The 60,948-nt window shown below is 39.5% G+C and overlaps 2 protein-coding genes and 1 non-coding gene across 9 annotated transcripts in view; 1 reads left to right on the top strand and 2 right to left on the bottom strand.

Moving 5' to 3' along the window:
- The first annotated feature begins 2,086 nt into the window (after positions 1 to 2,086).
- LOC122876327 (centrosomal protein of 120 kDa) lies at positions 2,087 to 36,814 on the top strand. Of its 3 annotated transcripts, XM_044196541.1 has the most exons (21): positions 2,089 to 2,345; positions 3,549 to 3,705; positions 6,231 to 6,345; positions 6,516 to 6,660; positions 9,145 to 9,293; positions 11,669 to 11,866; positions 11,953 to 12,177; positions 12,909 to 13,143; positions 13,253 to 13,442; positions 13,892 to 14,041; positions 15,101 to 15,283; positions 15,364 to 15,460; positions 16,028 to 16,213; positions 17,836 to 17,925; positions 18,093 to 18,185; positions 19,486 to 19,647; positions 19,756 to 19,878; positions 20,708 to 20,806; positions 33,076 to 33,221; positions 33,930 to 34,181; positions 36,673 to 36,814. In XM_044196541.1, exons 1-20 carry the CDS (start codon positions 2,294 to 2,296, stop codon positions 34,144 to 34,146), a joined length of 3,012 nt encoding a protein of 1,003 aa, XP_044052476.1. In that variant the 5' UTR covers positions 2,089 to 2,293; the 3' UTR covers positions 34,147 to 34,181; positions 36,673 to 36,814. The 3 variants fall into 3 exon arrangements, with proteins under 3 accessions (XP_044052477.1, XP_044052476.1, XP_044052475.1); XM_044196540.1 differs by having other exon boundaries at positions 33,930 to 36,814; XM_044196542.1 differs by lacking the exons at positions 33,076 to 33,221; positions 33,930 to 34,181; positions 36,673 to 36,814 and adding an exon at positions 30,006 to 33,052 and having other exon boundaries at positions 2,087 to 2,345.
- trnas-cga lies at positions 3,328 to 3,409 on the bottom strand. Its single transcript has one exon. It is a non-coding gene; the product is annotated as a tRNA-Ser (tRNA).
- Positions 36,815 to 48,659: 11,845 nt separating the features above from the next.
- Positions 48,660 to 60,948, bottom strand: part of prdm6 (PR domain containing 6) — a 110,781-nt gene continuing 98,492 nt past the window's right edge. For 2 of the 5 annotated variants that reach the window (XM_044197586.1, XM_044197584.1), the window contains exons 8-9: positions 59,928 to 60,104; positions 48,660 to 51,906 (exon numbers count right to left, since the gene is read on the bottom strand). In XM_044197586.1, coding sequence (XP_044053521.1) covers positions 51,789 to 51,906; positions 59,928 to 60,104 — 295 coding nt within the window. In that variant the 3' untranslated portion in view covers positions 48,660 to 51,788. Of the gene's footprint in view, positions 53,609 to 59,917; positions 60,105 to 60,948 lie in introns of all 5 variants that reach the window. The other 3 variants (XM_044197587.1, XM_044197588.1, XM_044197589.1) reach the window with 3 other exon arrangements.

The following is a 60,948-nucleotide window of genomic DNA, read 5'->3' as shown; positions in this document are numbered from 1 at the left end:
TTGATTGGTCAATAAAACATCAGACAACAATGTAAAATACCCATCACAAATTTCTCTGTGCCCAAGGTGACGTCATCAAATGTATTGTTTTGTCCAAACAATAAAAAACAGTCAAAAACCCCAAAGATATTCGGTTTAAAGTAACGTCAACACAAGGAAAAGCAGCAAATTTGCTTCTGCTAGCCACAACGAATCAGATAAAATAGCTAATCTGAACAACATCACAGTTGTTAGCTGATCAGATACTGTAGTTAGCTAGCTAGTTAGCTAGCTGATATTGTATGCACAACTCAATCCAATATGGCCGCCAGAAGGTCAACTTCAACAATAATGGCTTCATGTTGTATCATACAGAACATAATTAAGAGCAGCCCAATGGAAAGAAAACATTCACGCTGGTAGCTGTAATTCTGAGCCAGAGATATGAGGAATTTCCTACGATATTTCCCTCTTGGCTAAAAGAGTTAGAGAAGTATCAACAGCGGCGTCAAATTGGCTGAAAACATACAAATGAAATTCGATATTAACACAATTGATTCAGCGAATTAAAATGAGCCTGGTTAAAAACAAACTGCTACAAATATGTGACACCATAAATTGCTAATTTAGGCTTGATTTTTTTTTGTATCATTGTGACAAAATGGCTAGCATTAGGGTAGCCATCTTGGAATAACGCGGGAACATTCCCAAGTTGAAATAATTGAAGGTTTACCCATTCTTCCCATCCTGCCAACGTAACATAATGCAGCATAATGCATGTTCACATTATGTGGTACACAAGTTGGGAAAACTGTAAGTATATTAACTTCCAAATAATGTAAACGCAGCATACTGATAAATTAAAAGTTGCTATAGTAACGACCTTACAGCCAACATGGGAGACAGCAAAAATCCCAATGGCCTAACCTGGTCTATCAGCGGCTCTGCCTCACTTACACAACACCTTACCTGCATAGTATCAGTGATCATTCTATTACTTGAATATAGTGCTATGAACTCTGTTTACAAAATGCTGTCATCTTTTGGGAGACACAGTGTTGTCTTATAAAGGCTGCTTGGTATGTTCAGTTCATCCACCCGGTGTATCCAGTTAATAACACACTGAAATCGTATAAACATGAAACCTGCTGTTGCTTTTTTATACTGTATATGCCTTAATTCATATGTTTGGCAATCATGATTAAAGGATGTTTATATATAATCTTTTGTCTGTGGAGTTTTCTCTTTACAAGTGACACTAAAAAACTAAAATGTTTGGCATTTGCTGCAGTACATTAACCAACTTTCATGTATAATGTTACTAACATTATGGAGTTAGTGATTCTAACAAAGTCACTATTTAATTTTTGTTGACCTTACGATGAACAAAAGGAGACACAATGTGATACAATAGGATTAATCCTTTATTAATTACAGTAGGATATTGCAGGTCTCTCTGCTTTGTAAATTAATCATTATTATTATTATCGTAGAAAAGGTTTCATTTCATTATTATTATTATTATTACTTTTGGTGTGATTACCTGGATTTATGATTTTCCTTTACTGAAGTAAAAGTAGTGATTACCTGTCATGCACTGATGAATCAAAATATACTGACCAGCACCAGTGGTAGAAATATGTATACAGTATACTTTTGCCTACTGACATCATAATCAATTTGTTAATTATATTTTATATTAATATTCTGAATATGCAAAGTAACTAGTAATTACAGCTGTTAAATAAATGTAGTGGAGTAAAAAGTACAGTACTTCCCTCAGAAATGTAGTGGAGTAGAAGTAACATAAAATAGAAATACTCAAGTAAAGTACAAGTAAATATCCACCACTGACCAGCAGAGCCCGAAACTGGTTTTTGCAAGGGAAACTGGTGTATTTTATGAGGGGTGGGCCATGTGTTGGCATGACATTTTAATAGAATTAAATTAATTAAATTCAGTCATAATAGTAATAGTACTAGTAGTAGTAGAGTAGTAGCAGTACCTTGTAGTAGTGGTGGTGTGGCGCCCTCACCCTGCAGTTCCACCTCCTACCAGCAGAGGGCGCTAAACACCGACGCGTCTCCGTCATCACTTCCGCTGTTAAAACAAAATGGGTGGCGCCAAAGCTTGACAACAAAGCGGCTGTTGGCTGCCTGCAACGGACAGTCAGCGTCTGAGTGAACCACATTTCCGCTGTGTTAAAAGTTTTATGTCCACAAAGAAGTTCTGAATTAAACGAAGGTGCAAAGTGGAGTTTCTCAGTTTGAATAAATAGCTGAAAAGTTTCCCGTTAGAGCTGTGAAATGTCATCATGGCTTCGAAGACGACAGACCAACTTCTTATCGTTGTGTCCATCCTGGAAGGTAACGTTTAACCTGTTTAACAGTGAAAAGTGAAATTATACAATAAACGTTACCAGTGTGAGACAATACTAGATGTTTTTAATACTCACCATGTATTATACGAGTGCCATTTGTAACCAGCTGTCTTAAAAAGCAGCCTGTTGCCGCTGGTCATGCTAGCCCGGGCAGTTAAATCCACCCTGAAGTGGAGCTAACTGCTCGCTGTTACAGAGCTGGAGAATTCATCGTTTCTTTCACAAAAGACACATATTTTAAAGCACATTTAGCCCCGAAAGGTGCTATATAAACTTAGTTAGTACAAGCCAACACGTGTACTTGTGTCCGTATTTGTTCAGCTTCTAAAGTCTGCAAATTGTGAATTTAGTTATGCACACTGGTTTCACAAAATCTGTCATTTTGTAGTCTTTTAACTGCCGTTTTTGTTTGCACTTGGTTTTCACTTGCTTGGATATAGATTTGATCAATATTGTATCCATCAGTACTGTGATATTTAGAATTTTGTGATATCGGGATAAAGCTGAAAATGTTGCTTTCCTTCTCTTTAAGGCTGTATTGTGGTAAAGTGATTGTAATTTTCTTACTCAACAGTTACAGCTAAGTGATATTTAGTTTTGTCAGTATAATGTCAAACACAGCGAGGGAAATGGCTTCCCACAGAGAAACAGCAAGAATGATGTTAGATCATTTGCCTCTGTTATAGCAAAGAGTTTTTTCTTTACAGTTTTACTAGTCAAATAAGCATCCACAAACTACTTTATTAAGCCCCTTTTTTTGTGTGTCATTTACGAACACACACATAGGCCCGAAACACACACACACACACAGGGCCTATAGACATAGGTGCCTTGCTCAGGGGCACATTGGCAGCTCCCAGGAGGTGAACTGGCATCTCTCCAGCCATCAGTCCAACTGGTCCTCGAAACCTTTGATTCCCAAGCCAAGTCCCCACGGACCGAGCTACTGCCGTCCCAAAACGAAACCTCGTCACGAACAGGATTCGAACCTGTGCGGGGAAACCCCATTGGATTTCGAGTCCAACGCCTTAACCTCTCGGCCACCGTGACTACAAGTTGCAGATTTATTATCTATGTATTGCCAACTCATTGTAATCAATAACTAAGACTCAAAGCGATCGTGTGCTAAAGTGACTGCTGGACAAACAAACCTACCAGCCAACTCCGAAATCTTCTTTCCTTCCCCCAGGTCGTCACTTCCCAAAGAGTCCTCGCCTCAGTCTGGTGGTCCAGGCGAGCTTTGACGGCGAGCAGCTGGCCACAGACCCAGTAGAGCACAGAGACCAGCCGCAGTTCAGCACCGAGCTGGCCTGGGAGCTTGACCGCAGGACTCTGCACCAACACAGGTCTGCAGCTCTTACACAGTTTGAATTTTCGACATTACAAGGGGACACGCGAGCAGCCAAGATTCATTTAGCTGAGAAGTTTAAAAAAAAAAAAAAACACAAAAGAATAAGACCCTTTTCAGTTAAAAAGCCAACTTTCTCTCACATCCAACTGCTTTTGCAATAACTCAATTTGTGTTTTAACCCAGCTGATCAGACAGTTCAACTGTTGTCACTGACATAGATTTGTATTTTTGTTGTCGGATGACTGTGTGACTTTTATAAAGTATTAAATCGAGAGTCATAAGGTTTACGGCTCAAGAATTACCAATCGATTTGGTTAGGCAGTAGGTTGAAAAGGTTGTAATGATTGATTATAGAGTTGCAACTAACAATTATTTTCATATTCAAATAATAATTCATTTTTCTTGATTAATCGAGTCATTGATTGGTCTTGTAAAATACCCATCACAAAAATACCCATCACAAATAAACCAAACAGTAAAAAACCATCGAAAATCCAAAGATATTCAGTTTACGTTCGTCTAAGCGACTAATCAACTAATTGTTGCAGCTGTGTTTAGTTATAGCACTGATATGTTATTATACAAACCACTGTTGCTAGACGTTCAGAAAAAAGGAAGATTGTAAGCATTTGGATGCTTGTCTCTTATTTAATTGACAAGAAACAAAACTCTTGATTTTCATTAAAGTAGTTCAACGTGGTCATCGCTATATGCTGATGCTCGGCTGAGGTATATAAATCTACTTTCAGAAACATTTGATGTAGCTTATGAACATTTTTAGAGCAAACGACCAGTAGAGCAAAGATGCAGATGAATTGAGTGATTGAAATGATGAAAGAATTTTTGACTCTAGGCCAAGCCGTTTTCCAGATAATTGCAAAAACCAAAACGTGATTATTACAGCGTCACCTTGAGGTCAACGAGTGTCATTATATGTGCCTGTGTAGTGGGTGGAATTTGCAATCCACCTGCCAATTTTTCTGTTTCTTATGTTTTTTTTCTGCACAAAAACACTTTTTAGCAAAGAAAAATAATCAGACATTTTCATGGGGTCACATTAGGCGTCCTTCAACTTAACATGACCTCAATGAGCACTTGCAAACACACCGTATGCATGAATTGCTACATTGATGGCAAGTAGGACTTGGCCGCCTGGGGATTCGAACCCTTGACCTTTGTATCCCCAGAGAAGGTGACTTACACTGGGGTATTTTTGTCTTTTAAACTTAAAACACATACAACAGTCAAAATGTTGGTGATACAACTCTGGAAAAAAAAAATCACACATCATTCTGCTGGTTTTGGGTGTATTGTCAAATACTTTGGTGAAGTTTGATCAAACATTTGACGAAATAGAAAATGTTGTGCATACAGTAATAATTACAGTAAGACACCGAATGTCACTGTGGACTCATCGTTTGACTGATCTGAACACCATTTGAAACATGTTATATCTAGTATCCAAAGACTGTCTGTGTCAGTTTTGGTAGCATTTGAATGAAGACTTGTGGAGATTTAGACGTTTATTGATTTTACATATTTTGGAAAAATATAGAGTGACGGACTTCTGAATTGACAGTAAGGCAAACTTCTGTCACACGTCAGTGGATGTGCTGAAAAAGATTTCAGCTCTGACAGACCTACGGTGAAATGTAAATGATTTCTGGAAGTTTTGACGGCAATATTGATGAAAACGTGAGTTTATGCTTATAAACCACTCCCCTTTTCGCCAGTCATGACCAGACTATATACAATGAATTGAATGACCGTAGAACAAATCTGTGCAGCTAATTATGAGATATATTGTGGCGCCCCCCAGTGGCAGAATATCCCAGGACTGTGCAGCAAAGCTCAGACTTAGCATCAGAACACGTGCACCAAATTTGGTTACATCAGCTTAAGCCAATTTTGATTTATGAGCAAAAAGTGAACTTCAGGACACAGATTTAAAAATGTATGATTTCAAAACCGTATGGAATATCAAAAATCCAAAAAAACTAGTTGTTTCTGGATTGGTCCAGATATGCTATGTAACCAATTTGATGCCGATTGCTAAAAATTTGTAGGAGTAGTAGCGGAAAAAAAACAGATTCGGACAAAATTCAAAATGGCGGAAAATCTATGTAGGCCAAATTGATGTTGATTGATTCGTGTGGCCCCACAGAATCCAGGGGGGAAAAGACATTTCTGAGACTTACGGTTCAAAAGTTATAGGCCAAAACGTAAAGTTCGTTATAGCGCCACCATCTGGCTAATCTGTGGGTGAGATTTCCAACCTTTCTGCCTAGTTTGGGAACTGTAGCTGTTACGGTTTCTGAGACCCAGATACCTTTAGGGCACAAGAAGACGAATCCTAACAGATACAATAGCTTCGCTGCTTGGACCCCTAATAACTGTTACACTGTATTTATATTTTTCTGGCATATTGACCTTCTCTCTCCATCTCTAGTGTTTTATTATGCGATAATGTTAAAGTAAACTGTGTAATATTGATGCATCTCGACGACTCTGTCCTCCCAGACTGCAGAGAACTCCCATCAAGCTCCAGTGTTTCGCTGTTGACTCTGTGAGTAAGAAGAGAGAGAGTGTCGGCTACATCGTCCTGGACCTCCGATCTGTGCAAGAGGTCAGACAGGTAAACCTCTTCTCCTTCTGTGTCTGGGTGACGTGTTGAAGTATTTGACGTTAGTGTTAAGTGTTAGCATCGGTGCTTCTGTTCGCTGGGACCAGTAAACAGATATTTGATAAAAGCCTGTTATGAGTGAGGTAAAGATGAGATTTGTTTTCTGTGTGTGCATGCGCCAGGAGCCTCGCTGGTATCCGCTGCTGAGCAGTAAATACACCAAACAAAGACCAGCCCTCCTCCTCAGCATGGTGCTGGAGAGCGACGCCAAGCCCTCTGAACCCTCTCCTGATAGGTTCAAAGCCAAGAAGGCCCCGCCCCGACAAGGTCAGCTGGTTCATCACGACTGTTTGCTTCGTTTGTGCTGTTCTCACTTCAGTGTTTTTCTTATCTCTTGTATGTTAGTTGTTTATTTGTTGATATAATTTCATAAAATTGCTCTGCATTTATAATAATAATAATAATAATAATAATAATAATAATAATAATAAACAACTTTATTTATAGAACACTTATCAAAACAAAGTACAAAGTGCTTCACAACAAGAAAATAAAAAATAAACAACCAGTTCAGGTAAAATCAGGATCTGCTTTCAGATGAAAATGTGTTTTGAGAAGAGACTTAAACGAAGACGCTGACTCAGACAGCCTGATGTCTTCGGGCAGGTTGTTCCAGAGCCTCGGGGCCCTGATGGCAAAAGCTCTGTCCCCCTTAGTTTCCATCCTGGACTCAGGAACAGACAGAAGACCCCTGCCCGAAGATCTCAGACTACGATATCTGCTGATACACGCAGCAGTTTCATAATGTAGAGATGAAGTCAAGGGACAAGAAAGTGAATAAATGGCACTTTGAGCTGCCTTTGAGCAAGGCACCGAGCCCCCAGCTGTTCGGCGGATATATGATTGTGAATCAGTGTGCTGCTGGAAAATAACATGTTCGGTAGTAATGTGTCTGAGTAAAAACATGTTTCTTTGTTGGCAGTCTGTCCGCTGTGGCTCTCTGGTAAGCTGTCAGTGCTGTGTCGCATCTGATTTTTATGATGTACAGTAGATTCAGCGCAAATTTGGTGTAAAGATTTAGCATCTTTACCCGCTGGCCACATTGGTGGATGCTTTTTAAAATTCACTTTTTACTGTTACAGTAAATCATGATTTTGAAGATCTCGCCGGACTTTTATTACCCTTTGATTTGTGATATTTGCAAAACTCTGCAGTGATCCGGATCCCTCGAATCTCTGTCATATGCAGTTTGTAAAGTAAAATTTTGCACAGCTATTTGTGAAGCTATGAAGTTTTATATAATATTTCTGTGCTATGTAGGTTTTTAAAAATAATATCTCTATATAAATAATAGCTGCTTTCATTCTGAAGTGTCTGGTCCATTTATTATCCAGCATGTGTTCACATCCCACACTGTAGCATACAGTATACGCTTAATATCAAAAACTGTGTGTGTGCTGTGTCCCCTGCTGTCTGTGCCCCTTTTCGAGTTAAAACCCTGTAAAATATCTGACCTTTCCTCTTCCTCCCGGTCTGCACTGCTGCAGCTGTCACCAGGTTTCCAGCCTGTTTAAACATGTAGTTATGTAAAGACCCAGGTTCACTTCAGGTTCAGCTCTAGTTGTTGTGTAAGCTCTGATAAATTAAACAAGTCTATAAAGTAGAGGATGATGATGATATTTTAGAGTTTAAATGTGATGACGATGTATCAGCTGATACACAACAAAAGTATTTTTGATAAGGATAAAAAAAAACTAAAGAATTGTGACCGATTAGGCCAGACATGGGCAAACTACGGCCCGCGGGCCACACACAGTGGCTTGTTAACAGTTGGGCTTATTAATCCGGCCCGCCGAACGTGACCAAATTATATTAAAATAGGTACAGGTAAACCTTGTTCAATTTACCTTTCCCCTGGAATCAGAAATATTTTATTGATCCCCGAAGGGAAACTCTTTGTTACAGCAGCTCGCCTTTACGTCAGTGCACACAAGAGAAAGCAAAAAATATAATACAATACACTATAAAAACAGGTCAGAATAATGCCCACGTTTCCCCAAAAGATGGCGCACTTCAGCTACATTGACCTTGTTCGCATGTATTACTCTCTTCTTCTCTTATGAGCCCTTCTGCAAAAATGAGCTTATCAAAGAAAAGAAACGTGGATAGTGAGCGCCGAGTGTTTAATACGGAGCGGACAACAAAATCTTTTTTCACTGAAGTCCGATCAAAGGCTGTCTGCCTAATATGCCAAGAAACTGTCGCGGTTTTCAAAGAGTACAGTATCAGCCGTCACTTTGCTACGAAGCATGCCAACTACGCTAGCAAGCAGTCAACGCAGGAACGGGCGGCCCGGCCCCTCTGACGAATTTTAGAACCCACTGTGGCCCGTGAGTCAAAAAGTTTGCCCATCCCTGGGTTAGGCCAAGAGCGGGACATTTTACATTTGAAAAATAAATCTGTAATGGAGACGCTGTTTCGTGAAACATCTTTTCAATTTCAGTTCAGTCTCTTCTATACTTCTTGGTTGGACATATACGCAGATACCAAATCTCTGTGATAAGATAACTGCTCAGGCTCTGTTTTGAAAAATTTGGAAGTTTCACAAAAAAATAGTAAAATAATGGTAAAATGAATCCGCTGTGTATTCATGCTTAATGTGAGTTTGCATTATTGCAAAGAACCAGCCCTTTTCTGGTTTTCTGCTCGCTGTACTTAGTTCTGTGTAAATGAACTTTTTATCGTCTTATTTTCTGTTCTCTTTTCTTTTTTCCTGAGTTATTTAACTCTTGTGCTGCCCTGCTGTTGTAGGTTCTCCTGCAATAACTCACCTGCTCCCAGACAGCCTGGAGGCCACACTGATCCCAGACCAGGGTTACCATCAAGTCGGACCTGCGGATCACTGCTCTGACATGTTCATCCTGTCCGTCACTGTGGCCTTTGCTACCAAACTAGAACAGGTAAGGACAGACCTCTGAGCTCTACCAGGCAATAAAGTGTTGTTTCTTTAGACAACATTAGGTAATGTAGCCAACGTGACGTCACTGGAATCAAGTTTGATAACAGAAAATGAACTCTTTTCTTGGCTGGAAGCTCATTTATTCTCACTGTTACTGTCATGGTTGCTTTTTCCACTTTTTCCACATAATAAACACAGCTGACAACACGAGGCCTGTTGTTTAGGGCTGTCTTCAACTGAAGCTGAACAAAGAATTAAAGAAATAAAATTACAACAGTTAATCAGGAAATAAGTTCTTAAATGTGTTGAAATTCCCAGAGTGATGATAATCTGACAGTGGAAGAACATCTCAGGTGGTGATTGTCATTTAAACATTATTGCTTTAACTCTCAACTGCTTCAACGAGGACTGTCTGTCCCCCAGAGGGTCGTAAGAAGACACTGAAGACACCGACTCTGTCGTCGCTACCAAATTAAACTAGTCTCTTCTGTCACACTAACCTTTCTCATTGCAGCCAGAAGTGGGGGAGAGACAGTACAGCGGCTTGCAAAAGTATTCATACCCCTGGAACTTTTTCACATATTGTCACGTCACAACCACAAATTCAAATACATTCTCTTAGCATTTTATGTGAATAAGTAACACAAAATGGCACACAAGTGTGAAGTGGAAGGAAATATTTAACAAAATTTAAAAAAAAATTAAAAATAAAAAACTTAAAATTGCAGCGTGCAAAAGTATTCAGCCCCCTTTTTCTTGAATGCAACCAATTGCTTTTAGAAGTTGCCTGATGATTTTGGAAAGATTGAATGTTGACCTAATGACTAAAAAGAGTCCACCTGTGTGTAATCATGTCTCAGTATATATGCAGCTGTGCTGTGAAGGCCACAGAAGTTTGTTAAGAGAGTGCTGGGGAGCAAACCACAAAATGAAGTCAAAGGAGCACACCAAACAGGTCAGAGGAAAAAGTTGTGAAGTTTAAAGCAGGGCTTGGATATAAAAAGATTTCCCAAGCGTTGAACATCTCAAGGAGCACTGTTCAATCCATCGTCCGGAAATGGAAAGAGTATGGCACAACTGCAAACCTACCCAGACATGGCCGTCCACCAAAACTTACAGAACGAACAAGAAGAGCACTCATCAGAGATGCAGCCAGGAGGCCATGTTGACTCTGGAAGAGCTGCAGAGATGCACAGCTCAGGTGGGGGAATCTGTTCACAGGACAACTAATAGTCGTGCACTACACAATTCTGGTCTTTATGGAAGAGTGGCAAGAAGAAAGTCATTGTTGAAAACCATCCATAAGAAGTCTCGTTTACAGTTCGCTAGAAGTCATTTGGAGGACACAGCATACATGTGGCAGAAGGTGCTCTGGTCTGATGAGATAAAAATCGAACTTTTTGGCCTAAAAGCAAAACGCTACGTGTGGAGGAAAACTAACACTGCACATCACTCTGAACACACGATCCCCACAGTCAAACACGGTGGCGGCAGCATCATGCTTTTCTTCAGCTGGAACAGGGAAGATGGATGGAGCTAAATACAGGGCAATCTTGGTTGCTGCACTTTTCAGTTTTGTATATATATATATATATTTTTTTTTTTTTAAATCTGGAACTGATGTATAATTTTCTTTTTACTTCACAATTATGTACTATTTTGTGTTACTTATTCACATAAAATGCATATTAAAAAATATTTAAATTTGTGGTTGTGACGTGACAATATGTGGAAAAAGTTCCAGGGGTATGAATACTTTTGCAAGCCACTGTATGTAGTGTGGTATCTTTCAATAGAAAGCACTAGATTTGGAAAGCTGAACTAAAACAGTGTTTATTCATCTGTTAGTTGATTGATAGACAGTTAATCAATAGCAGTTTTAAAAGGTTTTAAGCCATTAATTCAGCTGTAAATTTGTGCATTTTCTACATGAAAATGTACTGTTTCTGTCTTGTCATGGTAAATGAAATAATTTATATTTTTCTGACTTTTGATCAGACAAAATACACATTTTAAGTATTACTGTTCAATTTTGATAGCCATTGAAATGTTTTGACATTTTAACGATTAGAAACGGTTGACTAATCAAACATATATTCTATAGATAAGAAATGCAGCCCTAGCGTTGTATATGCAGCTGAGAAAGCTCTGTAAATGGATCGCGCAAAAATCTACAGCTTCTTTTCAGAGTTTACAATATTAAACTTTAATTAAACCCAAATAAACTCAATGAAAATGGTAATGTAAAGCACATTTTTCAGCCCTTCCTGTTTTTGTTGAATGGAATCGAGACACCTAAAATATTTTGAGTCAAAATTTTGTGAATTGTTAGAACCAACAAACCAACCACATGTGCTTTCTTGTTGTTTCCCACAGTTGATCCCCAGCACTATGAAACTGTCAGCGGAGGGGTCGGAGTTCTTCTTCTACTACTCTTTACTGGGGAACGACATCACCAGTGAGCCTTTCCACAACCTGCTGAGCCCCGACTTCGAGCCGGAGCGCGCCTCTGTGCGCATCCGCAGCAGCAAACAGATCCTCCAGACCTTCCTGTCTCAGCAGCCCAGTTTACAGGTGAGAGTCAAAGTGTCTGATGAGGAACTCATTACTACCTGTTACTGTGCATGTATCAGCAAATGTTCCTGTCTGTCTGTCCTCAGATCCACCTGTGCTGTGGGAATCACTCTCTGGGCAGCACAGACGTTTCTCTCTCAGCTCTGTCCGCTGTTTCTGTGGATCTGGAGAACAAGGCAGCGACGGTGGAGGGAGCATTTATACTCCAACCTCCTAAACGCGTCAAACAGACGCTGCCGGCTCTGCCCGCAGACCTGCAGCCGACTGTAGGAGTGGCCGTCACCCTGAGGAGGGAGCAGGTCACGCCACAGGTACGCATACCTACGAAATGTTTTCTTTTAAAGCTAAACATTTTTATATTTTCTAATATATTTTTAGACAAACCTCAGAGAAAAGAACATCCTTGGACTTGTTGCATGTAGTTGTGGGTCATAGATGGAGAAAGTGATGATTGTTAATTACATTGTTGATCATTCTGGTCTATTTTTTGCTCTTATGTGTACAAGAAAACGTTCTCTGCCTCATCTACGGTGGATGTTTCCCTCTTCTGTCTCCATACGGTCCATCACCAGTAACTTTTATTATATCAGTGGTGGATTTGGGTGTTTTTACACAACATTACAACTAAATGGATGGAAAGAAACCTGGACCTAATAACTCTACCTTTTTTTGTGCAAACACACACACAAGAAATTACTGCGTGAGATCGTAAAACATGACAACATGTTCACTTTTATCTTTTTAGTCTGATTATTTGAAACAACACACACACACCCCAGAGGGTGGACATGATGTCATTATTAACCTTTGTAAAAAAAATAAAATAAAAATAAAATAAAAAAGACGACATAGAGCAGATTGAAATTTTATCTTAGCTAGTTTTAGATCAGTTCTGTAGTTTGTGCACCCTCACGTCAGTATGACAAGTGAGTCTTATAGTGTGAGGAGTATAGCAATGCTGAGATAGTGTAGTCTGCAGCAATAGGCTTTACTCAGCATCACTTTGGGCTGACAGTCATTTTGCCTTCTGTCCTTTCTCTAGTCTTTAGGGAATAAAGAAGGAAGTGGAGCGCCGACACACGCCAACCCTCTTCCTTCTGTCCCTCCCTCTGTTTCTCCTGCTAAACTGAGACCTCGAAGCTCCTCTCCAGTCCGAAAACCTCCCGACTCTTCTCCTCCCGGTCCTTCTCTTCCCCCTCCGTCCTCTCATACAGAGAGCGAAGCGGAGAGTCTTCTGGAGGAGCTCCGACACGGCAAAGACCAGGCAGGACTGGCAGGTGAGGCTGGAAATACCTCGTGTCATTTCCACACAAGAAGTTCGACAGCTTAGGTCAAACCTCGGGTGACCAAGAGGAGTAACCCTGAAGTATTTGTTCGTGTGTCCAGCTGCAGATCTGGGGGTTCCTGTGCAGCAGCAGAGTCAGACTGAAGCTACAGCAGAGGGTGGAGCATCATCTGTCAGTGTCTCTGCTCCTAAAGTGTCCATCCCCTCCTCCGCCCATCACTACTGCTTCTCTCTGGACCTCCGCAGCCTGGGAAACCTCAGCCTCACACACCCCATAGCTGCTACCCTCAGGTGAAATACTTCATCTGCACTGAGCTTTTGGACTGAGCCAGAACTATTAACAGTCATGTGATGTTTGTCCACATATGTGGACAGTTAGTTTGCGCATCTTAATCTCACCTTTCTCTAGAAGGTCCTGTTCGTTATGATAACATTTTACTTTTCACTGTAAAGACACAGGGACACAAAAACACAGTGTCGCAGTTATAATAAACATTTTGGGTATGTTCACCTTTTGTTTTCATGTCTGGTGAAGCCTTGAAGAACATTATTATCATAACAGATAAAAATGAGGCAAAACAGTCTTATAAATGTCCTTTAAGAACGTGTATATAAAGATTTTGCAAGTAATTCTACCAGTTTTTTGCATTTTAGCCCCTAAAACAGCCAAGTAACCGAACATTCAGTGGTCTAAATCACTTCTATCCTTTAATGATGGTCGCGTGTTTGTTGTATTTCAGGTATTCGTATCAGTTCTTTGGCAGTGCAGCTCCCATCATGACCAACCCTCCCGTGGAGCTGCAGAGGAACATGGAGGCGTCTCTGCCTCAGTCCTACTGCGCCTTCGACTTCGCCGCTCTGCCGCAACAACTACAGGACACCTTCCTCAGGTAGCAACATTTAATGCTTAAATACACATCTGCATGCAGTGTCCTGACCTGGTGGTGGAGCGAGGACGGAGGCCATAGTTGTCAATCAGAGATGATGTCAGCAGTATTGATGATGATGATGGTAGAAGGAATGATGATACTGATGATGATGTGATTTCTCTTATACTGTTAGTTCCAAACAACTATGACAACTGGCTGTTTAGTGTTTTTATCTGATTTATCTGCGTATGTTTTGTAAACTCCGTTTATTAGTATGAATAAGGATGAAACACGCACTCGTACAAATCCACTTTGGTTTTCTCTCTTCAAAATACAATCATTTGTCAGATTAATTGTTTCTTGATTTTGCTGACAGATTGAAAATAGAATAGAGCAGATTTTTAATCTCTCACAGGGTCAATTTGGTTTACAGAAGGAAGTCAGAATAGCACAAGGAACGACAATAAATACAAAACTAAAATCAGATAACAACACAAAATGTATGGATAATACGCAGTGCGCTGTTCACTAAATACATATTTTCCCCACAGAAAGTGTGTGTGAGTTAACATGAAATAAATACATTTACGCACCATTTCTGTTTAATATCTCACCTGTATGGTCTTTGTGTTTGACAGATTAAAATGATATCCACTCACATGGGGGATAACTGAATCTTTCAGAGAATATTGAGAAAAATGTAATGAAATAGTTTTGATCTGCACCGGAATTCAATTAATCATCAGGTGAGAAAAGTAGACTCATTTCCTGTTACCTGGTTATCTTAAGTGACGGGCCAAAGACAATTTGTGTTCTATTCTAACACAGATTTTGTGATGCTTCCATGATAACACCATCTTTATTGTCTGCAAATTCATTTTTGTCCAGCAGGTGTTGCAGTAGGACTGTGTGATGACATTTTTTTTGTCTCTGGGAACATTAATAATGGAGTTTGTGGATTTTCTGGATTTTTCAGTCCAGGTTTAGTTTTTTGTTCATGTGTCTGTGGCTGCAGGAAGCCCTGCAGTGTAATGTAATGTGTTTGGACTCATAGTGTATATCTGTGTGTGTGTGTTGTAGAGTCCCGCTGGTGGTGGAGGTTTGGCACAGAGACTCCACCAGCAGAGACCAGCTGATAGGGCGAGCCTCCATCCAGCTGTCCCACCTGCTGAGCTCTGAGAGGAGCAGATTCCTGGCATCAACAGGAGAGCAGAGCTGGAGACAAACTCACCAGGACCAGATCCCCGTGGTCCAAACACACCGGTAGGAAACGGCACTGACTGACAGACTGATCACATGGTGCTTGTTCACCACCAATAAACAACTGTGTTTCCATCCATCAGTCCTGGTGAAAAGGTGGCAGAGTTGAGCTATGTGGCAACACTGGAGGACCTGGGATTGGTCAAAGCCAGAGAAGTCATCGTGTCCGACTCTTCACAGGTGAGACAGCTGTGTGTGTGTGTGTGTGTGTGTGTGTGTGTGTGTGTGTGTGTGCACACCTACAGAATCCAACGGCAGCATCTTTAGACTTTGTGATAAAGAACATAAAATGTTTTGGGTTCAGACACGATGAGGAAGGCAAGTGTGCCGACGCATGCGTGTGTATTTTTTATAATTTATTAGCCCATATTTATTAAAAGCTTCTTATTGTAAACCATCCGCTTGAGTGCCTTTTTTTATAATAATAAACAATAGTTAATAAACATGTAGTTAAATTAATACCTCTCTGACAGTGTCGAACAAAACTGAACATTGTTATCTTTGTAAAGGTAGAATTTATATATATATATATATATATATATATATATATATATATATATATATATATATATATATATATATATATATATATATATATATATATATATATATATATATATATATATATATATATATATAATTGTGTTGGATTGCATTAGATTTTACAGGTGTACCTAATAAAGTGGCCACTGAGTGTATACATGTCTACAAGTTACGTTTTACCTGTTTTTATCCTCATGTCATCAGAACGAACCTGCAGTCCCCACACAGCCGTCCTCCCACCCTGTAGCACCCGGACCTGCTGCACCCAGCCTGAACCCCACCCCGCTGGGCCCCACGCCTCCAGCCGCCCCCAGAGACACCCTGGAGTACCGCACGGCCCTGGAGCTGGAGCTGTGGAAGGAGGAGCAGGAGGATCTGTTCGATGATCAGGTGACGACTGTGAAAAATCTAATAAATAATAAGACTGGATGCAAAAAATTATAATGATTTAAATCAAGCAATGTAATGATTAGGGATGATCCTAACAACTAATTTCCCTGTCGATTAAAAGGAAATTTAAATTTAGACTAGTCGACTAGTCTAAAATTAAGAAAACAGTCACAAAAGAGTCAAAATTTGATGAGCTGAGGCTGAGCGGGATCTCAGCGTCTGCGGGTTGGGGCGGTAAATGATGTCATATTGGTTTGCCGAGTGCGGCTAACGTTAGCAGTGCTAGCACCAGCAGCCTGCTCCCCTTGCAGGTTAACGTCCACATGTCTGTGCTGAATGCGGTTACGTATTGCTCCGGTCGAGTGGTTATATGGCAGTTTATTCTGACACAGCCTACATTCAATCTTATTTTCATTTTCTAGATCAAAGTACTGCCAAACCGCGCTGGTTTTTACGAGATGTCGTCTTTGTCTTGACTTTCCACCTCGCCGGTTTACATCCGGGCATTAGTGCGGGGAGGGGGGCGGCAGCCGGCGTTGTACATTAATAAAATATTAATAATTAGTTTAACCGACTAGTATTTCTGGTGCCGAAAGGTTTTACTTTTTTCACACAGAGATTATAAATAATCTATATGTCACATGTAGCTTGATTGATAGCACACACAATGTTGAGTCATAAAAGTTCACTAATTCGCTACTTTTCTTTTCCACATTTACGAACAGTTAGACATCTTCATGTTTTCCTTTCGGCTGTTCCCTTTCAGGGGTCGCCACAGCGAATCATGTGCCTCCATCTAACCCTGTCCTCTGCGTCCTCTTCACTCACACCAATTAACTTCATGTCCTCTCTCACTACATCCATAAATCTCCTCTTTGGTCTTCCTCTAGACCTCCTGCCTGGCAGCTCCAACCTCAGCATCCTTCTACCAATATATTCACAGTCTCTCCTCTGAACACGTCCAAACCACCTCAGTCTGGCCTCTCTGACTTTATCTCCGAAACGTCTAACATGAGCTGTCCCTCTGATGTCCTCGTTCCTGATCCTGTCCGTCCTCGTCCCTCCCAAAGAGAACCTCAACATCTTAAGCTCTGCTGCCTCCAGCTCTGCCTCTTTTCTTCAGCGCCGCTGTCTCTAAGCTGTATAACATCGCTGGTCTCACCACCGTCTTGAACACCAGACAAAGATAACACATGTAAACACAAAATGCAGTTTTTAAATGAAGGCTGTTATTATTAAGGGAAAACAAAATCCAAACCTACATGGCCCTGTGTGAAATAGTGATTGCCCCCTAAACCTAATAACCACCCTTAGCAGCAACAACTGCACATGTCAATAGATTTTTTTTTCTACTCACTAAAAAGGCATAATTTTTTTTTTTATATAAACATTTTGTAGTTTTCATTTTGAAAAGCACAAACTTTCACATGTAGCTCCTTTCTGATTCAGAACTACCGTTTTTTTTTTTTTTTTTTTGCCCGTTTCATTTGACTTCATATAAACAGGCGTTTCACTACTCGTGTCCATCCTTCGTGTTGACAATTTCATGTTCTGCTGGATTAAATATGAACACAAATAAAAGCATTAACATATATATAAATGTGTGTGTGTATTTGTTTCAGTTGAGGAAGAAGGAGCTGAGCCACATGCAGGCTCTGGCGGAGGAGTGGAGGAGGAGAGACAGAGAGAGAGAAGCTCTGGTCAAGAAGAAGGTGGAGAGTCCACACCTGCCTACACAAATACACACAATGCTGCAGGATTTCCTGTTCACACGGCCTCATGGGATATCTGAATTTAATGAGGGGAAAAACTATTTTTTCAAATAATGACTGCCGATGTTTTTCTCCTTTCTTATCTCCAAATCTCTTTCTGCTTGTAGGAGGTGGAGTACAACCTGTTGGAGGAGCGGCTTCAGAAGACTCTGTCTGATCTGGAGAAAAGAGAGAAACAGCTGGTTGAGGCCGAGCAGGAGGTCAGACTCTCCTCATCAATGACATTCATACAGATTATTGTATTATTATTAGTTTCTTATGGCTTGTGGAACTAATTCTAACCATTACGTTTTTTTAAAGACTTTGTTAGTATTGTCAATTGAATTTAATGGGAATTCTGACACACAAGTGAACTGAAGGCTTTTACGCCATGAATGAATATATTTTGGTCACCGCCACACTTCTCAAAGCCACAGTGAAAAAGGTGCGCATGCGCCAGCCCGCATGCTGCCCGTTGCCGTAGCTTATTTTTAGTTTTCCCATGTTAGTTTTTCCTATTTATTGATATTGATATTATATACCTCCATTACTGCTGTGCATTATGTTAATAATCTCAATAAGCTACACTTAACTCGACTGTACATGCACCACTACTTATTACTTATATTATTACATTGTATTATTATTATACCATATTATTATCATCAACCGGTAAACCCACTTGGTACTTCACACTTATTTTATTTTATACTTATACCCACCTGGTACTTAATTTATTTTCTGACCTGTTTTTATAGTGTATTGTATTATATATTGTTTGCTAGTACTTTCTCCTGTGTGCACTGACGTAAAGGCGAGCTGCTGTAACAAAGAGTTTCCCTTCGGGGATCAATAAAGTATTTCTGATTCTGAAAAAATGCCAGCGGTGACATCTACAGTAGTGGAGGATTTATAACAATTAAAAAGGCTATGGCTAAAGTCTGAAGGTTGTTTTCCGAAACGTCATAATAAATTTCTCCAAGACTATCTATCTGTTAAGTATACGGCTGCAACTAACAATTATTTTTATTATCGATTAATCTGCCGATTATTTCCTCGATTAATTATTTAATCGTTTGGTCTATAAAATGTCTGAAAATAGTGAATAATTACAATTTTGCTCAGTCGCAATGTCCTAAAGCCCGAGGTGACATCTTCAGATGTCTCGTTTTGTCCGACAATCAGTTCAAAACCCAAAGATATTTTGTTTACGATCACAGAAGATTAATCCTCAGAATTTAGCAGCTTGAACCAGTGAATGTTTATCGATGATCAAAATACTTACTGATTAATCAACAAATTGTGTCAGCACTAATTAAATACATGAAATGAAATAAACGTGAAGTAAACCAGCAGTAAGCAAGGCAGCTGACTTCAGTTTTATACTTTTATGACATTTATAATTTTGAATTGTTCTTGTGTAAAAGAAATCAAAATGTGTCGTATTGGTGTACTGAAACTTATAATAACGATATTATCGCTCAGTTACTGTCTGTCGGTTTCCTCTTCCTGTGTGTTCAGACTCAGAGGCTGCAGAGGGAGCTGCGGGCCGAGCACGATCTGACCCAGAGGGAGCTGCAGGAGAGCAGCAGGAGGCTGCAGCAGGAGTATGACCACCGGGTGGCGCTGGAGAGAGACAAAGCCCGACTGATGGAGGAGGAGAGAGGCCGGCTGCTGCAGCAGGTGGACGCAGGGAGAGCTCTCCTGTTTGTGTAAGAGGGATTCAAAATGTTGAAGTTTACCTAAAAATAATAACTTCTTTTACTCTTCTTCTCTGATTCTGTTATCCAGATTGCAGACGGGGAGTCTCGGTATAAGCAGCTGGAGAAAGAGTTCCAGCTGTACAGAGAACAGCAACACGTCAGGCCTGAGTTCAGACTGCAGTCAGAGATCAACCTACTGACTCTAGAGAAGGTAATCGACGAGTTTTCCATATCATTACTACCAAGGTAATTACTACTTATTATGTTAGGTGGCACATAACTTGAAATCAGTTACTGTTACAAAGAAATCTACTGAAGGAGACATTCAAGCACTGCTTTGGCAACTGTTATATGTACATGTAGGTTTTTTATTTTAATTCTATTCCTATTTACCTTCAAGAAAACTGCTTTCATTTGCACATTTAAAGGTATCCTGTGGAGTTTTTGACTTTTAGTAGCGCTGTGGAGCTGTTTATGAGCGGGTCCATGTTTGGTCTGTCTCATGCTCGTGCACGAGGAAGCACATGCACACACGAGCACGTGGGGAACGTGATTTCTGTTCCTGCCAATGGTTTTACACTACTCCACAAACCCTGAGGTGGTGGAGATGCACTAAGAAACCTAGGGATGTGCCCACAAAGATAGGGAAGAAGGGAGTTAGTAAACATGTACGTACACAATACAGGATTTAAAATGTTTTATTAGGAAGGAAATGCAGTCAGACCTCAAGGATGCAATGAGTTTTGGTGAGTAACTGAGTGAAAACATGACTTTTGTTTGTTTACAAGAAAACTCCACGGGGCACCTTTTAATTTTAATGTCAAAGAAGAGGCCGTTTTCACTAAATGTTAAATGTTCATGTGCAATAAAACTACTTTTTGGCGCAAAGATGGATGATTGTGCCTTCAATATTGTAATTGTGATTTTGATCATTTAGTCTTACTAAGTGAAGAGAAGTTACTGATATTGTATCTCTCTCTCGTGTGATTTCAAGCTCTTTACCTCTGTGCGACTGATGTTTTTGCTCTGTGATTATTAAGGTGGAGCTGGAGAGGAAGCTGGAGTCCACCACCAAGTCCAAGCTGCACTACAAGCAGCAGTGGGGGCGCGCCTTAAAAGAGCTGGCCAGGTTCAAACAGGTACTGTTCGTCTAGAGGGCGGGGCGTTTACAGTAAGGGACTCGCCACTGCTTCAGGGGAAAACGAGATTCAGAGAGTTCACTTTTAAAAGACCTGTGAGGTCTGTTTTTACACCTTTTAAAAGATCTGGTGGTTAAACAGGAATTTACCCATGAAAATCAATTAATTTGCTGATTATTTTCCTGATTAATCAATTCATTGTTTGGTCTGTGGTTGTTTGGTGCAGATCTCTGCCAGGCCTTGTATCACCAAATGGCGTATGAATAACGCACCAAAGTCATTAAGTCATTTCACGTCTTATCACAACGGCTTTTTTGCTTTTCGCGTGTCGTTTCACGCCATTTAGTCTCCACTGACTTATATTGTGCAGAGACGGCGTGTCATGTTACGTGCGCCTGTCATAGAGGGGAAAAAATGTCATGTGACGTAGTGTAAAGAGCGACAAAGTCGGCGTAGGGACGAGGTCGGGGTGGATGGATGAGTCAAACAAACACAGGACTTTCACCCAGGAGACCGCTGCTCTGTGTCTCTGTGTCCAACTACGGCTGGGACAATTCATCGACGTAATCAAAGAAATAATCGTTAGATTAAGCGATAAAGTTAACATGTCGTATTTAACTTAACTAACGTACTTACCTACCGGCCGGTTAAGAGGAGTGAGGAGTCAGCAGGCAATAAAATAGTCGATTAAACGACTAATCATTTCAGCTCCACACCGGGCCGTGTTAAACAATTAAATGTTAGTGTTCGCAGTGATGGATTACCACGAAGTCTCACTCAGCTGATTTTCACAGCGTATTGAAATGAACTGAAACCAATCACTGCATGGATGCCACACCTTTGAGTCAAACGTTACCCCCAAAATAAAGACATGCTGGAAAGCCAGGCTCAGGCCTCAGCGTCCTGACAGCGGCCATATTTCACAGCAGATAATAGTAGTTTTTCTGTGTTGGGACGCCTGGCGAGTTCAGACGCTGCAGGTTTTTAATCTGCTGCTGGAGACGAGCTGACACTGTTAGGACATTTAACGGCTCTGTTTAAAGACACAGAGCGAGCAGAGGAAACTGAGCTCAGCCCGGCCGTCATCCGTCAGCTGACATCGCACCGCGGCCGAGGGAGCGTCTACGAGTACATGGGTACACAAGTGCAGGCAAGAGAGGCTCAAATTAAAGTTGCTTTAGTTAACAAAAAGCATCAATACTACAATATAAAAATACTCGCACGTAAAATGTTCCCAAGTGCAGTAATATCAGCAGCAACATGTGCTAAATTATCAAAAGTAAAAGTACTCATTGTGAAGAGTCGTACCTTTCAAACTGTTAAATTAAAATGAAATGTTTTAACATTGAAACACTAATGTTGCAGTTAATGCTGACGTTGGTCCAGGTAGTGCAGAGTGTAATTACTTTATGAGCATTTATTAGATTAGATTAGATTCAACTTTATTGTCATTACACATGTGCAAGTACGAGGCAACGAAATGCAGTTTAGGTCGAACCAGAAGTGCAGGATATGAAGTGTGTGCAGGACAGAGCAGTAATATGAAAATATTTACAAGTACTACGGACATTATATACAGATGGCATTAGTATAAACAGAAGTATACTGATGGATATGTACAATAATGAGTTGGACTGGGCAGAACAGCAGTGCAGTGAATATTAAGTATTTTTTGAAAGTAACATTTTAATTGGTAAAATTAATAGTAATATTTGAGAGATATTTGAAGCTGATGTGTTTATTTATTTCACATAAACACACAACGTAAAATGTTTTGATACGGATCTGTTAAATTTGGTTTGTTTATACATTAAATAATTGTGACAAAGATACGTACTGAGCGAGAAATGTTACAGCAAATAAACTCGGTGGACAAATTATGTAAATTACCTCAAACACATCTTTGACGTTTATTTACTGACATACGCACCTGTGATGAGCTAAAAACAGCCCATAATATCAGCCACGACATTGTAATTTACCATCAGATTTCCATTTATATTATGATTATTTAAAAAATATTGGTCCAGACTATCTCAACAACTATTGGATGGATGCACACAGAAAGCGGTCCAGATACTGGATCATGGTGCTCAGAGGATGAATCCTAATGAATGATAGTGATCCTCTGACTTTTCCTCTGGCGACGCCATGAAGTCGACATTTGTGTCTCAACAACTGTTGGATGTATTACAATTAAATTAGGTAAACAGATTAATCAAAGGATTCATCGTAATCACTTCTGTGATCCCTTTTCATCTAGCGCCATCATCAGGTCAAATTTTTAAGTTGACCAATACTTTGGTCAGCTGAAGACTCAACCCCCCACAATGCACCACAGAGCGCCACAGGAAGTCATTCCTGCCTGTGGCCATCAGACTCTTTAACTCCTCCCTCTGAGTGTCAGTCTGTATGACCCGAAGTCACTAAACTGGACATTGATCATTAACATCTCTGCAGTACTTGAGATAATTGTGCAATATTCTCTGTTTTCAGTTTAATTTATTGATATTTATTTATTCATTCTTCTATTACTGCTGTGCAATATCCACCGTCTCATAATCATCTTAATAAGCTATACTTGACTTGACAGTACTCATTATTACTTATTACTTATATTATTACATTGTATTATTATACTGTACATACCTATCATCAACCGGTAAATCCACTTTGTACTTTACACTTATTTTAATTTTATATTTATACCCACTTGGTACTTAATTTATCTTACCTGTATTATAGTGTATTATAACTAATGCCATTCCCATCAGCCTCAGCTGTACTTTGTGTTTAGTGCTTATTAGCAAATGTTAGCATTTAGCTCAAAGCACCACTGTGGACAGCCACACAGAGCTGCTAGCATGGCTGCAGACTCTTCGTCTTGTTAAAATTCTCCATCGCTGATATCAGTAAGAACCAGGACGAGTTGATTAATCCATTAACCGTTTGATTTGTCTTCAGATCGAATGTACTCATCTTGTTTACTGAGTTTTTTGAGTTTTGCTGTTGTGAGTCTGAATGCAGTGTGTGTGTGTGTGTGTATGAGAGGGGAACAGAACAAGTGTGTGTTAACTTGGTGACCAACATTTAATTTCCTATAAAAGCATCCCGTTGTTTCGCCAGTGGAGAGCTTTTAATGTGAAGCAGCAACAGCCGGCAGGACAGGTTCAGGCAGGAAACTCCCAACCACAAACGTACTGAGAGCCGAACACAGAGCTTTCTCTCTGGTCACTGAGTGTAGCTGCCGAGGACACAGCTGGGGGGGGCAGGACCATCACGGGTTGGCGGCGGCCAGGCTCTGATACCAAGCAGGACCACAGCGGCACGGCTCGGCACGGCACGGTTATCCCCTGCTGTGAGGCTGTAGTGGAAACACACGTCATCCAGTTTTGGCCAAAGCAGACCGACCCGGGCCGGGGAAAAAAACAACCTATTTGTGTGCGGGTATTACTAATGTTGTGAGGACATAAATCTGTTTACACAGTAACATTGTGGGGACTCGTCTTCCTTATGGGGACAAAATGCAAAAATGTAAAAAGACTTGGTTTAAGGTCAGGTTTAGGTTTAGCAAGTAGTGGTTAGGGTAAGTCTCCAGGGAATGAATGTAAGTCAATGTAATGTCCCCGATAGTGGTGGAAACACGGCTCTGTGTGTGTGTGTGTGTGTGTGTGTGTGTGTGTGTGTGAAAGAAAGAGAGAGAGGTGTGTTTTTACACCAGAGCCAAATATTTAGCTGAGGTGAAGTAGACAATGAAATGTGTGAGAGCCATCAGTTCTCAACAGCGCACACACACACACACACACACACACACACACACACAGCACTAAGTGGGGCTTTAGTCAGCCTAAGATTAATGTAAACACACACACACAGACCTTATCTGACAAACTAATAACTGTTACTGACATTAACCAGCTGGAAAACTGGACAGACATTTTTCCTCTCTCTCTCTTTTCTTTCTGCATCAATCTCCTCCCCCTCTTTCTGTTTTCTCCCCTCCATTCCTCCCCCATCTCCCCCTTCAGTCACTTCTCCTATCTCCCCTTTCTCTCTTCTTGTTTGACATCTACTCCTTTCCTCTCGCCTTCACTCTTTATCACTCTTAGTTCTTCCTTTTTTCTTTACCTACTGTTTCCTCCTCTGAGTCTCAGATGTTTTTAGTTTTCACGTTGTCTAACATTTCTTTTCTCATCCCTTTTGTTCACCTTTTTTGTCCACCAACCCTTTCTATTTAATCTTATATTTTTCTATCTTTAGAGACTGATTTTCTTTCATTAAGCAGTCCGTTGCTTTTTTCCCTTCCTCTGTGTCACTTATTCCCTCTTTTCTTTCCACCTCGCACTTCATTTTTCAGTTCAGAACTCTTGTCTTTCCTCCTTTTTATTTCTACCAGTCTGTCACTGTCGTTTGTTTTTAAGTCTTTCTTTTCCTTTCTTTGCTCTCTCCGTCTCACCCCTCCCATCCCTCCTTCCTCCCCTCTCTAAGTGCCACATCATTGTAAAGAAAACACCGTGTGATTTATGCAGCTCTAAGGGGGTTCGGCGCTGAGTGTCACCCCCCGCCTATTAATCATCCCTGGGATTGCGTTGAGCAATAAGCTAGCCAGGCGCTAACTATTCAGATGTCACACTCTCGCTTTTTATAAAATATCAGGCCTGTGTTTACACGACCATCCATCTCGGCCCTCGGCGGTTTTTAAAGCCGGCGCTTGTTTGGTTTTTCTCGGCCTCTCCTCGCCTATTTATTCTCTCCTCTCAGCGCCTCGCATGGCGTGCTGTTTAGTTCAAGTCGGATCATAAAAATTCTTGTCCGAGGAATAATGTGCTTTTCAACCCAGGAGGTGCGGGCGGCCGGAGAGGCAGAGCGAGAATAAATGTCCAGACAGCACTGAGGTTAGCCTCTGTCTTTTTAAATTCAAAATATTGGGACAGGGAGCTTAAGTTGGTCTTTTCAAAGCAAAAATATTGGGGAAAAGAGATTAAAGTTCAGAGCCGAGGAGCTAAATTTGGTATTATTAAAGCCCAATTGGAAGGTCAGGTAACTAAATCTGAAAGCTGGTTGTATTGGAGAGACGACTAAACTTGGTCATTTTTTATAGGCCGTAAAGAAATATGCCCAGAATTCATGACATATTTATATCTGTAAATCCAACAGTAACATGAGCCATCAGCACAAAAGTCCAGTTTACCAAACCAGAAACACCTGCGAGAAGGTCTGCTGTCCCGACGTGCAGCTGCCTCAGCCTGTTGATCATTATAGCGAACGGAAACCTGTGGCTTCCTGGATCAGTGTGTCATTTAGTATCCGTACCAAAGTGTTTTGGTACGGATACTAAACAAAACTGTTTAAGATTCAACAGAATAAGCCAAACGTCTCTTATGCCAGCGCCACAGAAAATACTTGTTTCTGATTGGCTGGCAGGTGACCATTTAAGCTGCATAACAAACCAACAGCTTAACTGTTGTTCTAAATCATCGTGCAAGGTGTATTTAACTGCAGGTAACCAAAGCAGCAGTACTGGTGCCTGATGTTGCGTTTCCCAGATAAAAGTTCTCATTGAAACGAACTAAAAAGGAGATAAATCGTCAAATTATTTCTGCTCTGTAAAAGCAGTAACTTCGCCTAAATAAATACAGTTGAAAATAGGGATGCCAAAAAACTTACTCGATGTATATTTAAACATTTTCTGCACTTTTTGTTCAGAAGTGGTTTTGAAAGATTGTACGGACCATATTTTTATTACGAGTTTAATAATCTCGATAGAGGAGAACAATTGAAAAAACGAGAATTGACGTAACATCTTATTAAAGACAAACTTTTATTGAATGGAGTTAAAAAAACTAAACGTGAGGAGCTGGGCAGTTTAGTGGGGCCGATTTTAAACTGGCTCTGGATCATTGGATATCTAAAATTAGCAACACTGTGATCTAAATCAGGAAATGTCTGATGGAAGGAAAAGTAAACGAGGCTAAAGGTCTGAACGAGCATTCAGTGCCAGCGTTTGGTGTTTCAGTTTTCCACATTTCAGAAACATTTTGATATAAACTTTGATATAAAAGTATTAATGTTCGATACCCGGCCCTCTCGATCAGTGGTTCTGTTTGGACTCAGTTTCAGTGGTCTTGTTCCTCAGTAAGTCAGGCAAAGCACTCACGCTTTCAAAGTTTGGGGTTCAGCTCCCTCCGGGGCCGTCCAGACTAAAACTGCCCTCTCTCATGATGCTGTGAGTCCGTTTGTATAAAACTGTCCGTCAAACAGCAGATGTAACTTGTTGTCTGAGGGAATTTCAGTATAACTGGTCTCCGCGGAGACTCTCTGATGGTTCCCACTGGTCATTCCTGGAATATTATGGCGCTCCAGTATGAGGGGGTGTTGCAGACAGGGAAGGTCAGCAAACGAGGGGTTTCATGGAATATTACACTGTAAAAAGCTTTGCAAAATATGTATTTTTTTTTTTTTTTGACAGTTGTTGCATTCGATGGTTTTCAACAAACCAGGAAGGAGAAACAGCTGAAATTCATAGACGCACTCTAAGTTTAAAATTAAAAGTCTTTAATTGTCAGAGCCTCGTGCAAAAACATGTCCGTATTCTTATCCTAAACCTCTCTAACTCGTCAGGTTCACCAAACTAAATCGCTTGTTTCAGCCTGATGAATGCCAGCTGTTCACGACGAGGTGCGCGTTCATGAGATCTGATCATTAGCATAATCTAAAAAATTGCTATATAAGGCTGCCAAGTTTCATTCACAAAAACATGATGCAAGGGTAAAAAGAAGAATTTCACACCACAGAGCTTCAAGTCCTGCTGTCAGAAACCAGAAGATAAATTCATCAGAGTAAAAAAAATAATTAGAAAATTATTAATAACACAGCTGAGAACGGCGTCAGCGGCATCGGAGCAGCGCTGTACTGTGACAGATATAAAGAAGGAAATGCTTAACATGAGGTCAGATGCTTAAAAACGTCTTTTTAAAGCAAAGTGTTTAAAGCTAAGTTTGTCTTAGTTATAATTTCTATTATTATTAAGTTTTATATCATATTTTAACTCCAAATTCATTCAGATCTCGGCGTCCAGCGAGTGTTTTCCCCCTGTGGACGAAGGCAAACTATCTGCACACGACCCGTACGTCATGTCTGGACCGCTCGGAAATTTCGTTCGCGCTTGAGAGAAACTTTGTGAGCGCCACAAATTGTCTTAAATCACTCGTACAATCTGTTCGAATGGTTCTTGTATGGTGATTCACACAGTGACGACATCGGACGACTTTCACCCCAGTTAGAGCGGAAACTAGTCTGTTAACCTCTTTGGTTACAGACCGGGTCAACTGACAGTCAGCGTTTTCAAACCTACAGCGTGGTTGAGTCATTGACAGAGCTGAGTATCGAACCTCAACACTTTGCTGGACTGAAACTGAAATGTGTCCAGAGCACTGAGTATCAGAATCTGTCCAATACAGCTGAAACTTCCAGTCGATCGACAGGAAATGAATCGGCAACTATTCAGATAATCGATTAAACGTTTAAGTCATTTTTTAAGCAAAAAAGCTAAACGTTCACTTGGGCTTTTGGAAAGTGTGATTGGCATTTGGCTATCTTTGACATAGCATGGACCAAACAATTGAGAAAATAACTGACGGATTAATTGGTAATAAAGATAATGGTTAGTTGCAGCCCTGTCGAGTAAAAAGGTGACATTAATGCCTGGTCACACTGTAGTCGTGTTTGCTTGTTATTTGATCAGATAGTTCCTGATTTAAACACATTTTGCCAGATTTTTTTACTGCAAAGTTCTTATACGTCTGCTTGTGTTCAGACAGCGTTTAATATTTAAGAACTTTAGCTTGGTTTACTAAATGAATAAAGGGTTTTGTAGAAAAAAACATGTTTAAATTCCCAAAAGTATTGGCTTGGTAAACTCGAAACATTGTTTACTGTTTTGAAATGTTTTGATATTAGTGGCAGTTACAGTCAAAGAATAGTAAAGGAATACAACAGTGGGATCTGCGGTTGTAATCTTCATACTGAGTGGTGTTTCAACCAGACCAGCGGCCTCTATCGCAGATAAACAGGCCGCATTCTTAAACTCTGCTCCCGTGTCTCTTATCTCTGGCTTATCGCTCTAAAAACCTGACCGAGCAGCCTGAAAATACTGATCTTAACCCTTCAAACACAGTCACTGCAGATATAATACTGCTGTGGAGTTATTTAACCCTGTGTGGGGCAAATCTAATCTCCTCAGAGCTGCAGTTTGGGACCGGCCGAGATGGGCTAGCATTATTTAGGCTGCTCATTATCGAACCAACAGTTATTTTTTCACTTTAATGGTGAAATTTCAAAAAGGGTTTAGGGTTTACGTTCACATTGTTTCCATGATTCATGCAGTCCCGCTGATGGATTCGTTTGTAGTTTTGTTATGATGTCACTGTTTTGAGTCTTGTGTAGAGCTGAAAAGATTAGTCAGTCGATCGTTTCATGTTTCTACCAAAAATGCCAAACTGATCTCTAGTTCCAGCTTCTTATTTGTGAGGATCTGCTGCTTTTCTGTCCCTCGTGATATTTTACAGGCCAAACTATTAATCAATTAATCACACAAATAATGGCTAGATTAATTGATAAGAAAATTTGGAAAAACAAGAATGTGGAGGTTATTTTCATTAATAGTAGCCTTTGGTCCTGTGTTGGGTGTTTTCCCCCTAATTTCTTGTCACCAGCAGTTTTGACCTTTTTTGGCAAAATGTGGCAAAATCATTTTGTGCTGCAGCCATTGGGTTTTTTTTTCTGGAGAGCGAAAACGTTACTTTAGTTTTCGGCTGTGATTTTTTTATTATTTTTAAAGATGAACTCCATTCAACTTTGATCTCGTTTCTCTGCGACTTTTCAAAACATAACCAGGAAGATGCCAACTGTCTGATGTTACCTGAATGCATCTTAGATAAACTAGTTTTAACTTAGATAAAACTATTAATCGATTAATAAAAAATTATGATAATAATCAAGCGGCAGCCATGAGAAGATTTGGATTTGTAGAATAAAAGAGTCGTTTAGTCGGTTCTGGGTAACGGCAGCTTTTACCTCCTTTGAATTTCTGCCAATATTTCACTTTTCTCTACCTCAGAGCAGGAAAACGTCCCTTCAGTCTGTCAGCTCTTTACAGAAAACACATTTTATATTTATCCATATTTTTCTGTGATTGCAGCTGTTGGAGAAACACACTCATTTATCTCTAATGGGAGTCCCAGTCGTCCCCGTTCCCCTTCGTGTTTTATCCATCACATCCCCAAAAACCCCTCATCCAGCGGCGGTGAAAAACTCCCCCTGAACTCCCACAGGTGGCAGACTGCTCAGAAAACTACATCTGAGCTGATTAAAGTGCGTCCACATGTGAGCGATGGGATGAAAGTGTTTGCATGAGACGTCCTCCCCCAGCGCCTCCAACTGTGGACCTCTGAAAGTGGAGACAAGTAATGGAGGGAAGACGGAGGGGAACCTGGGGAGGAGAAGTCATTCTCTGGTCATCCGTCCCAAAAATCAGCCCCCGACTGTCTCAAACCGCAATCCTGCTCGCCTGGACTTCCTCTCGGAGCTCTCAGTCCCTCTGCGGTTCACAGCTTGTCTACACTTTAACATCATTTGGCCTGTTTGAACTGGACGTCATCTTCTGGTGCCTCTGTCTTGAGCTGCATGATACGGATATCGTGTTTCGTGTGTGATGTCAAGGAGAACGTCCTCTTAATGGACGACATGTTAACTAATGAGTCAGCCATCTTCGTCATGACCCACGTTCATGTGAACCTAACATGGATGCTCCTGTCACATGGGGGCCGACTAACAGTCCCATGACCTACAGATGACACGACCACCGACGAGAACCGGACATACAGGACAGAAAGCCTCGAACTGCAGATGGAGGTTTTATATTTGTAAAACTTTCGCAGAGCCTAGAAAAAGCGCTTTTAATGTGCGTGACGTCATCCCAATGTAAAGTCTGTGGGAGCGGGAACACAGGGGCGGGGCCAGCAGGAGAAACGCTAATGAGCATGTGCAGACGGCCGCACACCGCAGAAGCTAGAATATGTTTTTGGCCTTTTCAGCTATTTTTATTGAAATGAATAGGTGCCATATCGGAGTCTAGTACCCAGTTTGTATAACCCATCCACTGACATAACACACTGTCTTGCAGCCATATTGGAGGCTCTGACCTTATTTAGCAGTCAGGTGCATTTCCAAAGCTGGGTTTATACTTGGCACAAAGGGTTGATGGGAGTCTCGCTGTAGATCTGTAGTTCAGTGTCAGTTCGTTAAAGCTTTTCCTCCGTTTAGTTTGAACTTTTTTTTATGTAGTTGAGCAGAAAACAACTCTGCTTTAGTTTCTTGAGGGAATCGAAAGGAGCACAGTTGGTCGTCGCTCCCATGTGTCGCAGGACGTTTGCGTAAAGTTGAACGTTGCTCGTCTTCCACGCCTGGGCGCCTTTTTAGATTATTGGTGGGCAGAACCAGGAATTCCTGTTACGTTTCCAGTGTCTGTAGCATTCAGATTGAACTGATTTTTCTTTGGATCGTTCAGAAGTTTTCCTTTTATGTCGTCGTAAATGTCATGTCCTCCCGTCTTTATTTCTGACCGTGCAGCAAACAGCAGTGCTAAGAGCTGAAGCCAATGTTCCCATCCATTAAAGTCTGTACGAAAACAAACAAGAGTTTAATGTGAACTCCAGAGCTGCCAATATTAAAACCAAACATCAAATTGAAATCATCATCATGTATGACAAAATTAATGTTACGTGTCCTCTGGTTGTGGATTTGGTTACTTAGGACCAAAGATGACACACTTGTTGTGTTTTCTACAGTATCTGCACCGAGCCCGTCCTCTGCTGCTCGCCACGATGGTGTCAGCTGTAGCTGCTGGGAGACTCATGACGTAACTGTAAAATAACTGCTGCAGGGAGTTTTAGGCCCCCCCCCCACCGAGGCCTCTGTATCACCTCGTCCTCTAATTGTTTCAGGACTCTGCCTCAGATTGTCCTTGGCAGCGGGCACTAGAGAAAATGTTTAGCCTGTTTGTTTTTCTAGTAATTAGCCTTAAAACGGCCTGTAATACAGACTGCTAATGGTCCACAGAGAGCTGAGCCTGTGTCAACACACCGTCTGTGTGTGTGTGTGTGTGTGTGTGAATGATGTGTTCATGAGAGATGTGTGTTTTCGTGTGTGTGTTTTTTCTGTTAGGAGGTGAGGTGATCAGGCGTGTGAAAATGGAAGCTTTCCGTGTGTGAGCGTTCGGGCAGTAATGTGAAAATGTTGGTTTTCCCATCCAGAATCAGCCGACTGGCCGTTCTGCTCTGCATCACCAGAACACACAGACAGATTCCAGCTTCTCGAATCACCTTCCCACTGCCTGCAGTCTGCCGGTTGGCATGTTTTCCACTTTTTTCACGTTAGCAGAGCAGCTGACGGACGGGGAGTCGGCCGGTCTGTTCATCCAGCACTTGTCGGCTCATGAGAATATATTTAAATAACAGCTTAATAGGTTCGAATTGAAATTTATTGAGGGTTCAGGGTTTGAACCAGAGCGGCAGATTTCCCCGGCAGGTTCTTGGGTGTAAACCTGCAACCTTTAAATTGTGTCCCTTCTGATTTATAATCAAAGGTCTGAGGGAAGCAGAGAGCAGCTCTGACTCCAAATTAGTGTTTTTGTTTTCCCTGCCTAGACTGCTTCCTTGATTTATTAACGTCCAGCTGTAAGCCAGTAGACGCAGCCCAGATTGGTATTATGGGTAATTTTGGGAAGTTTGACCGGACTGAGCTGGAGGCCGGAGCAGCTGAGAGAAATACGACTTTTAGACGTTTTTATGGCGATTTCTTTCTGTTCTCATCGTGTTGGTCTTCGTGTGAATTCGTCAAGTCCTGCAGCATTTTTCTCAGGGAGGTTTTATGAAAATGTGAAACCAGACAAATTTATCACCAAACTGCACTCTGTGTAATGAGGAGAAACAGTTCCTTGGCATCTAAACGCACACATTTCAGCGCCGGGGTCAGAGGATTATTTTTAAATGTTCTCAGTTCAGATTGGATCAGTAGACCAGTGCGGGGCGTCGAGACTCAAGTCAGGTTCAAGCTGCAGAAACTAAACACGTCTGAGAACATCGTGATGGTCTCAAGGTGACTGCGAGGCTTAAACGCTCACAGTCAGACAATCTGTGCTGATCACTGCTGCAGCTGTTTAATGAAAGTTACTTGAATATTTACAGCTGTGTGTGTGTGCTTGCGCGCAGCGGGAGCAGGAAAACGCCATGACACGTCTGAAGAAGCAGCAGGCGGAGCTTGAGGCCATGAGGCTGCGTTACCTAGCGACAGAGCAGAAGGAGGCGGTCCAACAGGACAGACAGGAGCTGGACAACATCAGGAACGAACTCAACAGGTGATGATGATGTCAGATCATCTTAATCACGCTAGTTTAAAAATTCAGCTTTCGAAATGAAGCAGAAATTAAATTAATTAAATAAATGTTCACATTTTACTAAAAACATTTACACCACCAGTGAGCCAAAGTTTACAGACAGACGTTTATCGAACTTTTGACTTCAGCTTAGTCCAAGCGATTAATCAATTAGTCATAAGAAAATAAATCTGCAACTTTTTTTGATAAGAAGTTAAACACTATCTGGTTGCTGCCTCTCATTTGTGAAGATTTACAGCTTTTCTTTGTCTTATGTGACAGGGATGTGATTATTATTTTTTTTCTGACGGTGTGCAGACCAAATGATTAATCTAGTAATCAAGGGAATAATCTGAAGATTAATCGAGATAATTGTTAGTTGCAGCGCTAAACATGTTAACTGTGATATACTGTGTTACTATGCATACATTTGTATGATAAAATACTAATATTAGCGTGTTAGGTTGTAAATGCTGTGCTTTGTGTGAATTGCTAACATTAGCAGACATGCTAAGGGTTTTTCCCTTTGTACAGAGTCCATTTTAGGACTCAGCCTGTCAGGCTCAGCTTTCATCAGGCTCAGCTGGATGCTACATCGGCATGCTGATGTTAACGTTCACACTGAGTCTGGTATAATCTGGTTGTTCGTTTCAGATAATTAAGAAAAGTTTTTGATATTTTCTCTCGCAGATTAAAACAGCAGGAAGAAAGGTTAGGCCCCGCCTCATCCCTGCCTGGCCCCGCCCCCCCTCAGAGTGTAAACGACAGCGCTGACGAACACCTGAGCCGCCTGCTGGAGGAGAGAGACACTCTGCTGAGGACCGGCGTTTACACCCATGAAGACCGAATCATCGCTGAGCTCAGCAGACAGATACAGGAAGCCATGAGGGACAGAGGGAATCTCTGACAGCCAATCAGAGACAGTCACACCTGAGACTGCAGGTAAACCAGCTGTTAGACACTCAGCCGAGCTCAGAGGCTGTTTACACGTTTGTTTCAGGTTATGTTTCATCCTCTCAGGCTGCATTTACACTGCGGCCTAGTTTATGTGTGTATATATATCAAAACTTGTTGAGCTGCATCCGAAAAGTCACATCAGCAGAAATTTGATTTTACGCGATTGTAGCTCAATATCGTTGTGCAGTTATGACATTTATTTTATGAAAATAAGTGGAAGTGATGGAACTCTTATCATGATGCACACATACAGAAGTGCACTGCATTCACCAAAGCAAAAAGATGTTTTATTGTATTTATGTATCTGGACGATTATCGCCTACGTGATTTAATTTGCTTTTCTGTGCTCCTTCATTTGAGCTTTTGGAAGATATTGGTGTCCGTGACAAATACAACAGCAGATGAAACAAGTCAGTATTTAAATATCGACATAAAAAAAACCAAAATGGCAATTCAGTCTGATTTTCAGGCTACTCGTGCATCTTAAATTGTTTCGGATCTCCTAATTGTGAGATAAATATCATAATTATGGGTCGGTTTTCTCATAACTATAAGATCTTTTCTCACTATACTTACATAGTCACAAGAAAACATCTTTAATTCTGGTAAATGCAATGTGCATTTATAGAAAGAAGAAATCAGGTTCGGAACTCAGCCGAGATGTTTACAGGTTTCATTTGTGTCTGAGAACGTTTAAAGGAATAGCTCAACATTTTGGGAACTATGCTTTTTCGCTTTCTTTGGAGAGTACAGACTTGGTTAGCCTAGCTTAGCATAACAACTGGAAGCAGCTGTCTCGGTTGTTTAATCTGCACACGAACAGAAACGTGTGAATTTAAGTAGAGTTATTTGCTGGAACAATTTTTTGTGTGTGCACCGACGAGATACAGCATGTTAATGAGTGAGCTTGGTAGGTGCATTTTTCATCCTTTTCCCTCTGGTCTTAATGCTAAGCTAGGCTAACCACGTCCCGACTCCTGCTGTGTACTTAACACGCAGTCATGAGATGAGAGCTATTCATTTAACATGTATCAGACACGTCAAAAATATAGCCGAGTACACCAATAAATAATGTTAAAATTAAGTTAAATCTTAATGTTTTATTCTTCTATATGTCTCATTTCCTTTTCCCCACGTTTATATAATGAGATGGGCGTCTCATTTTACACTTCCTTTGCATTATTGAACTAACTCTCATTTATTGACGTATTCTGCTTTATTTTGACTTAAAGTTAATCACATTAAACCAAACTGAGAGAAGTCGTGATACAGTCATACAGATCTAAATGTGTAAAACTTGAACTTTTCCAGATTAGAGTTCTGTTTGCTGTTTGTTTGTTTATGGATTTATATATTTATGTTTGTGTGCTGAAGCAAATCAGTTATTGTGCATTATTTCAATGATCCTCAGCCAACGTTCTTCTTTAAAGGAAAGGTCATTTCCTCGTTTTGTTAGGTGGCTGTAATCGTTCCTCCTGTCCTTTTGAATGTGATGCTTCATCAGATAAATAAAGAGTCTTTTAAAGTACAGAATTCAGCCAGTACGGAGCGGAGGAACGATTACAGGAACCAGTAACTGTCAACGTGTGTGTGGACATGTGAGTATTGTATTAACAGAGAAACGTGAACTCTTCCTTTTAAAGGATCAAAACTACTTTCACTACCAACTGTTTTCCAACGACACCGTAACCTTTTAGGTGTTTTGTCTTTTCAGGCTTTCAGTTCATTTTGTGAGCGCGCTCCCTGTTGATGCGTTCAATGATGCTCCGACAGCTCAGAATCTGCACGATTCTGTTCACCGGAGCTGAAAGCATTCGGCGATTTATCAATTTGTTAAGCATTAAGCAACAATTAATTAATTATTTTGAAAATGTTTTGCCTAAAATTCACTGGTTCCAGCTTCTCAAATGTGAATATTTTGCTGTTTTTCTTTAACTGCTATGATAGTAAACTGAATATCGTTCAGACAAAACAAGCGGTTTGAAGACTCTGAGAAACTAAACTATTAATCAATATAATAATTGGCAGATTAATCCACATTTGCTTGTTCGTCCTCTGGATTCTCTCTCTCGTCTCGCGTCACCAAGGAGACAAAACAGTCCCTCCTCTTAACTGCTGCACCGCGTGACAATAATATAACTTTCACAACAGAAATCTGAAGTAGACTAAATGATCTCTTCGACTACTTTTCACAGAAATGAACTGAAACCAGTGGCTGCCTGGAAGAAAAGAAATTTAAGAATTAAAACTTGATTAGTAGTTAACGGACTAAAACATGCAAACCCAGCAGTCTGTTCCTTTTTAATATGATTGTTTGAGCAGCAGAGAATTATAATCTGAAGCATTACTGATCCTGAAGTGTCAGAACAGGAAATAAAATCTGTTATTAGAGAATCAGAAGACGTGTTGATGAGTTCGTGTACAGTCTGTAAAGTATTGATGATGTTTGTTCTGATGAGGGGTTTTTATCTGACAGCAGGTGGCGCTGCAGCCTCAGAAAAGCCTCCAAACTCTCCTGTGACCTGCACACGCTGTGAGACATTAATTTATTTTTTATCATCAGAGACGAGTCTGATTTCTGTGTTTGTCTGCAATAAATTATTTTGGGATAAAACCTGCTGTGTGGTAAATGTGTGTGTTTGTTATTTTCTAATGAAGATTTTTACACTGATAAAGATCATTTCAATTTCCTTTCTAATCCTTTGCTTTTTCCTTTTCTTTGGTTAATTTTAAATAATTTTTGTAAATACTGGTATATTTTAATTTATCGTATACAAATAGGAGGTAATTAAATATTGAATTAAAACACTGATTTATCAGCTCAGAGAAGGAGCCTTGTAGTTTTATTTAAATTAAAGCGCAAAAGATTGGTTTAAAATCCTGATGGCATCTGTTTGTTTCTCAGCCAATTTGAATATTTAATAATTTATGTTCCTGTATGAATTCAGTCCCGATCCCTTCCTCTGATTGGTTGAAGCTTTTTTAAAATAACTACATGAACACTAATTCAAAGCAGTAGATGTAAACATGAAATATCTATTATAAAATATTGATGTCACTACGTCGCGGAGAAGTTTTATATATTTCTGATTAATTTATTTTTTTAAACATTTGTGAACTTTTTAAAATTTAAAACTAGAACTTATCTTTGCTTTTTGCAGAATCTGTCATTTTCCAACAGATTTTGTTTTGTTCTCATTCGCTTGAATAAAAGCAGCAAAACCACAATATCACAATACTGCATTACAAGTACAGGAATATCACCAGCAACGTGTACTTTAAGTATCGTGTGTAAAAGTACTCATTATGCAGAATGGCCCCTGCAATACTATAGTATTAGATCAAGCAGCTCATATTAACCACTTTATGTACTTTTTGGTAGTTTAATCGATCACATATTTTGTGTGGAAAATCTATAACCAGAAGCTTTCGCTGCACGAAGTGGAGTAGAAGGATAAAGTAGCATAAAATTGAAATAGTCAAGTGCAATTTTGAGCTACTTGTACAGTACTTAAGTAAATAAAAAGCAGCTTTGTAGGAAAGCGAAATGTATGTAGTAAATAAAATGGAACTATGTTGAGAGAGGTGTGAAGGTAAAGTGAGAACAGACGACACGTGTTATCGCATGTAAAACAACATGTTAACACACATACACACACACTGCTGCATCTGTGTGTTGACATCTGGGTGCTGACGGTGAGCAGATGTTCCCAACTCATCCATCTACTGAGAGGAGGAGGAGGAGGAGGGTGAAGAGGAGAGAAAGATAACGAGAGAGGAGAAGCCAAAGAAGAAATCCTCCTCTAATATCTTATCAACTGTGTCTTTTCATCTGGAATTCCAGCTTGTAAAACATGTTTTGACCGATAACTGACTGAATCCTACACAGTTCAGCCCGCTGAACGAACACACACACACACACATCTATACTCACACGTGAGGTCAGAACAGGGAGGATCCATCCATTCAAGATTTCTGAAATGAAACAAACCTATTTTCAGGAAGAGGTTTAAATCAAATCAAAGTCAAATGGCAAAACAGTCTCACCTCAAGGTCCATTTAGCAGCAGTTCTGGAGCTTTTGATCATATCACATGATCTTCCTCAGCAGATGGAGTTTCCTCAGTTGTCGCCGAAACTGTGGATGTCCAAATACCCATTGTTTTTTTCTGGGCACTTGTCGTGCATGTTGGCAGTTTAAATCTGCACAAACACTGAACACAAAGCAGTAATTCATGTCATTGACAGATAAACAGTCACACACACACACAAACAGTCTGTAGCAGTGTGTGTGTGTGTGTGTGTGCTGTACATCTGTTAGTTTAAGTTTTCAGCTCTGACTGATCTGAGGTCAGTGGCTGCGTTCACACTGATGATCAAAACAGACGTCGTCGCCTGTAAAACGACATGTTTTAAGCACAAAAAACACAAACAAATCACAAAAACAAACATTAAGCCACAAATCAATAAACATATCTTAATTTTTTTGAACAGCTCATTAAAAAGAATATTAAATCCTAATTATGTACAAAGGAATGGCATAATTATGTATAACTGGAAAGATGAAAATGTATATTAATACATTAATAATTACATAATTAAGCGCATGCTTCTTACCAACTCTCAGGTACAATTTTTTTTTTAACCTTTATTTATTCAAAGAAGTTTCTCTGAGAGCAGGAACGCTCGTGCAGTTACACACATTCACACCTGGAAGCTGCCCAGTACAACAGTCTGATCCGCTGGAGTGGTTTGGTGTTAAGAGCCTTGCTCAAGGGCACCTCAGTGTGGTAATGAGGGAGCTCTGCTTTTTCACTTTCCCCACCCAGATTTATCCTGCCGGTCCGCGGATTGAACCGACGACACAATTTCAGGTAAAGTAGCATTTGAGAAACATTATGAATTTACTGATATTCAAGGACTCCACCCCAGCAGCTGTAAAGAAGAACAGAATATTTAATAGTTAATAATATTGCTGTTTGTTTCTGTAACATCACCCGAAAGCACAACTTCATTTTAAAACACGTCTTTTGAACGAAATGGCAGAAACAACATGAACTGTCTCCACTATCTTTACTCTCCGGAGCAGCCTGCATCTCTGAAGCCTACAATTCACCTGTGGATGTATATAAATGGCTGTATTTAAGACATTTGACTTAAAAATGTATATTTAACGAATTTACTACAATTTAATTTGTTACAGACTTCCTTCTTTACAAACATACATAAGTCTGTGAAGCAGGAGAAGGAATGCTACGCTTTTCCTTTTGCTAATATTCACTATTCAGGAAATACATGTATACAAAATAAAGTCCAGACAAAGCTTCTGTCACCACATCTGAGATGCAAACTTGTTTTCAGTCTGCTGTAAAACAGTTTCAACAAAACAACTCAACTATTTTGGAAATGTGTCTGTTGAAGAACTCGAAGACGCTCCACATTCTGATCTAGTAAACATGAGTCATGTTTACACACACACACACACACACACACACACACACACTCCAACATTGGAGACGTGACAGGATTGCATTTGTTGCGAATTAAACCTGGAAAAACATGCTGGCAGCCCGTACAGCTACTCAAACATTCAAAAGATGCTGACGGGGGGGAAGTTGAGAGAAAGAAACCTGACGAGCAGGATTTACAATTAGTCCTGTTCATTTTGATTCCCAGAAGCAGAGTTGTTTCCTCCGCAAAAGAACTTCAAACTAAAAGGAGGGAAAAAGCTGATCGTCGTGGTCAAAGGTTTCCCAGTTCTGAACTTTAATGATGCTCGGGAAATAAACTACTTCCTCGTGTGCCGGTATCGTGACAACGCAGGAAATTAACTGTCCAACGGGTGCAGAGTATGTAAATTACATGCCTGATCTTTCCCTTTTAGTTACCTAAACTTAACCAAACCTTAACCACCGAGGTGGCAAACTACATGTACATTACATTTAACGAACAAGTCTTTGAATCAGACGTAGTTTGAAAAATGTTGTCATGGAGGTCGGAGAGTTTACAGACGACATTACTGTAAACCGAACGTCCATGTTGACATCATAACTCTAAAAACATATTTCTGTTGCTATTTATTGCAGAATTGCTTTATTGACAAAAGTAGAATGTAAAACCTTTTTGAAATATATAAAAAAAAGATAAAATGTTACTGCACTGATCTGATTCTGTTCACTTCATAAATTCACCAGAATTTAGGGAGAAAGAAACCCAAACGTCAGTGTGAACATGAAGCTGTGAACTGTTTGATCTGTCGTCAATGCTGCAGGTTAAATAAAGTTCGGTTCAAATATGTGCTGCCTTTCCTCACTGTTGATACAGTAAACACATGGTTGACACAATTTCCCACAAATCCTCTGTGAAACTCTTCAGGCTGCTGAGAGTTTCACGCCGACGTCTACACACATCATTACATACACGTGAACACACACACACACACACTGTATATACACACACCTTTCACACAATAGTGACAATAACGAACGTTTAACTGTAAACCATCAAATGCTTCTCGTAAAAACACAAGAGGAAACCAAACTAATTTAACAAACAACACAAATAAAGTAAAATAAATTCAAATTTTTTCTCCCGTTCACCCGTTCCCTCTGTAGATAAAAACGGCTTATTCTAAGGTAACGAAAACACAGCGATTCTTATTTTCAGGTGATTAAACACTAATGAAAACATACTTATGAAAAATTTAAATCTGAGCTCGTTTTAACTGCTTTATATACAGTTAGCTAGTTTTAACTACTTTATATACAGTTAGCTAGTTTTAACTACTTTATATACAGTTAGCTAGTTTTAACTGCTTTATATATGGTTAACTAGTTTTAACTACTTTATATACAGTTAGCTAGTTTTAACTACTTTATATACAGTTAGCTCATTTTAACTACTTTATATACAGTTAGCTAGTTTTAACTGCTTTATATACAGTTAGCTCATTTTAACTACTTTATATACGGTTAACTTGTTTTAACTACTTTATATACAGTTAGCTCATTTTAACTACTTTATATACGGTTAACTTGTTTTAACTACTTTATATACAGTTAGCTAGTTTTAACTGCTTTATATACAGTTAGCTCATTTTAACTACTTTATATACAGTTAGCTAGTTTTAACTGCTTTATATACGTTAACTTGTTTTAACTACTTTATATACAGTTAGCTCATTTTAACTACTTTATATACAGTTAGCTAGTTTTAACTGCTTTATATACGTTAACTTGTTTTAACTACTTTATATACAGTTAGCTCATTTTAACTGCTTTATATACAGTTAGCTTGTTTTAACTACTTTATATACAGTAAGCTAGTTTTAACTGCTTTATATACAGTTAGCTAGTTTAGTCCAGTGGTTCCCAACCTAGGGGTTGGGCCCTCCAAAGGGTCACAGGATAAATCTGAGGGGTTGTGAGATGATTAATGGGAGAGGACAGATCTGATACACAAATCTGTTACATTTTTACGTTTTTTCTCTAATCTTTGCTTTTTTTTGAAATACTGGAGAGTTCTATCTTTTGGGGAACAGTTATTCAAATATTTAAAGTCAGTGTAAAGCAATAATAAATGTGTGTTCTGAGTTTGTTACACCACAAAAAAATGTGTTATTAACCACCCAGGCAAAAATCGCCAAGTAAAAAAAAAAAAAGTTATTAAAATCTTGAAAAAACAAGCAGAAGAGGAAACCAAACTAATTTAACAAACAACACAAATAAAGTAAAATAAATTCAAATTTTTTCTCCCGTTCACCCGTTCCCTCTGTAGATAAAAACGGCTTATTCTAAGGTAACGAAAACACAGCGATTCTTATTTTCAGGTGATTAAACACTAATGAAAACATACTTATGAAAAATTTAAATCTGAGCTCGTTTTAACTGCTTTATATACAGTTAGCTAGTTTTAACTACTTTATATACAGTTAGCTAGTTTTAACTACTTTATATACAGTTAGCTAGTTTTAACTGCTTTATATATGGTTAACTAGTTTTAACTACTTTATATACAGTTAGCTAGTTTTAACTACTTTATATACAGTTAGCTCATTTTAACTACTTTATATACAGTTAGCTAGTTTTAACTGCTTTATATACAGTTAGCTCATTTTAACTACTTTATATACGGTTAACTTGTTTTAACTACTTTATATACAGTTAGCTCATTTTAACTACTTTATATACGGTTAACTTGTTTTAACTACTTTATATACAGTTAGCTAGTTTTAACTGCTTTATATACAGTTAGCTCATTTTAACTACTTTATATACGGTTAACTTGTTTTAACTACTTTATATACAGTTAGCTAGTTTTAACTGCTTTATATACAGTTAGCTCATTTTAACTACTTTATATACAGTTAGCTAGTTTTAACTGCTTTATATACGTTAACTTGTTTTAACTACTTTATATACAGTTAGCTCATTTTAACTACTTTATATACAGTTAGCTAGTTTTAACTGCTTTATATACGTTAACTTGTTTTAACTACTTTATATACAGTTAGCTCATTTTAACTGCTTTATATACAGTTAGCTTGTTTTAACTACTTTATATACAGTAAGCTAGTTTTAACTGCTTTATATACAGTTAGCTAGTTTAGTCCAGTGGTTCCCAACCTAGGGGTTGGGCCCTCCAAAGGGTCACAGGATAAATCTGAGGGGTTGTGAGATGATTAATGGGAGAGGACAGATCTGATACACAAATCTGTTACATTTTTACGTTTTTTTCTCTAATCTTTGCTTTTTTTTTGTGAAATACTGGAGAGTTCTATCTTTTGGGGAACAGTTATTCAAATATTTAAAGTCAGTGTAAAGCAATAATAAATGTGTGTTCTGAGTTTGTTACACCACAAAAAAATGTGTTATTAACCACCCAGGCAAAAATCGCCAAGTAAAAAAAAAAAAAGTTATTAAAATCTTGAAAAAACAAGCAGAAGAGGAAACCAAACTAATTTAACAAACAACACAAATAAAGTAAAATAAATTCAATTTTTTCTCCCGTTCACCCGTTCCCTCTGTAGATAAAAACGGCTTATTCTAAGGTAACGAAAACACAGCGATTCTTATTTTCAGGTGATTATACACTAATGAAAACATACTTATGAAAAATTAAAATCTGAGCTTGTTTTAACTACTTTATATACAGTTAGCTAGTTTTAACTACTTTATATACAGTTAGCTTGTTTTAACTACTTTATTTACAGTTAGCTAGTTTTAACTGCTTTATATACAGTTAACTTGTTTTAACTACTTTATTTACAGTTAGCTAGTTTTAACTACTTTATATACAGTTAGCTAGTTTTAACTATTTATATACAGTTAGCTTGTTTTAACTACTTTATATACAGTTAGCTCATTTTAACTACTTTATATACAGTTAGCTCATTTTAACTGCTTTATATACAGTTAGCTTGTTTTAACTACTTTATATACAGTTAGCTAGTTTTAACTGCTTTATATACGGTATTCTGCTCTAAAACGCTGGGGGGGTGTCCGCTGAGGGCAAGGCCAATATAACATTACATGCAGTAATGTTAGCTAGCTTACATAAAAATTATGCTAGGCTAACATTACACAATATAAAATCACATTGGGGTGTTGCAAAATTAATTTAGTGGAGTTACTGTACCTACTATAATTATAACATAAGCACACAACTTACACTCATTGGTGGGCACGTACTGCCGATGATGGCACCAGATGCTGGCGGGACGGGAGAATGAAGGCCGGGGCGGGAGATAGTCGGTCAGGTCCATCAGCAATCACCAGATGTTGGCGGGACGGGAGGATGAAGGCCGAGGCGGGAGATAGTCGGTCAGGTCCACCAGCAATCACCAGATGTTGGCGGGACGGGAGGATGAAGGCCGAGGCGGGAGATAGTCAGTTTGTCCCCATTCACCAGTAACAGCGGATAATCAGTGAATCGCAGTTGTCTCCGTTTGTAAAAAGTTTGTAAAACTACCCAGTGTAAAATGTTCACTGCAGAGGCGGGTGTTGGTGGTGATCCCCAGCTTTCCATCAAGGTGGCTCTTCACAAAATCAGTCCACCTCTTCTTGAGCTCATCATTCTTCGGAAATTTAAATAAGGAGGCCGAGGTGTTTTGTAAATTCTCGCATCCAGGGAATATGCATTGGCGGGATGAAGGCATAGCTAGCTAGCAACCTGTAGGCTGTAGTAACTAACAGCAATGACAGTAACTCGCGATTGAGCGGGCAAACCATTGATGCTAATGCGCTCTAGTTATTATAGTGTTGGGGGAGGGGCCATGCTCAGTTGCTCCATGATTTCAGGCCCGCCCAAAAAATTCTGAACACAGAAATGGTGAAAAACTGTTTAACGGTCTAACTCCACAATTCAGTACTACATAGTTCACAGTCTTTGTAACGTGTTTTCAGCAATACATTTCTAACATTTATAATTAGTTTAGAAACAAATCTCTGAATTTCCTTTACACAGACTTTAAATAACAAGAAATATGTGAGAAGTTTACAGGTGAAATGTCTCTTTGGTGGAACTGGTAACTCAGAGACACCTGGAATGTGACAAGGAGCCAAAACCCTTTAGCAATGTGTTGTATTTTATAAGCTTGTCATATGTTTTTTATGTAAAATTTTCATCTGCAAAGTAACTAGAAACTAAAGTTCTCAAATAAATGTAGTGGAGTAAAAAGTACATTATCTCCCTCTGAAATGTTATGGAGTAGAAAGTAGCATAAAATGGAAATATTCAAGTAAAAGTACCTCAAAAGTGTACTTAAGTACAGTACTTGAGTAAATGTAAATGTACTTAGTTACTTCCCACCACTGCAGAGAGGGTTACATGAATGCACACACACGTTTTAACTCGGTCAAGTTAACAGCAGACAGATTTTCTCACAGTGAAACTTTCCCACTTTTTTCTTCCAACATGTTTCCAATTAAAACTAAAAAAAACCTCCACAGCTTCATGTCTAATTGGTTTTGAAAGTGCGACCTCTCATCTGCTTAATATTTTCCCCCTGACAGGAAATTCCATCAAAAGCAACCATTAAACACACACACACACACACACACACACACACACACACAGTGGTAAAGCCAAGAAACTCTACTGATACCTGACTAAGGCTGCGTTCAGTTCCACAGTGTACATAAACTGTACTCCCTACTCCTTGTTCAGGGTATTTCGGTTAAGCGAACTTCCCTCAACAAAATTCCTCCATTCGGAACATCCTGCAACGTCACCAACGCCGACATCACTTCCTCCGTGCGTTACCCTGGTAACGTAAACAGCTCGGATACCTGCTGCTACTGTGGAAATTTTACACTACTGAAATAAAACAATAAAACAAAAACTGACACCATTACAAAACTTATTCTACTGAAATGTATGTAACTTGTGAATAAATGTGATTTGATTAATTTACAAGTTGTACGGTGTCATTCCTAAAGAGATTAATATTATGCAAATTATTTACAGATTATTATGTAATGTGTTGATTATTTACGGATTATTATTAAGCAATATGTTTATTATGTCGTCCTTGATAAATATGAATGGTGCTCAAAATTAATGCCAGGTCTCGCGCACCCTGTTGTTGTCAACCTTACACTTCTAAGGTAAAAAACGACCAAAAATGCCACCGATGTCTCCAGAGCACAACGCCGGCTGCGGCACGCATAATGAGCGAGTACTCACCTGTCGGTTAGGTTACTTATGTTTCTAACTACAGCACTAAACGTTTGTTGTGAAGTTACACAGCTATGCTAGCTACCACTGTAAGTTTAGCTTGCTAGTAGTTGTAAGGTCAACGACAGCTCAGGAGTATTTGATTTATAGTTTATTTGAGCGTTGTTGTTTTTAGGTAACTTAACAACTTAAATAGTCACATCAGTAATGATTACGTTAGTTACGACGACAATGCTCGCAGACATACATGAACTCTTTTTTCAGCTCCAGTTTGTTTTAGCGCTCCTGTGAGGCGCAATGACTGATGGGTAATCTTGCTTTTCAACTTTCCGGCGAACTGATGAACTGTTGTTCACACTTCCCTTTGAACTGAGCATTTTTTGCTCCCTAAGATTTGGCGTCTTACTTAACATGGCTGAATACCCTGCACCGTCCACTTAGCAGGGAACTACTAGCTGACTGGAACGCAGCCTAAGACTGTTTTTGTTGATGTCCTATTTTCTCTATCATCTTCTTCTTCTCTTATGACAGTTAATATAATAATAAAAACACCCAGCAGTCAGTTAAGAGGTTTTCCTTCTTTACATGAGTATTTCTATTTTGGGAGAATGTATACTTTCCCTCCATTACATTTAAATAGGAAATATTGTGTTTATTACTTTTTTATTACTGACAACTGAAGTTACAAGTTACTTCTTAGATTCAGCTTTTATGTTCAAAATGAGAAAAATATGACTGTATATAACTTTTTAGGAAGTTTGCTTGTTTTTACAGAGTTTGCTGTAGAGCAGCGAGCGATCCATTAATTTAAAGCTAAAAACTGAAAGCAAGAAAACTCCCCAAATTGTAAAGATTCATTACTTCAATATTTAAAGCTCCTATAATGAATATTCTTGTTAACAATGGATCACATGACTACGTGTATGTGAAAGGTGTCACTCGTAGTGACAAACCCACAAAGATTCTGCATTTCCCCTCAGCTTTACGGAGCGTTTTAGCATCTTTCATCTCAGTTTCATAGTTTTGGTTTTACAGTTTAGGTTCACTCTCACTGCTATCATCAGCATTGTGTTAGGCCGCAGGAGGCAGCTGTTTTTAGTGAAAAAGCTTTAAAAACGACCTGCTCAGCAGCAAAACAGCAGACAGACACAGTTAGAGACTGGTGAACATAGTGGAGCATTTAGCAGCTGAAGAGCCAGATATTTCCCTCAGGAGTTGGTGGAGACCAAAAACAGAGCTAACAGAGAGAGGATATTGGACTTAAATCCATCCAGTGACACAAACACCACTCCAATGGGATGATAATGTTACTCTGTGTGTGCTGGATGTGGAAGTTTGCTAACATGTTCACCGTATCAACTCAAAAGGTGATGACATGTCAGTGTTGACTTATCACCTTGTTTCTGCTGCCCCCAAGTTGCAAAATAAACAAACAACCCAGTTATTGCAGGTATAATTATATCCAAAAACTGAGTATTTTCACAATGTGTACTTGTGCTTTAGACACGTGAGCACATTTTACTGATACTTGATGATTTACTTTACTACTTACTTTTTCACACTTTTCACAAGTACATTTTTTAAAAGTAATGCAATTTGCTCTTTGTTTACAGAAACCCTCTCTAGTTCAAACTTTCATTAATTATAAGCTGATTAAATTTAACATCCCTACAGTCAGATGTCGGCCCTGTTGTCTGCAACTATTGTCAACAATTATTTTAAAAATAAATTCCCCACTTCAACCTGGTTTCCAAGTGTTTTTCTGGATATAACTTTCACATTGTGAACATGTTTTATATTATTTAGACAGAGGTTATGAATCAGCCATTCCTGGGGGTTTTCCCTCTCCTTGTACATTACCTTTATGTCTTTTTTATTTTAACTTGTTCAAATAAATAAACTCCAACCATAAAACCATTTTTCCTCCTCAGCCGTGTTTCTCAGTCAGCAGTTTTCTCTCTGTTTTTCTTCTTTCACACTAACTGCCTCCAATTAAAACTACCACTTCCATAATCTCATTACATATCATTTAATCTGGACTTATTCAGACATTTACCAAAAAAAAAAAAAAAAAAAAAGACATGAAACTTTTTGTTTGGCCTCAGGGTTCGGATCTGGTTCCCACGGTGAAAAAACAGCTGTGATTGATGTTTGAAAGCTCTGACTGTTTGTTTTGGTGAATTTGTCGAATCCTCGCAGGAATAATCTCTGAAATCAGACTGGAAAGTGGAAAGTCCAGTTTATGTTTGCAGACTGACAGAGCTGAGGTCAAGACGGTGCTGTGTGTGTGTGTGTGTGTGTGTGTGTGTGTGTGTGTTGCAGATATTTAGCAATAAGTAGAGGCAGCTGCTGATCGGTCACTAAACCTCCTGTGTGGCAGTTTATAAAAAGTAGAGTTATCAGTTAAGTTTGAAACACATTTAAGTGATAATCTCAGGTGATGTGGGGGCAGGAGAGAAGCCACACCCCTTTTCTAAATGCTCCAATCACAGATGAGCAAGAGCAACCACCGGCAACTTTCTAAATAATTATTAAAAAATACAGAATAAGTTTCACTTCATATTTCTATTTTTTTTTTCCTCTCCGTCAAACGATGTCATTGTTCTTATTCACAGCTGTTGTTTTATGTTGCACAATTTTACACAAAATGACTGAGAATACTGAAGCTGTTTTAAAAGTGAAAAGTTATTTGTTAGTTAAACAGAGGGTTATCAGTAGATTTAACATATCTTCTGTAAGGTGGCGTGGGAAACATTGTAGAATAATAAAGCACAGAGAGCATTACTGATAAGAATCAAAACTGGACTTCAGCTTTATTTCCTATAGAACAACATCTTTTTGGTTTTTGATCTCATTTTGTCATTTATTTAAAAAAAGGGGGGAAAGGAGTCAGAATTCATGCAAACAAGATCGAGTCAAAATGGATTCATAAGAGTCTTTCTGTTTGGCATGACTGTTTTTTTCCCATCAGAGTCTATCAGTCATATTACAGAGGAAAATGATTATCATCATCAGAAGGGCGGAGCAAGATTCAGTTACTGTTCAGCTGATCAGAGGTTGATTTCATCCAGAAAAGTTGTTTCATGTTTCCTTCCAATTGAGGATAAATTAATTCTGCATATCAATATAATATTTTTCACTATTAGAAACCTCCAACTTATGATGTTACACCAAATTTGGGTTTGGAAAGAAAAGACGACATTAAGTTTACATACTTATTTCCGACGTGTTCCTTGATGAAAGATTGGTGCTGCCAAAATCCACTGTAGCTTGTAGAAATATCAAAACATGTCATCAGGTTGTCTATGTTTGACCAGTAATTCAGGGTGGGTTTTTATTTTAAATAAATAAATATAATTTTGTCACAAGTTTGTGTCTCAGAAATGATTCTTGAAGTCCATCCTCTGGATCCTGACAGATGTGAACAGAAAGTGAATTTGCTCAGAGCTCTGGTTCATATTCACATTCGTGTTTTTGTCCTTTACTGAGTCAGATTATTTTACCTCAGTCCCACTGATCCATCATATAAAATCCCATAGTTTGTATTTTTCTATATACAGCATTGGATCAATCTGCATTCTGAATAAAGAGATGTCTCACTCGGGTACAAAACTGTTTTACTTTTATCGTAGAAAAGGTTTCAGTCGTAGTCATCTGGACACTGTTTTCAGAATCAAGACGTTTCGGTTCCCATCCGGAAGTCATTCTCAATTGTGAAAATGTTCTGAGAACTCAGAAATGTAAGCTACTCTGTGTTGCTTAAGTCCTGCCCTCACGGATGATTACTGGTTACTGGGTCATCATGGAAACAAAAGAAGGGCAGTTTCAGGTGAAACTAGGCAGGGTAAACAGCAGACACTCAGGTAGACTCCTCCCTGAGGGCGGGGCTTAAGTAACACAGAGTAGCTTAAATTTCTGAGTTCTCAGACCATTTTCACAATTGAGAATGACTTCCGGATGGGAGCCGAAACGTCTTGATTCTGAAAACAGCGTCCAGATGACTACGACTGAAACCTTTTCTACCATGGAACACTCCTGGACGAATGAGGGACTACACCGTCCTGTTTTACTTTTAGTTACACAAAAACGTCTCTAAGAGTTTGGAGAGCAGTTCGTTCAGCTCCAACGTGTCTGACCTGTCTGCCATCGCCACCCAAACATCAGGACATATTATCACATCACACAAATGATAAGAGGTTTACTCTAAATGGAGAGATAAACCATCTCAAATATAGGAATATATTTTTTATATTTATTCACGCAACACTTGATGACCTGTGGCTATCAAGTTTTGGGAATCTGTAAAAATGTAAAACTACTTCTTTTAAACTATCACTGTTGCATTCAAAGCTCACTGGAAGAACGTCAACCTATGCCTACAGATATTTCTCACTTTTCATAGGTAGGGTTAATTTGTGTAAAATAAGTGATAGTTTTCCAGGAGTTACTTTGAACAGTTGATATTGGGGGACTTGGTACCATTTTTGACATTTGCGAAGTATTTTCACATATGAAATGTGGTGGTAACTTCAAATTTAATCTGCCAAGCTTTAAAAGTTGACATATAATTCCAACTGCCATCAATGTTAAAAAGTATTACCAGAGCTACACGTGTATTCACATAATATAACTTCACAATATTCGACAGAATGTATGAAAATTTCTAAGTAGTCAAATGGTCCAACAGACAAGAACTGATGATGCAGATGTCCTGTAGGACAAGTGAACATGCAAGACACTGATGCTGATTGGAGTGTGGAACTGAGCAATCACTCAAGCAACCTTTGTAGGCAGTTAATCATAGAGGTAGATCAACGCTACAGCAAGAGCAGACATAGGTAGCCAAAAACCCATGGTACTGACTACTACTAAATCTCAGCAAATCCAGCAGCCATATACGAGACAGGTTTGGTACTCATTTGATTTGGCTCACATTTGGTACTTAAGTGCCAGAACACAGCCAGAGTTTGCCGACACTCAGCCGCAATGGGCCTGAATTGTAATGTTTCTGTTCAGCGTGGCCCATTAAGTATAGGTTATGATTAATTACAGCACAACTTGTCATGTTCTAGTTGTCATAACCAGCAGGAGGAAGTGTTCACAATAAATAAATAAGTAAGGTTGAGTGTGAAAGTTTGTGTGATAAAAGTAAAGGTGTTTTCCCGCAGTGAAACATCCCTCTGAGTTTTGGTTTGGACTGTAGATTTACATCCACCAGCTTCAACACTGTTGATCTTTGGGAAGTTACAGTTTTCAGATTATTATTATTATTATTATTATTAAAGCTTTTTAAACTCTCAGGCACAAAAACCTATTTGGTGTTCATGTAATAACTGTGCTTTTACCCTCACTCATTTTAATACAAAGTGTATCGTAATGACACAGGACTATTTACACATCTGAGATTGCTTGTGTATGGATTCAAACTTGCATTGCGTAGCAAATATACTCTATGAGACAACACTTATCATGAGAGAGATGAGAAAGTATTTTTCAAACCAGAAAACATTTGCCCTTTTTGGTTTTTAAGATGTTTGTGCTTCAGACGATCAGATGTTTTCTTTATACTCATCTGAAAAAAACAAACAAAAAAACTGAACAGATGGGAACACATGGACTGACTTTAACCCAGATACATTTTTAAACACATGCTGTGTCAACTTCATATTTACCACATCTCTTTATGAACTGTGGGATTATTTCTATAAGAAATCACATCCGTTATCTCTTCAGTATTTCCCTCCTTTCTACATCTTAACATTTGCCAACATCAGAGCTGCAAAAATTAAATTATCAACATTTCAAAACAAAAGTGCCCGAAGCATGATATGAGCAAGAAGATAAATATAATTTATGTTTCTTTTGTCCTTTCTTTTTCTTTTCTTTTGTCATTTTTTCCCACAATACATACTCCTTGTCATTTTATTTTGTTCATTTTGTGACGTAAAACTCGAGCGTCATCCTCAGACGTTCGTGTTGTTGCTCGTTGTGCATTCTCAGTCTGTTTGCTTTGGTCGCGCCCTCCTTTGGCATCACTGTTGCAAAAAGAAAAAAGAAACCGAGAAGTAAAGCTACAGACAGACAATCAGTCTGAATTTTTTGGTATTTCATTGTTTTTGTCCCGGTTTCAAGAAAGAGTTTTCTTTGGAGGGAAACCAGACATGATTCCCAAAAGTCACCAATAAATATCCTCATCCAAAGAAGTTTGTTAGTCCGACCTCTTTGTCTGAAAGTTCTTCTTCTCTGCTGGGAAAAAAAAGGATCTTTGGTTTGGTTGAATCAGGAATCTCTCCAGCAGGATGAATGTGGCTTTAATGTCTCTCTGTCAGTCAGTCAGTCAGTTAAGTCACAACTGTAGACAGTCAGAATATGTTCACACTAAGCCGGCTAAATCTGAAAACGCTCTTAACGAACCACGTCCTTTTTCAGGTTGTTTTCCTAAAGATCTCCATCCACAATGAAATGCCAGGACAACAGGAAAAAAGTCTCTTCTCTGTTTCCTTTTTTGGTCAGCAAACAGAACTTATTAATCACAGCTAACGTGCTGAGCAGTGGGACTACTCTCCATCATCACCTACAATGTGTTTCAATACACCATCTCACGATTTAGTTGTTCTCATTTACATATTTTTTGTTTCTGCTGTCAGACAACGGAACAAGTATAAAATACTGATTTGATTCTGGCTCGTAAATGCTACCTGTTTACCTGCTACTGAGCCGATTAAATCAGTATTTCCTGATCATGAAGTCATCTGACAAAATCAATATAAATACAGCACAATGACAACACCTGTAGCCTGGGACGGGCTGTATTGACATTTTGAGTTAAAGGCAACAGAAAGTTGTCTTAAATTTACTGCCACACATCCCACAACAATAACTTAGCAGGCTTATGTCGTAGTTTTCTAAAGGCTCAGTTTTTGTCTAAGGCTAAATAAATGCGATGTAATGTAAAGGGCTAGATAAACTTCCTTTTTATCAAATGTAACACTCCACACAAACTCAGAAACCTGCATGTTACTACGGGACCCCCCCCCAGCATGCTTAGTGAAGTTAATATCCACAGGCAGCTGTTTAAATCACACAAACCACCAGCTGCCTATATGTCGTGAACTCATTAACTATATCTATAACTACTGATCGAGGCCCCCAGTTTCACTGTGAGCTTTCTGGTTTCATTATAGGCATATTGTAGAGGGTGGGGAAATAAAGTCAATGAATCAATACATTAAAACAATGCAGTTTTCTTCGTGTATACTCGTCATGGAGTCAACTATTTTTGTTCATTAGATTTCTGATATCAGTCGGCCTGGTGAAGATAGTGTGTCTTCCTCAGGAGCTCTGCCTCTGGGGACAGCGACGGCAAAATGGAGGGTCTGGGTCGATGTGAATTGAACAGATGGACGCTTCAGTAGCGCTTACGCACTGCTGATGTCGCTTTTGATACAAATTCCTAGTAAAACATGAAGTCAGCATTTTCAGATTCATCCACTCAGGAATGTTTCTGGTGAGAAAAATGCTGGCTTAGTGTGGATGGAGAGCCAAAACAGAGAGAAAAAGACGTGTTTTCAAATTTAGCTGCCTTAATGCGGATGTGGTCTCAGTCAGTAAACAGTCGGGGGTTAATCCACCTCGATGGACTCGCTGCTCTCATTCACTGGTTTACACTCGTTCGGAAGTCGCTGGTGGCGGCTGAGCTGAGTTGCCTGCGTGAAGCTGCGGTCGCAACGCTCGCACCTGACACACACACACACACACACGTACAGAAACACACATACAGAAAAAGAAACACAAAAAAGATAGATAAGAGACAGTGATTAGTTTAAGAGTTTGCATGAAGATAAGAAAAACACAACACTGCTGAAGACAAAGAGAACAACACAACACACATGTGCATGTACACACACAGACAGACAGACAGACAGACAGGCAGACAGACAGGCAGACAGACAGACACACACACCTTCCTGTTAACTCTAATATCCAGTGACAGTATGAAGTGTGTGTGAGGCCCAGCGGAGCAGCAAGCTGTAATTGTTGCCCTGATCTCCACAACCTGACAGATTACACACACACACACACACAAGGTCCACCTGTCAATAATCCATCTACTGGGCTCGGGGGGGGGTATTCCCATCTCACACACACTTTAACAAACACACACACAAGCACAGACATATCCAGGCCTGATAAAGCAGCGTCACTGTCACTTTCAATAGAAAGAGAGAAGAGAGGGAGCTTTTAGTCTGAGCTGGAGGGGGGTTAAATGTGTGTGTGCTGGACGAAGTGTGTGTGTGTAGGGGGGCTCTTCAAAGAGAAAGCTGTGTTGAGGTATTGGACTTAACAGCCCTGAAACAAGACTAACATGCTGTTAGATAGATAGGAGGAGGGGGAGGGAGGGGGGTGTTAGTCAGATAAGGAAGGAGAGACACATTTTTTTGTATTGAAGCTCGGCCCAGTGTGGAAGCTCTTTCACTTGAGGTTTTGCTCAAACATTATAAACCATCAGTCAGTGTGTTTACAATTTAGTGACCTGTTCAATGTCGACTTTCAGTAGGAAACAGATGTGTCTAATTTTGTGTTAACGGGAAAAAAAACCCCTGGTTAAAGCAAGTTATATTTTTACTGGAGATGTGATTTCTTGGCCATGCAGACATGTGCTTCTAAGTTTTTCAACGTGATTTGGATTAAATTTTATCCAGACATCATCCCTTGTATCTGTGCAGCCTCATATCCAAGATGATTCAATCTAAAGTCAGAACAAAACTGCAGCTGGCATCACAATGAATTAATATCACACCTAATGCAACAATACAGCTCTTTTATGTGTTTTTAATAATGTTAAATAGTGTGGACAACAGTGGAATAAGCTGTTTCACTCTGTGGCTACACGATTAATTTATTGTTTTGGTGTCTTACATAAATTGTTGACAATAATAAAATAACATATTTTAGTTTATAATCCTTTTCAACAAGCACCGAAAACTGCAAAGGCTACGGCAGTTTTTCCATGTTTTTTTCAACAGTCTCTCAATTGTAAAATGTGTTTTTAAATCCATCATTTAGGTAGGCTGTGAAAAGCACAAATTATATTTTTAGGGTCCATGTAGCCATGATTCGGAAGGCCTGCACTTGCCGACAAACGTGTCCATTTTGGAATATATCTGGCATTTAAGTGTCACACTGGAAAGTGGCACAGCAAAGTCATTTGTGGGTGAATTTGTGACAACTTGCGGGTTGTGCAACACAGCTAATATCTTAGCTCCCTCAACAAATTAAAGTAACCATATTTTGGTGAAGCTAGATGCGTAACTATTTATTTTAAACAACCATTAAAACAATAATAATTGGAAGCAGTAACAGAAACTATACGGGACTTTGAACGCATTTTCTACACAAACGTTTGCTTCACTAATATCAGGATGAAAGAAACTACAAGATCTTCCCATCATACAATTGATTCTAGTGAATGTTATAACCTTGCATGAATGCATCTGATAAAATAGGTTGGGGTATTTTTCATTAACTACATGAACGCAAAGTATTGCAGTTTGTGAGTTAAGTTTATTTAAAATATGTGAGTGAGGCATCTTACAGATGTAAACAGCAGTATTCATTCTGGAAAGACTTTTAGCAGATGGATCTTCCATTTGAGTCCTTCTCATTTTGTAAATCTTCTCACAGCACAAGAAAAACAAAACAGACCACTGACTGAACTGAACTGCTCTGCCCTCAAGGTGGACGTTCCTGCTCTAATTCGTCTGTAAATCTACAAAACCACAACAGCTACTGACATCAAAGCTCCTCTGAAGCTTCTCTGTCACAGCGACTTATCCACCAGGACAGACATGAAGACGGTTCTCCTGCAGAACAAAGAGCTGAGCTGAAACAAGGCGACTGCCTCCTTCTTCTCTTAGCGGGGAAAAATAACGTTGAGCAGTTTGTCCTGACAAAATGACAGAGGCAGCTTTAATCACTTTCCCTCAAGGATCACTGAAGTTTAAGCTCACCTCTTATCTTAATCTCTTCTTTAAAAAGGGGACAGAGTGGGAAGTAAACAAGTACAACCTGTGTTCAGCCACAGATTAATAGGAGTGATGGGAGGCAGAGAGACATGTACAAGAAGTCTCTATTAACAGCACTGTTCAAGTTTACTGTTGGAGCATATTTATATTCATATTTATTATTGATATTAACAAATCAGTTGATTCCTATGTAATGTGAAACTGCAGCATGTAGTGCTGAACCCACTGAGAATCAACAGCCACCTCTGTAGCCATGTGGAGCTTTCAGCCTCTTTTAGCTCATAGTTTTGGTTCTCTGGCTACACTTAGACATATATGGCTGAGCCCCTCAGGCTCTCACCAAACGTCCATATGAAACCCTCTTCTGAACCCACTGTACACTGTTTCCCCAGGAATGACACTACTTCGGTAAAATGCTTTCTTCCATTTTTAACAGCTATAATATTAGATCATCTAGATGTACAATCTTCAGTGTCCCCAGAGTCTATTCTGAACTTGGCAAAACTGCATTTTTGTACTATCCTCCCTGGCTTGGAATAATTTATAAGATAGAACTTAATTTGGAAAAATGCATTCATACCACATTCAAACAACAGACAACAGTTTTCCATGCCTCTTAGGTCTTTTTCTTTTGTGCTATATGTGAATGTTGTAAATTGTGTGTTCTTATATGACTATGTGTAAACAAATCTATACAGCCCTTTTGTCCAGGTCTCTTTTATAAACGAGATAATGTGTCTCTCTGAATATGGGACTTACATTCATCAGGTGGACACACACATAACTCCAAAGGGATTATAATGTTGTTCAGTGTCTGCTGGATGTGGAAGTACGCAGTTGTTTGTGGACAACTTCATAAGATGATGATATATCGGAGCCGCGTTTCTGTCCATTTGGTTTGTAGTATGCAGCCCCGAACTGGTTGTAAAAAAACTTGTTAATGCAGCTTTATGATAAAACTGTAATAAAACATACTGCATCTTGCCAAGAAGTTAGAAAATGTGTCTTCATCTCATGATTTGCAAATGTCATTTTTTTCTAACTACTTTGATCTCTGTGTCACTGTCCAGGTTGTGGACATGTTAAAAATATGCCCTGATTTTGTTACAGTGGCCTAAAATCCCAAACTTTTGTCACAGTTCAGCGTTGATGTTGAAAAACTCAACTGTGAACTGTGTTGAGTCTCAAAAGTGAGCTGGTGGAAAATTGGGATTTGGAGGTGCTGATGGGTGTTATAGAAAACTCAGGGTTATCGTTGATCTCTTATTATAAGATAAGTGCCAATATAATTTGTTAAAATTATGTTAAATGATGTTATTAAAGTACAGGGGAACAAAATGAGGTATCTCACTGACTTACAGATTTAAAATACACATGTAGCTGAACAGAGCAAAAATCTTATTTAAAAAAAGTCCAGAATTTGCTCACAACTGAACCCTGACCTTAACAAAAGGAAAAAGAAACCAGGAGCATTTCATTACATGTCTTGAATCTACTTAGCACACACAAACCTTCCTCTCTTTTGCTTCCTTCAGTACTCAGGAGGATACTTAAAGTTGTGATGTTGCGAATGCTTTTTTTTTTTGCGAGATTGAATAGAATACAGTAGAACAATAGACCAGCTGAGAAAACAGCAGCAGCAGTTTGACAGGCTCCACAGTCCAGCGAGTATCAGTGCTGAAAAGCTGCCGACCACACAGAATCCCTGCCTCCGTCTCCTCAGCGGGAAAATAAAGTTGAGCATTTTCCTCCTGACAAAGTGACAGTGGCAGCTTTAATCTATTCGCCGCACCGTCCAAAAGGAGATAACTCCCCGAGGCCATCGATCCGCTAAAGATTTCTGACGCCCGTCCATGATTGTCTTTGTCCCGCTCTGCCTCCACCGAGACTCTGAAGTGCTGATGAAAAGGTTTGGGGTTTCCTCCGATTGCTTATTAAGAACGCTGATTTGCTTTAACCGGATTTCTCGCCGCCGCTTGTCGTTTCACTTTTACACCGTGATCTCTTGTTCCTCCCACTCTCTCATTTTCTCACTTGTTCTTCTCGCCCTTTTGCTCTCCACGTCAATGACAAGTTTGGATTTCTCTGATTGCTTATTAAGAACATTAATTTGTTTCCCTCAGCTTTCCCCTGATGCCTGTCCTCTAGATTTCCCACAACTCAAATCCCTTATTTCACTTTCTTTAATATCTCTTACTCTTTTCGCTGTTTCCCCTCGGTCACCCTCCTGCCCTCTCCCTGAATGCTGACCTCTGTGTCCACTGGGGGAGTCTTTATTGTCCTCCACCACTGATGGGATGACAGCGTGACAACAGCAGAAACCCCTAATTGCAGTGTGGCTTGCCCTCTAATTATATCAGTCACTGAGTAAAGAAATGGAAATGAGCAGTCTGAGTGTGCAGAGATTTATTACCAGGCCGCTAACTGCTGTGATGGAGCTGCTTCTGTATTTACACCGAACGATGCTCTCATCCACAGTGATTTACAATGAGCAAAACACAACAATAAGAGATGATTTTCCTCGATGGCCAACATCACAAGAAGTCTTTGGTAAGGAGAGCAAAGGTCAGAGGTCACAGCAGGCATGACAGCAGATGTAACAAAATATTCATGTCCACAAAGGGATCATGAATAATGGAAAAGAGCTATAAAAAGCAATGAGGTCCAAGAACAGCAGGTTTTTTTTTGTTTGTTTGTTCTGTTCCCAGAACCGAAAACTGGAACTAAAATAAAATGCAAATATAACACGGGAATCGAAAAAGATTTCAAATTTGTACAAGTTAAATTTCCCAAAGGACTCACAACACTGCCCTTTGCTCCCATCAAAATTTCTTCTCTCTTACATGAAGAAATTAACATCTCAAGCTCACACTGGCTTTTCGTTGTACTTTTCTTCATGTAATAAAATTAGTAATTTTAATGGGAGGAGGTGACAGTGTTACGACTCTTTTGGGAGAGATAACTCACAAGGTTTTTGGGATTCAGCACCTGGACAACATAGATATGCGAGTCTTAACACCTTTTAATAAGTACAAGAGAATAACAAGATAATTCATGGTTAACAAATATTATTGTTATAATAAAAATAGAGAGATGAATGACAGTTCTATTTATGTAAAAGTAATGACATTTTTTTGTATGGGAGCGCTTCGTTACAGAAATTGTTATACTGTTTTTAAATCCTGTTTCCTCTAAATGTATCTATCTTCATAGTTTATCATGCAAGTGAAACCATTTGACCCAGATGACATGTTGTAATTTGAGATGTTAAAGCTGCTTCATTTATAAAGCTTCATAAATACATTATTTACTCTGACTTGTTTGTTGTCTAGCTGCATTGTTCTTGTTCAACCAACAATATGTGTATTTCTTAGTTATTCAACAGGGTCAGCAAATGCCAGGTCTTCAGCTGTCGTACCCAGAGATAACTGAGAGCTCATATTAGTGGGCAAAGTCTTTTTCCATTCTTTCCCTGACGTAGACACGATGGCTAGATTTGCAACGAGACAGCAGTCAGAGCTGTGTAATCATGACACCAACGCTTCTGAGAGGCAATGTGTGAAGTATTATTTTGGGTTCTTCACCATAGTTTGCAATATTATGGATGATGTTATTATGGACAATTTTCTAAAATGCAACTGCCTTACATTTTCATAACGATACCACAACAACAAATCTGAGGAATCACCTGTACGCTTGATACGTAAGTGAGTCAGTTCTACAAAGGAGTTTATGGTGAGGCTGCGTTGGTTGTACTCTGATCAATTTGAACGAATTACGTGGTTGTTTTCCTTCACCGAAACATGAATTTTAGAAAAAGTGTCATCCCTGGTAGTTAGGATGCCAGAAGGTGATAGTTAGGGTGTCAGGAAGTAGTAATGAGGGAGTCAGTAGGCAGTTAAGAGGATGTCAGAAGGTGTTAGCTGGCATATCGAAGTGAAACTGGTCAGCCCAGCCGGAGTCTGCAGCAGGCGGGAGGGAGCAGAAGGTTGGGTGGGTTGGATGGGTGGGGGGTACTCACTGTTACTTACTTGAACGGCTTCTCCCCAGTGTGAGTGCGGATGTGGTTGTTGAGTGTTGTGGCACCAGCGAACGCACGACCGCAGTATCCACATTTGAAGGGTCGGTCGCTTGAGTGCGTCACCACGTGGTTCCTCAAATCTGATGGCTGAGAGAAGGACTGGGAGCAGTGGCCACACTGGTATGGTCTGAGAGAGAGACAGGTGAGAAAATAAGGCGGGTGTGTGTGTGTGTAGTCTATGCTCTTTCCAGGTTTTGTAGTGCAGAGCTGGTGTTACAATCCAGGTGTTGGCGGCACCTGGAAGTTGCCTGAAGACGCTTTGCAAATTTGTATATATCTGTATGCTAAATTTTGTTTTTACAGTAAGTCCTTGAGGTACATTGTAATTCAGCCACCAGCTCTGTTTCCCTGCAGTTCTTATAGAGTGTAATTCTGTTATTTTATACAATTAAAAAATATTGTAATTACCTTTTGTTAGAAGACTGAAATAATGAAAATGTAATGGACATGTCAGATAATCTGTACGACGCATGGACACAAAAATCTGTCTGCGGGGCGCAGTGGTAGCTCACTTGGTAGAGCGTGCGTGCCCCATGTACCAAGGCTGAGCCCTTACCACAGTGGCCCGGGTTCGAGTCCAACCTGCGGCCCTTTGCTGCATGCCATCCCCTCTCTCACTCCCACCTTTTCTGTCTCTCTCTTCAGCTGCACTGTCAAATAAAGGCAAAAATGCCCAAAAATAATCTTTAAAAAAGAAAAATTCTGTCTGTATTGGTAGCTTTTATATTGTACGTCTCTATGCTGTTTGTGTAAAACGTGATTTACTTTCTTTTGTTCAGGATTATGCACAGTATGTGGTATTCATTGGAACTACTGAGTACTAAAACTTAATTTATATGTGGTATTATCTAATGGTATAACAAAAAAACAACATTCATTTCTTCATTCATTCATGTAATTCATACATTCATTCCTAGTACTTTGGAGCGATGGTACTTGGTAGATCTTGGTGGAATACTTTACTTCAGTTT

Source organism: Siniperca chuatsi, linkage group LG5 (genome assembly GCF_020085105.1).
Source record: "Siniperca chuatsi isolate FFG_IHB_CAS linkage group LG5, ASM2008510v1, whole genome shotgun sequence".
Lineage (NCBI taxonomy): Eukaryota > Metazoa > Chordata > Actinopteri > Centrarchiformes > Sinipercidae > Siniperca > Siniperca chuatsi.
The sequence above is the reverse complement of the archived record's forward strand: the minus strand, read 5'-3'. Positions and strand labels throughout refer to the sequence as shown.

What these genes read in the sequence shown, in the direction of transcription:
- LOC122876327 (XM_044196541.1), top strand. Translation starts at nt 2,294, where the DNA reads ATGGCTTCGAAGACGACAGACCAACTTCTTATCGTTGTGTCCATCCTG. An exon ending in AGGACTCTGCACCAACACAG is followed by an intron (nt 3,706 to 6,230) that starts GTCTGCAGCTCT and finishes CTGTCCTCCCAG; the next exon opens with ACTGCAGAGAACTCCCATCA. An exon ending in TGGTTGAGGCCGAGCAGGAG is followed by an intron (nt 18,186 to 19,485) that starts GTCAGACTCTCC and finishes CTGTGTGTTCAG; the next exon opens with ACTCAGAGGCTGCAGAGGGA.